General features: G+C 43.8%; 2 protein-coding genes and 2 long non-coding RNA genes across 11 annotated transcripts; 1 reads left to right on the top strand and 3 right to left on the bottom strand.

The window, feature by feature from the left end:
* Window positions 17,560-20,501, bottom strand: LOC110430691. Its single transcript, XR_002448023.1, has 4 exons — window positions 18,822-20,501; window positions 18,175-18,382; window positions 18,063-18,096; window positions 17,560-17,953 (listed from the first exon to the last, which is right to left on the bottom strand). It is a non-coding gene; the product is annotated as an uncharacterized LOC110430691 (long non-coding RNA).
* LOC8076426 (putative F-box protein At3g16210) lies at window positions 21,854-24,745 on the top strand. The gene is made up of 3 exons (XM_021449800.1): window positions 21,854-22,597; window positions 24,531-24,611; window positions 24,737-24,745. The coding sequence occupies exons 1-3, from the start codon at window positions 21,854-21,856 to the stop codon at window positions 24,743-24,745; spliced, it is 834 nt and encodes a 277-aa protein (XP_021305475.1).
* LOC110430690 lies at window positions 24,908-47,578 on the bottom strand. 8 transcript variants are annotated; one of them, XM_021448499.1, is made up of 6 exons: window positions 45,580-47,577; window positions 45,410-45,475; window positions 43,782-44,293; window positions 32,256-38,663; window positions 25,809-25,920; window positions 24,908-25,223 (listed from the first exon to the last, which is right to left on the bottom strand). In XM_021448499.1, the coding sequence occupies exon 4, from the start codon at window positions 38,419-38,421 to the stop codon at window positions 36,313-36,315; it is 2,109 nt and encodes a 702-aa protein (XP_021304174.1). In that variant the 5' UTR covers window positions 38,422-38,663; window positions 43,782-44,293; window positions 45,410-45,475; window positions 45,580-47,577; the 3' UTR covers window positions 24,908-25,223; window positions 25,809-25,920; window positions 32,256-36,312. The 8 variants fall into 8 exon arrangements, 7 of the variants coding, with proteins under 7 accessions (XP_021304174.1, XP_021304177.1, XP_021304175.1 ...); XM_021448502.1 differs by having other exon boundaries at window positions 43,782-43,870; window positions 45,592-47,577; XM_021448500.1 differs by having other exon boundaries at window positions 43,782-43,870; window positions 45,580-47,575.
* LOC110430895 lies at window positions 61,545-61,871 on the bottom strand. The gene is made up of 3 exons (XR_002448332.1): window positions 61,816-61,871; window positions 61,662-61,728; window positions 61,545-61,556 (listed from the first exon to the last, which is right to left on the bottom strand). It is a non-coding gene; the product is annotated as an uncharacterized LOC110430895 (long non-coding RNA).

The following is a 72,089-nucleotide window of genomic DNA, read 5'->3' as shown; positions in this document are numbered from 1 at the left end:
TAGGATACGGTCGAAATAAATCTTAGCATAGGTGGAGGCAGGATACAATAGCTTTACCGGCAGAAAATGCGCTGTTTTGGTGAGACGATCTACTATGACCCAAACGGAATCAAAGCCCTTGGCCGTTTTGGGCAATCCTACTATGAAATCCATACTTATGTCATCCCATTTCCATGCGGGGATAGGCAAAGGCTGCAACTCCCCAGCGGATTTGAGATGAATGGCTTTGACTTTTCGACAGGTGTCACACTGGGCCACATAGCGAGCTATTTCTATCTTCATTTTTGTCCACCAAAACCTTTGCTTCAGGTCCTGATACATCTTATTGCTTCCCGGATGAATAGAATACCTCGTGGTATGAGCTTCATCCAGGATTTGCTGACGTAGCTCAGGTACCTTGGGAACCACTAACCGGTTCTTGAACCAGATTACTCCCGCCTCATCCACCTTAAAGTCTGTGAGTGCTCTATTAGAAATCTTCTCCTTAAGATGTCTCATGCCTTTGTTTTCTTTTTGTGCCTTTATGATTTGAGCCTCGAGATTGAAATCAATCTTTAAATTGGAAAGGCTTCCTTGGGAAATCATTTCTATTCCCAGGTTCTCTAGCTCTTGGCACAAAGTTATATCCCTAGGCTTCACTGTTAAGCAATTACAGTGAGCCTTACGACTGAGGGCATCCGCTACTACATTTGCCTTGCCAGGGTGATAATGCACCTCAAGGTCGTAATCTTTAATTAGTTCTAGCCACCTTCGCTGGCGCATATTAAGCTCAGCTTGAGTAAAGATATACTTCAAGCTTTTGTGATCTGTATATAGATGACATGTGTTTCCCAACAAATAATGACGCCAGATTTTTAATGCATGTACCACGGCGGCTAGTTCGAGATCATGGGTCGGGTAATTCTCTTCATGAGGTTTGAGTTGCCTGGAAGCATATGCAATTACGCGACCCTCCTGCATCAGCACACAGCCTAACCCGATTCCTGATGCGTCACAATATACATCAAAGGGTTTTTCAATATCTGGCTGGGCTAAGACAGGTGCAGTTGTCAACAACCTTTTCAGAGTCTGAAAAGCTTGCTCACATTGGGGTGACCAAACAAATTTTGTTTGACTTTTGAGCAAGGTTGTGATTGGTTTGGCGACTCTGGAAAAGTCTGGGATAAAACGACGGTAATATCCCGCCATGCCCAGAAAACTACGGACCTCATGTACCGTAGTCGGGGGTTTCCACTTCAACACATCTTCTACCTTGCCTGGGTCTACAGCGACTCCTTCCGCTGATAATACATGACCCAGGAAATGAACCTTGTCCAGCCAGAACTCACATTTGCTGAACTTGGCATATAGCTGGTGCTCCCTGAGACGGGTCAGCACGATTCTCAAGTGTTCAGCATGTTCCTTCTTAGTTTTGGAGTAAATCAAGATGTCATCGATAAAGACGACCACAAATTTGTCTAGTTCTGGCATGAAGACAGAGTTCATCAAGTACATAAAATGGGCCGGTGCGTTAGTCAACCCAAAAGACATCACCAAGTATTCATACAACCCGTAACGGGTTGTGAAAGCAGTCTTGGGCACATCTTCCGGCCTAATTTTAATTTGATGGTACCCTGATCTCAAATCAATTTTTGAGAACACTTTGGCCCCAGCTAGCTGGTCAAACAATAAGTCAATGCGGGGCAATGGGTACTTGTTCTTAATCGTCACCTCATTTAGAGGACGATAGTCGACGCACAGCCTTAATGTCTGATCTTTCTTCTTCACAAACAAGGCTGGGCAACCCCATGGAGATGAACTGGGCTGAATAAAACCCTTCTGCAACAATTCTTGTAATTGGGTTTTTAATTCGGCCAGCTCTTTCGGTGCCATTCTGTAGGCCCTTCGAGATATTGGGGCCGTTCCCGGTTTCAATTCTATACTGAATTGTACATCCCGGTCCGGAGGCAGACCTGGTAAGTCTTCAGGAAATACATCCGGGAAATCTCGAACTACCGGGATATCTTTAACTTCAGACACATTAGCGGCATGAACTTGCCCAATTGTCCGTTTGGGAGTAACTAATTGGATTAGCAAGTAAGAATTCTCATTGGGCAATGGGATTTTAATGGTTCGGTGCAAAGTGTCTAGCACAACCCCTCGTTGCGCCATCCAGTTCATGCCTAAGATAACATCAATTTCTTGGTCCTTAAGAACAATCATACTAGTAGGAAAATTGTGCCCACCAAATTCGATGGGTACTTGGTGAACCATTTCTTTAGACATCAGCCGTCCTCCTGGCGACTGTATATAAAAATGATCTTGTGTTTCCCCAATGGGTATGCCATGCTTTAACACAAAGGTGCGATTAATAAATGTATGGGATGCACCAGAATCGAAGAGCATTAAAGCAGGATGCTTCGCAACAGGAAACGTACCCATCATCACTGGTTCACCCTCTGGAATCGTCTCCACTTCAGTATGGAAGACTTGCCCTGTCTTCTTTACCGGTCTACCTTTCTGTACCTGTTGCCCTTTTTGAGCCCCAGTCCTGAACTGACTCGGCTGGGGTTGGCCCATAGGTGGCCTGGGAAAGGTAGGGTTGGTTTGACGAGGAAAAGGGCACTCTTTAGAGAAATGCCCAGGTTTACCACAATTAAAGCAAGGGTAATTGTGGCTGGGCGGAGCAGTAGGGCGAACACCCGGGGCGTTCGGCTGGCGTGGTGCAAAAGCGATGGCAGTAGGTCGAGAATATACCTGCTGCCCAGGTCTGTACTGTGGAGGGGAGAAAGGACCACGATAAGGTATCGGCGTTTGGAAACGTCCGTGGCCTTGTGGATGATAAATGACCCTCTGGCGCTTTTGACCGCGACCAGAGAAAGAAGAGGAAGCAGCCTTCTTCTTGGCTTCCTTATGTTTCCTATTCTTTTCCTCTGAGGCGATAGCAATATTTACCGCCTCATAGAAAGTAGCATTTTGGCATGTGGTCATCATGGTCTGAAGTTTAGTATTTAGACCACGCATGAAACAGGCTTTCCTCTTTCTGTCAGTGTTCACATGATCCGTGGCATATTGAGAAAGATGATTAAACCTTGCCACGTATTCCATAACACTTTTGTCGCCTTGCTGCAAGGCGAGAAACTCTTCGGCCTTCATGGCCATGAGCCCTTCGGGGATATAGTGGGCGCGAAATGCGTCCCTAAACTCGGTCCAGGTAACTTGGTGTCCGGGAGCTTGAATAGCTAAGAAGTTCTCCCACCAAGCACCTGCGGCTCCCCGAAGCTGCTGGGCTGCAAATAAGGGTTTCTGAGTTTCTGAACACTGAATTAAACTGAACTTATGCTCCATAGTTCGGAGCCAGTCATCCGCTTCTAAAGGCTCATCGGCCTTAGTGAACACCGGGGGCCTGGTCTCGGTGAAATCTACATACCGAGCCTCTCCGTCCCCGTTGCGCGGTGCCCTGAAGTTTGAAGCAGGGTGTGTTTGACGCTGTGCTAGCTCGCGCAGCAAGCGAGCATTGTCAGTTGTGGCACTTAGCAGGACAGCAATGGCGTCAGCCAAAGAAGGTGGAGCAGGTGGAGGGTTGGGGATATCATCCCCTCCCTGGGATGTCCCAGCTCCATCGGATCCGCGAGTACGCATCGGCATCTGTTACAAGAATCGTAGATACCTGTTACCACGTAGAATTCATAACACAGAACATATCTTACATTCACTTATTAAACACTAGTTAGATACACACCAAGAGTAAACAAGTTCAACTTCTCAAACCGAAAGAAAACTTATATTACAAACTCGAACCCCACTACGGCAAGCTAAGACCCCTACAACGACGTTGCCCTCGGTTTCACCGAACTAATCGGTGTGGCCAGAGCTGTAGCCCGGGTCGTTGTTGCCATCATCTTGATTACCCCCTGGGTTGTGATCATCGGGGTCGGACTCCTCTTCACCACTGAGGCCGGGATCGGGTTCTCCATCATCTGCCAACTCGCCATCCGTATCCATTTCTCCTTCGCCGGGAGGTGGGTGGAGTTGATGATACAGATCAAATGCAATATCACGATATTGCATAGCCATGTCATTGACTGTATCTAAGTGATATGCCAGCTCCAGTTTCTCCAGCTGGAGCTGGTCCTCTCGTTGCCACGCGACATCCCGTTGTGCGGTGACCGTGGCCGCCATCTTCACATACAAATCCTTGAGATACTTTGCCTTGCCCAACTTTGCGTTCATCCTAGTTAGCTCATGCCTATGGGTGCTCCTAGCTTCTTCCTCTCGAGCAACGGCTGCATTTCGCTCCTCCACCATCCGGGACAACATAGCTTCACAATTTTCTGTAGCTTGTTTTTCTTTGGCCAGTTGAGCTTTGAGTTTGCCAATCTCCATAACATTGTACATTCTCTCTCTCATCACCTCAGTCAACTCGGCGGACAGCCTGTCCACCTCCTGCTGAGGCGATGTGCGGCTACTACTGGCTTGATCACTGGGTGGAGCTAGCTGATGTCGGGGAACTCCTTTTGGACCTGTCCGCTTACGCGGGGTCTGCTTCTGACGAGCCATCCTGTAGAGGGTAAGTTTAGATTAGTAAGAGAGACCTTAAAGGTTAGCAAGAATAGGATTGATTCTATTCACCCAACCCAAACAAGGAGGAAGAAACTTAATCAGTTAATACATTATGATGCATGCACGAACTTACGATTCCTACTAACAATTCGTAACGATATTACTTTAGCTTTTACAACATAGGGCAATACTTTAGGTTGCTCCTCCAACCCACTTCAAAAATTCTAAGAAAGCCTATAGACAGGGGTAGGTTAGGACTAAGCACTTGGACTCAAAATAGGCCGGTTCATAGTATTAGTTTCAAACGAATTTTTGAAGTTTTTCAAAAGGTTCAACAGTCATCTTAGCAACGAATGCTCTGATACCAGCTGTGGCAGAACCTCCTAAGTGTTTGGGCCCACCGACACCTGCCATTGTCCTAAGGACCTCTGACGGTGATGCCGGGAGTCCTCCCACTTTAGAAGTCCGATGAGCATTGCTAGGCGCTCATACCACAGCTACCTGTGGCGTACCAAGATGGCTCGTCCTGACCACTGATAATGGTCAAACAACGAGAACTGTTTCTTCTCGCCCTTACAGGGTAGCAAGTGGCCACCTTAACACCAGGATCATTCGTTGCGAAGATAAAGTAGTAACTCAACGACACAAGACCAAAATAGTATTTCAGAGTGAAACAGCGGAAGTATTACATAACTTAATTTACAAAAGGAGTTCTTCCAAATAGTAGAGTGTTATTACAAGCCTGGTCCAGCGGAGCAACTTAAACTTTAGTAGAGACACAACAAATTTACAGACCCTGCCCATGGGTCACGCTCACTCTTCTTCGTCGTCAACCTCGACGACGGTCACACAACAGGGTCCGAAACAAGTCGGCTCCTGAGCTTCACCTGCAACAGGGGTATTGAAACCCTGAGTACGGGAGTACTCAACAAGACTTATCCGACGGGAAAAGAGGAGAATTTAGGGATGCAGGCTTAGGGTAGACAAGGGGTGGCTGAGCAAGGAGCCAAAGGGTTTTGCGGAAAAGCTTACTAGTAGTGCATCCTTATTTTCAAGTTTTACCCTGAATTCCTCCCCCGCAGAGGCAGAAGAATTCGAGGATAGTCTAACTAGTTGTTCCCCACAGACGAATCCGTGAGTTCCTCGTCCTATCGTTAAGTATTATTTATTGATGGCCATAGCTTCATGTCGCTATGAGTCCGGGAATTGAGATCCGAACCTCATGAGACATTTTCCCCTTTCTCAGTTTATCACTTAGTTGCATATTTAGCTACGATGAGGGTCGAAGGAATTGAGTCTCCCAATCGGGGAGCAACGACGATTCGAATCACTTAGCAATCCAGCTGGAGTTCCTAACCACCCGACATATGTAGAACCAAATCTTGCATATATCAACCCAAATCAAGCTCTCCCCAAATTTGACCAGGTTCGCGGCACCCGAGAGCACAGTACTCCACCATCCTACAGCCGATCTAGATGTTTTCCGGTTATCTCAGATCCGTAAGGTGGGTACACACTACTCTCGCCATCTTTCCACTCCCAGTGCGCGAGTAGCTGTTCGCGTCGAGGGATCACAAGACTGGGCTTACCGTAGGCAAGTGGCTAGTACTATAAACTCTCAACCCAGCAGGCCATCAACGGACCGGTCCTTAACCGACACAGTTGGAGACACTACTTTAAGACTCCATTCTTAAAGCAAGTCTACCGACCGGTCTCAAGTTGAAACATCATTGGCCATAAGTGTATCCCACAACAACCCTTCAAACTTTCTTGTTTGAAAACCTAACTAGTAGCAGGGCTAAGCATCGCTACGCAGTTTTAAAATAAAACAGGTGTCAAGGACAGGATATAGATATCAAGGTAGTAAATGCAGCAAGTAGGTTAACCCAATTCTCATCTACCTAATGCAGCATTATCAATTCATAAGTGATAAAAGATTTAAAACATCCAAGGAGGGGTTAATGCATCCGGGGCTTGCCTTGGTTGCAGGGCAGAGAGGGACCCTCGGAGACTTCCCAAGTCTCGGATCCTATTTCCTCGAACGGAGCACCGACCTCGGGGTTTGGTTCAACGGACGCTCCTTCGGTCACGTGCACTATACGCAAAATGATGAATGCTCATGATATGCGTATGACAAATATGCAAGAAGGACCAAGTCGAGTACAACTTGCCTTCTCGGTGTAACACAGAGTAAATAATAATTAAAGTTGTTTAACAACCTATTGTTTTTACCCAAGAGGTTGCATCAGTAAATTAAAACTCCTTTTAATTCCTAATTATCCTGAATTAATTAATTATTAATCATATTTACCTTAATTAACTCTTAATTAATTACTAATGACAGTAATTAAGCATTAGGGCTAAACAATACTTAATTGCCAGAGGTCATTAGGGTCAATGACCTCAGGTCATCACATAATCCCAAAATCACTCAACCCTAATCATGAGGATTTAAATAATCACTATTTAATTATTTTGGAATTATTATTTAAGTACTAAATAAGGGTTTATTAGTATTCTAATCAAACATTATCCAAATGTCATCAAATTTTGTGTGGAGTCAGGGAATAATATTCAGAGGCTCCCCACAATTTTTGGTGATTTTTGGACATACAAATAAATTATTAAAATTCCTAGAAGTTTTATTCATTAATTAAAAGAGCAAATTTTTACAGACATGCAAACTACCAGGAAACAGAATCCACTATTTTTCCTGTGTTCTACCCACTTTATGGAACCTATACAAAAACTTTCATCATTTTTGGATTAGCACACAATTAATCACATAATTTCAAACATCAAGCAATTTTAATCAAAAAGGAAAAAGAAAAGCACCACTGCTGCGCAGGCGGCCCACTGGGACACGGCCCAAGTCGGCCTGGGAGCGATCTCCCGCGCGGACCGCGCGCGCCGCGGCCCACAACCGTGCTGCGCAGGTGGCCCACTGGCTCGGCCCACACCCGCGCCGCGCGCGTTCGCGCCCTCTCTCTCTGAGCGGTCACTGACTCGTCAGGCCCTCTCTCTCTGCGGGACGCTGACGGGGCGACCCCACCCGTCAGCTGCGTCCTCCCCGTGCACGGCGGTTCGGCCACGGCTCCGGCCGCCGTTGGCGAGGGTCTCGGCCGGAGTGCGCGTGCGCATCAGCTTCGCTTCAACTCCGCGACCCTGTGGACACCCCCTACCCACGCTCTACCCTACTCTTTCCACCTTGGTCATGAGAAGGGCGGGCAGCCGCCATGGCCGACCCTCGGCCGGCCGTTAAGGCCCGGTAGAGTGCAAGCCAACGGACGAGCGAGCTTCCATAGAGGTTGGGGAGGGTGGTGCTCACGCTGCAAGGCTCGGAGAAGCAGCTGAAGCTGCTGGCGACGGAAGCAGTGTCGTCGGGCGGGAGCTCTGGCTCCGGCAAGCTTGTTCCGGCGATCCTGCTCACATTCAAGGAGAAGGAGCGAGAGCATGAGCAACCGGGGCACGGAAGGGACTTGAAACAGTCGCCAGCGGGGTGTGATACTCACTGGAACACCGTGGCCACGGGAAGAGCTCCGCGGCGGCGGTCTCGGCCGGAGTTGGAGAAGAGCAGAGAAGTTCTGGCGACTAGGTGGGTTAGAGAGGGAGCTTGGGGGTGCACTGGGTCCGCACGAAGGTGACGAAGACGCTGGGTTGCTCAATTTGGCTCGGGAAGGAGTGGTTATGGCGAATTGAAGAGGGGAGCTCGTCGGGGTTCTCTGGCTTAGGATGGAGGAAACGCGCGGCGGCGTCCACGCTGGTGCTCAAAGGGGAGAAGGGAACGAGCCTGGGGCGTCCACGTCGCCTGGCGACGCAGGCAAGCAGGCAGCTGCGTGCCCGCACGGGCGCTCGCGGTGCTGCGCGCACGGCGGCCGCGCTGGACAGGGAGCCGGTGATCCCTATCGGGTCACTGTAGCAACCCTTATCCCCTCTTTTCTGGATTTTGTGAAATTCAGCCGAAATTTGAACTGGAGTCAAATTTGTGTCAAAACAAAAGTTGTTCCAAATTTTATAAGCTACAAAACATGTTTTGGTGACCAGAGCTGATTTTGAGTGTAACAGGGTGAATTTGGCCAAACAGTTTGAAAATCAAACTCAAATCAAAGAAATTCCAAATTTTTGAATTGGGGCAAAACAGAATTTCCAAAATTACTTTTGATTTTGTATAACAACTTGAAAAACTCCCAACATGAAAGTTGCTCAACTTTTTGTGCTCTACAACTTTCATGTTGACCACTTTTCAAAATTCCAAATGGATTTTGAATTGGGGGTTTAAGTTGGAAAAGGGGACACTTTCTGGAAATCTGTATTTTCAAAATTACTTTGAATTTTGTATTGAAACTTCAAAAACTCAAAACACCAAAGTTGTACATCTTGCCAGGATCCACAACTTTGCTTTTGAACTCAACCTCAAATTTTGCTTAGTTTTTGAATTACACCAAAGGGGGCAGTTCTAGGGTTCAAAATCAGGGTTTTTCCCCCCCTTAGCTCTTCGGAAATCTTTCACCCTAGGGTTTTAGCATCCAACACAAGCATCCAAACACAATGTAAGCACACTTTAATTCCCTAAGCACAAGCACTCAAAGTAAACTTATTTTAAATTGATGCATACTAATGTGCTTTAACAATTATGATTTGCAATGCTCATGATGACATGATCCGTTTTTAGTAACCGTAACATCAGGGATGTTACAGAGAAGCAGGGCCGTGGCCAAAAACAAAAGCATTGAGAGTGTCTGACCAAAAGTAGGATGCAGCTATCAGCAGCGACTCGTTCCTGTGCATATCGGCAATGGATAGCCTAATGCATTGAGCTAGCTTCCTCTCACCCCACTGGACTTCATAAGAATTGCTGACCCTCAAGAACCAATCTTTCCACCCTACAGTAGGGCTGGGCCAAGAGCGAAAGGTGTCTTTCCACAGATCTAAAGAAAAGTTTTCGGCTCTAAAGGGAATCCTGTTGGTTTCTGCATTGATAAAGTCGGTTGGATCTGGATTCCCTAGAGGGCCGAGGCACTTAAGGTGTGGTTGATCGGTAGGGATGACAATTTTGTTGGACAATTCCTAGTGTTTTGGGGAATAAAAATACAAAGAAAAAGGAAAAGGAAGATATTCAGTAAGATGAATCGCAGATGAACAGGAATGCGAGAAAAGGTACAGGAGATGAGATGGAAGTCTGACCTCAGGGACGACGAAGCCAATGGCCATCTTGTTGTGAAGAGGACGTTGGAGGGCACCGGAGTTGATGAAGAGGAGTGCTTGTCGGAGATCTTGAGGGTTGTAAATGGCGCCGCCGCTGGAAAAGCAAAGTTCGATAGTAGAATGGTGTAATGGGGGAGGAGTACCCAAGAAGGAACTATTTATAGGACAAGATGGGCAAGGGCAAATCCGACTTATCTCTTTGCCGCATCCGAGAAGCCCGAGGGTACTCAGGTGGATATGGTAACTGTTCGCACGATAATCCAGGGATTGTGCAGGTGATTTGACAGGAAGCGGTCATTATCTAAAGATATTTTACTGTGCGAGATCTCCTGGTCGGTCCATCGGCGATATTCTATAACGGTCATCTTGCCGATGGGCGGATGGAGGGGAGGTAACCGTTTTTGCGAATATCCTGGTCAGAGCATCGGCAGATCTTTGTAACGGTATTGTTGCCGATGTACGACCAAGAAAGATGCCCGTTTAGGAAGTTGGGGATTTCGAGGAATCTGCGGAGGATTAGGATCAGAGTTGTCCAGATTGAGGTTGTCGGTTACCAGATTAGGAGCATTAATTGCGGAGAAGGCATCATTACTGCAGAGAATTTCGGAGCATTAATAGTTTTATACTCCGAAACTGGGGGGCATGTGTTGACACCATTTTTGGGCACGTGTCCAGGATGGCAGGATAGGGTGGCAGTACGATGCGGGTTGCTGATGAGGATGGTTGCCGATGAGGGAGAGGTTGAATGTGACTAAGTCCACAGGCAGTAATATGGTGCCGATGACTGGATAAGAAGGTCTGCCGATGACTATGGCAAGGGGATTGCCGATGACGCGAAGGAGGAGTCCGGAAGCTGCCAGTTGTCATGTGGAGGAGTTTCGGTTTGTCACGAAGGATAGTTTTATTATTTCCTTAGTTATTTGCATCGTTTTGTATACGGGTTCCGTGTAATTTAGAATTCGAATTCTAATCGTGTCTGGTCGTAGCTCTTTGAGCAGGGTATAAATATAAACCCTAGGACCTTGTAATCAAAGAATCAAGAAATCAATCAAACACACGTTTTTACTCATATTCCAGCATCTACTTTTCGACGACTTCGTCATACTTTTTTCCTTTTATTACGAGTTCTTAGGAATCCGTCGACTTAAGCTCGGCGTGTTCTCGAGTTCCGCGTGAGTACCTCTTAGCCGTGACATCCGGGCGTATCGCTGTTGTCAGGACTAAAGTATTCGAGTTATCACCTTTGCCGATAGCAAGGTCAAATCGGCTGGCACGCCTTAACGTTTGAATCGGGTATTAGCCCTTTGTGTTTGCAGATCAGTTTTGCATCAACACACCAGGACGGTGGATGAAAGAATTACCAGCTGTGGTCTGGGGTCTCCGAACGCAGCCTAGTCGGAATACGGGCGTATCCCTCTATTTCATGGTTTACAGGGTTGAGGCGGTCCTCCCCTCCGACGTAATTTTCGGATCCCCAAGAGTCGAACAATTTGACCAATCTTTAGCAGACCATGCCAGAGAACTTGAATTCAACTCCACGGAAGAGAAATGATTGGTTTCCTACCTTCGAACAGCAAAGTACCTCGAAGCTATGCGACGATACTACAACAAGAACGTCAAGGATCACTCCTTCGTGGTCGGTGATCTGGTACTCAAATGGAAAACAAGCCAAGAAGGAATGCACAAGCTATCTACCCCTTAGGAAGGGCCATTTGTGGTCGCTGAAGTCACGCGCCCCACCTCCTACAGGCTGGCCTACCCACACAAAACTAGTTTGCCTAACTCCTGGCACATAGACAAACTGCGACGTTTCTACCCCGAAAAAACAATACATCTTACTTATATCTTTTTCCTTATGAATAATAATAAATTTTGTTCTGTATACTTCTTTATATGCAGACTACTCGATAAGTCCAAAAACAACTCTCTCCAACAAGTTTCAAAATGAAATCAGTCAAGGGTACCCGAAACATTCAGTGATACATCACTCTTACGAATTATTTACAGCGCTCAAAACCATGGTTCTTAAATTCAGCCTTTATTACAAACTTTATAGACAAAGTTTACAATAAAGGCCCCTCTGGGCGGTTCCTAGTCTATGCATACAGACTAAACTAAGAGCCTACTACTCAGGCCGCTCGCCTGCATGGGCCTCTGGTGCCGTCGAAGGGGTCGGGGCCACCGGCGCTTGGCTGGTCGAGACCGCAGGCGTCGATCGTCCATCTCCTACAATCGGTGCCTTCGACAACTCCGTGGTCGTCTTGTCTAACCCTGGTTGATTAGGAGGAGTAGACGTCCTGTAGAGATTGATGTCGCCGATCACTGTCGACGACAGGTCCAGCAGGCTGACCCGAAGGTCATCCGCCTCCTTCAGACCAACCTCCTTGGGGTACCCCTCTTCTAGGTGGGACAGATTGACTAGAGGATAGTGGGCACGTACCATGCTGAGGACATGGGCTTCGGCGAACTCCCCAGCGTCCTTCACAAACTGTTGGAGCCAGCCCAATGCTTGCTGCGCCTTTTTGACCAGAGTTTGCTTTTGTGCGCGGGGCTAGTCCTCGGGGAGTTCTGGGCCGATCAGGTCCAGCACCAGGGTGACTCCCTTCTAGATCTTTATGCAGTTTGTCTTCCACGAGTCCCGATCTTTGACCAGGTCCTCGACATGCTTCTTGGCATTGGCCTTGAGCACTATGACAAGTTCCAAGAAAAGGGGGAAGACAGTCAACAACATACTATGCGAATAAATAATCCGTGGTCGGTGAAGTAAAAGCAGATCTTACCAGTCAGCTCCCTGTTCCTGGTCTTTAGCTCCTCGCCAACCTTACGCTCGCTTTCTAGCGCACGCGCATGCCAACCTTACGCTCGCTTTCTAGCGCACGCGTGCGCTCGATCTCCTCCTCTAGACATGAATCAGTAATTGTTCATCACGAAAATTGACGACATAGTCAGCTACAAGTACTCGACCAGAAACTTGACTTACTTCTCTTCTCATGGTCCTTATCGGCTAGTCGCCGAGTCAGATCCAGCACACGCTGTTCCTGAGCTTCCTTCTCCTTGGCTTCCCTCTCGGCCTCCGACCAAAGGCGGTCCACCTCCGCGGTCAGAGCCTTGTTCTCGGCGACCACGCCCTCAATTTGGTCGAAGCATCTTTTCCGATACTTCACCGTTTCCATTGCGTCCTACGGATTGCAAGCATGCCACACGGTAAACATTTCAAGGTTTATATACTCCAATGGAATGCAAGATCACTTACCTTAACCTCGCTGACAAGGCGCTTGGCAGCGCGCTCTACTCTCTCCGCCTCCTCGACCTCGGCGATCTCCTCATGGCTGGCCCAGTGGTCCCCACGCTGGCGCCATACCTAGATGTGTTGGCGGCCATCGTGGGGGCGCCCCTGGATCTCTTCCACTTTGTCGTCGGAGACCGCCTGAGTCTCCTTGCCCTCTGCGCTATCCCCAACCACGGTAGCCGGTATCATAGGACCCTTACCATGGTCAGGAGCGCCCTCCTGCGCGAGAGCCTCTACCGGAGTAGGAGATGGAGCCCTGTTCTCCTCCACCAGAGCAGGGGACGGAGCCTTGTTCTCCTCCTCCCTTACACTGCTCGGAGGGGGATTCCCAGCGGACCCATCACCCCTTGTCGGGGCGCTCGTCTCGGCCCTGTCTCGGGCCGGGTCCTCATCGACCCTCTCCGTCGTCGGGACAGCAATGGGCTGTGCCACAGGCTGTTCTGGGGCAGTCTGCCCAGCGACGTTCTGCTCGTCGGTCACTGGCTCAGTTGGCCTCGAGCCCAAAATAGTGCCAGGATCAACATCCGAGACAGTACTACAGAAGATCAACTCAAACATTACCACACTAAAACCAGACTTTATGAAAACAGAAACTTTCTTTGTTAGACTTACAGATTGGAACTTCGGTGCGCCGCTGCAAAGACCCTCCTCCTGGCTCGCCCAGGCACCGCAATCGCCTCTGCTCTGCCTGGTCGTGCCTGCTCGACGTGTGCGGCAGGCGGGACCTCGGCAATTCGACCACCATCGCTCGGGGCAACGTCCAAGCGGTTGTAGGGCTTGCGGACCAAGGTTGGGGCCGCTTCTTCCTCCTCCTCGTCGACGTCGACGACTCTAATAAGCCGGCAGCACTTGGGCGCTTGGCTCCCTGATGTTTACCCCTAGCCAAACACAGGTCCTGGAGCTGCTCTTTCTAGTGCTGTTCCCGCTGGAGATGGCTCCACAACCATCGGTCTCTTGCCGGCCACCCTGTCGTCGGTGGTCGGCGCCGGCCGGTTCTCATCTTCGTCACTGCTGGTGTATCGGTAACATCGAGTAGCGTTGTCCGCTGGAGGATCCACTCTAGCCAGATGCTCCATACCAAGCGCCATGACACATACACCATCACCCGGTCAATGTCTCCCATCTACAATAAAAGCATGACAAGTTATTGGCAAAAGGGCATGACACTTTAGAACATTACAGATTAGATGAAGACTTCATTTACCTTGGAGGCTGGTCGACCCAGCTTGTAGGCGTGCATCTGGTCGTCGCTCCGCACGAAGCTATTGTTGGCCAGGTTGAATAGTTCGTTGATCCTCCGCTAGATCTCTGGCTTCTCCAGGTTGTCTCGATGCATCCTGGTCGAGTCCTAGCTACCTTGGTACTCATACGCCGAGTGTACCCTCCTCTGGCAAGGCATGACTCGTTGGCTGAGGAAGTTCCCAACCACTCCTGGCACGTCCAAGCGCGACTAGTCGATCAGGTTCATCAGCTCCGACACCTAACCAGTATACTATGGCCGGTATGTCCACCTGACCCTCTTCTTGGGGATGTAGCCGACGTCGCAAAACGTGGCGCTGCCCGGCTCCTCCCTGACATAGAACCACCTCTTGTACCACTCAGTGAGAGAGGTGTTCCAAGTGCAGCTAAGATACCGGTTCTTCATCCCGTCACGGAGATTGAGGTATACTCCACCTGCAATCTTCGAGCCTCCGACTGCTCCTTTCTTCCCCAAATAGAATAAGTAGCGGAAAAGATCGAAATCTGGCTCAATACCAACAAACGCCTCACAGAGGTGAATGAAGGTTGCCACAAGCAGAATGGAGTTCGGGTGCAGATTGCAGATCCTGATCTCATAGTAAAGAAGCAACCCCTGAAGAAATGGATGAACTGGCACCCCAAATCCCCTCTTGAAAAAATCCTCAAAAACGACAATCTCACCAGCTCGGGGATCTGGGTAACTTTCCTCTTCTGGCACCTTCCAGCCGCCGAGCTCCTGGTCGTGCAGTAGCCCCATCTCGATGAGGTCATTGAGGGACCTCGTGGTGCACCGAGACTTCTTCCACTCCTTGGCCATCATCTCGGCTCTTTTCTTCGAGTCGCTCTTGGCCATTTTTTTGCGTAAAGAGCTTCGAACTGGGTCTCGTGGGATTGGTGGTGATGAGGAGGATGAAGGCAGGAGGCAGCAAGGGAATATAGGCAGGATGCTAGTATGCAACTGCTGGGTAAAGATCCAAGGACACACCGTCGGGCTATTTATAACAGCAACACCACCTCTTCCACTTTCTCCATTTTGGTGAAATGTGCGGCTCGTGCGGCGGAAGTGGTGTTTCGATTTTCAACTTCCGTTGTAGTAAATTCGGCAGCTTTTTTATTGGTTTTCCTTTCTTGGTTCGCGGCTGTGCAGTTAGCAGGCACCCCTTTTCATGTGTCGGACTGACAAGATGGCAGGGCGCCTCGTCACATCACAAATTAATGAAGCGACACGATGTTTTCAAAGCCAAATAATTAATTTGTTTGGATTTGCTCGAAAGTCCAGGGACTGTACCGACCACCGAGCATGATATGCTCGGGGACTGGTCGACTAGCCCACTCATTTGGAGACTGCGGACTGTACCGACCACCGAGCATGATACGCTCGGGGACTGGTCGACCAGCCCGCTCATTCGCAGATTGTGGACTGTACCGACTGCTGAGTGTGATACGCTCGAGGACTAGTCGATTCGTTCGCATACGTTTGAAGGGATAGTTTTATTTTTCAAGACCTTGTTACAAGGCTCATACTTTGCCTTCCAACAAGCTCGGGGACTACATCGGTATGATGCAACTGGCGATGCATCTCAGTTTCAGCTTTTCTATTCAGAATTTTCTTTTTAGACCCTGGCACCATGTGACTACGTCACCTACTACCACGCTCGGGGACTAAGTGGGCACACTTCACCTTACGGTGAATTTGTTGTTTCTTGAAGACCTTCACTTTTTAGAAAAGTAAAGTGGGCACACTTCATCAGGAAATAAATCTTTTTTGGTTAAGAGCACCATGCATTATTTAAAACAACCGACTTCTTCAATGATGATGATTGGCTGTTGCAACTGTTTGGCGATTCTCTTGCTGGTCAAAGAAGCTCAAGACGGTGTGTCACATAATAATACATGGAGCTCGGGGACTAGCTGTGGGGATATCCCTATACCCTTACGGCTAGACTTGGGCCAGGAGACTTGGCCCATCGCGAGACAGTTCGAGGCTTGATCCAACTGCTCGGAGTTTCGCGCAAGGAAACGAGACGTGGAGGTCAAGCGAGACTCTAGTCGGTTAGAATAGGAATTGATATCGTGTTATCTATGGCAATTGTAACCAACTAGGATTAGTTTCCAGATCTGTAACCTTACCCTCTGGACTATATAAAGAGAGGCAAGGGACCCCCCTTAGATAATTCGATCCAACACACAACAATACAATCAGACGCAGGATGTAGGTATTACGCTCACACGGCGGCTGAACCTGGATAAAATCCTTGTCTGTGTCTTGCGTCACCATCGAGTTTGTAGCTTGCGCACCTGTCTGCCGATAAACTACTACCGTGGGTATACCCCAAGGTAGACTGCCGACTTGCTTTCGTCGACACATGCCACAAGCAGCAGTCTTCATATCTTCTTTCATCGGCATCGGCAACGCAGCACCATAAATACCATCGGCAATAACCCTTGAATCGACAAACACCATCTCTGACCTTATTAATCAATACTTCTGAATTCAAACTAAGAGAACCCTTTTTGCCAATCATCACCTTCCATCGGCACTAATTTTCATCGGCACCTTCCTGTTAGTACAATGCAACAATCTCCTTATTACCGATTGGTCCATTTCGATTATCTTGACCCATACCAAAAACGGCGTCAACAAAATTCTTGCAGCACTACCCCTCTTTCACTAGCCCTTAAGCTCTTGCTCACTCTCCTAAATTCCTATCATCTTCTCTACTTTTTCTAAGCTCTCCTTCTCTCCCAAACTCTCTCTGAACTGCTGGAGGCCGAGAGCTGAAAGTTTGTCTACTAAAATGGCTTGTGTGGTGTGTGGAAGTGAATGGAGGAAGGCCTTTTATAGAGGAGGAGATGGCCGGACGGATGCCCAAAGAAGGTCAGGCGGCCGCCCATGTGCTAGCTGCTCCTCCACTCAAATTTTGTGGCTGCTATTTTTGCTTCAATCCTAAGCAAAGTGAGTGAAAGTTTGATGGATTTGGCTGGTAAAAAAACGGATGGTAAGTGGAGGAGAGTAGGTGGTGATGTGATGTATGTTAGGTGAGGTCTATGACGTCATACTCTCCGTAATTATATTTCATTTCACAAACTTTATTTTTGAAGATACTGTCACTTTAATGTTGATATTTAAATTTTACAGTATTATTTTTTTATTGTGTGATCTATATATTTTAAATATAAAATATTAGCTATCCTTTAATAACTAGTATATTGCCCGTGCTAACGCTACGCCAACATTCAGATACGTACAAATTAGAACTCAAATATATACAAATTCAACCAAATTACATTGTAGAAAAGAAAGCAATATAATTGTTTCTCGTCAAAAATATTATCCATGCCTTAAGTTGGGTCAAATTAACTGCAGTACAAGAATGGTGGAACCCTATTCCTTCTCTAATGCCAACCGAGAATAGGCAGGTTGAGAAAGTTCAGTGCAAGGATGGTTAGGAACAATCCTTCATTCACTGAAAACTGTTTTTTGTGTGCAAAAGGCAATAAGCTTGCCACTCCTAAAAACTGTTTTTTGTTTTGCAAAAGGCAATAAGCTTGCCACTCCCTGCGTATCCAAGCATGACCTTTCCCCCCAAGCCATCACCTGATAGTCACAAGTGTAATGTTCTCTAGTCTAGTGAAATAGAAATGATACTGACCTAGTGAGCTCTCTGGAATCCAAAACTGCATTCAATTTCCAAGATAGATCATATGAGTTTGTGCATATCTGTAGAGGCAAGTTCACATGCAAAAATAACAATTTATTAAATAAAAAAAGTGTTCGTTAGCATACCTTGATTATAAAAGTGAAGTGGATCTTCAACTTTCTGCAAACAAACAGCAAAAACCTTCGTATTCATTGGCCTAAATAACAGAAATCTTGATGCAAGTGTTAATATCCTCACCACATGTAGAACATCAATGCTGACAGAACCTGGTGCAACACCCTCCATTCCCACAAGCAAAATGTTGTCTGAACCTTCCCCAATTGTCTTGTTGTTGACAATCTCCTATCTATTGGAGCACTGAAGGTACACAATTTTCCTTCTTACCTGTGCTGTCTCTGCTGACGATGCATATATGATATCATGGTAATTGCTTGATTTTGGTCAGCTGGCAAAACAATAAAAGGAATTAAAAAGAATATGCAGTCACTTCACATCGATCAAGAGCATTGACATTTACACATCATGGGCCATTCAAATATCATTGTTGTTTCACCGGATGATAAAGTATGCCCCCACCCCCACCCCACCTCCAAATCAAAGACAAATTTCCACACATTTTTTCAGTCATCTCTACCCCTAAAAACATAAATTATTCTTGGCCTAAATTTTTAAAAAACCATAAATCTTGGCACCTAGAAAAATATAATTTGGTGATGTAGCATTCAATGATTTTGATAGCAAATGGCTAGGCACTACATCTATCAGAGGCAGAAAAGGAGCTCCTAAAGTGACGTCAAACAAAGAACAGAGGATGAGAAAGCTCTACTGCTCTCCATGTCAGCAATGACTTAATAATTGAATATTGTAAGGGGATCTAAATTTACCTTGCATTGTCCATAGTACTATGTTGAAGTCCTAGCTCTTTTACTGTTACCATCTTGCACATAGAGAAGAGAAAGGACTACTCACAACCATGTCCTAGTAATTTGTGAACACAGTAAACCCTATAAACAAAGTCTGTGCAGAGCTTCCTCCACACGAGCTTTATCAGAATTTGTGAATAACTGCAGTAACCAAATGTAGGTTGACACAAATGCTCTCTGTGACCATTTTGCCAAATATATCATTTCAGAATAGAGCAAGAAAACAGAAAAAATTGGTTGCTTTCGTACTATTTTTCTCTATGGAATTGAAAGTTGGAGGGTCCTAAAAAAAGGGTCCAGTTTTAGATTTAAATGGCAAGGTATCATGAGTTTCTTTGTAGAGCTTAAATTGACACGAATCAAAGAATTCTATTGTTACCAGGTACCTTGGTGCAAATGCATTGCTTGACCATGAGTGTGCCATTCAACTCTGCCATTTTGTCGAACATCTTCAGGGCTTTAAAGAGGACACTTTGCAACATCATTAGGGAGTAAAAAAATCCATTGCAGGAGAACACAAAGCCCATTGGATTAGGAACCTGTATTGGATTATGAATCAGAAGGGGCTTAGGAAAGGGAGAGAGAAGAACCTGCATGTGGTAGAGTACAACAAACATCCAATGAGGTCGTGAGGAGCCATGCAGCACGGGGAGGGCCGGTGATCGAGCATGGCTCCACGCAACATGGCGAGGACTGCTTCCACGTGGCCTAGTCATGGCTTCGAGCACGATTCCGAGAAGCATGGTGAGGGCCGCCGCCGTACGTCTTGGAGCGAGGCGTCGAGGGCAGCGAGTCCTGCTACCCTGGGCTTGGCGGGCCTCTGGCGAATCGCGCGTCCCACAAGTCCTGCCATCCTATGGCCCTGCGGTCCCGGCCCATACGTGCCTCCGCTTGTCTGTGCGTCCTCGAGGACCGCAGCGGCTCCGTCGACGCCGCGCATGCCTGTGTGACCTTGCGCCTGTGCGGCCGACACTTGTACATGTCGCTCCACGGAACTGCGCCCCGCCTGCGTGATGAGGCAGTAGCGGCTGATAGAGGCGCGACCGGCGGAGCGCATGCGCATGCGACGACGGCCGTTGCAGCAGCCTCCCGTGCTGCTGTGGTTGTACGGGGGAGGTTTTTTTTCTTTCTATACCATGATTTTTTTTCTAGCGAGTCTCAGGAATCGAATCTGCGGCGTGCGGGGGACGACACATGAGGGGAGGGAGTGGGTGTGAAGGGGTGAGAAGCCTCGCATCAAACTTTGGTTCTAGGCCTTTGGATCTGACATAGTTGTTTCGTGAGCCCTTGATTTTAATAGAGATAAATTCTTGTGTGTAATTTTCTAGGTACACAATGGTTAGACTACTCAGCGGGGGCCGTTTTTCTTGGTGGATCTAAAATTATTTGAAGTGGTCAATTATAGTATAGATAGATAGATAGATAGATATAGATACATACTGTTAAATGTCGAGGGGCGTGTGAATTCAGGATTAAATAAATATCAAAAATTCTAGCCGCTGGGCAATGCCGACTGGCCGCATAAGAGCAACTCCAACAGCTTTGCTATTCTTGTTATGGACGCCTTTTAGAACTTCTATAGAAGAAAAATAGGCTCCAACAGATGTGCTATTTGGTTTTGTAAAATAGAAAGTTTGCTATCCCTTGATTTTCGCTGGTCATATATAGCCAACCACTGACACTAGCTATCTGATAGCAAGGCTGTTGTGAACCTCTTCTTTTTTAAGAAGTTATCTATTTTACAAAATGGCTAAACATTAGAATTTGACTACTAAGTTTAGCCAAGCTCTTGGAGATGCTCTAAGGGCACTCACAATGCAGACTCTATCTTAGATTCTAAAGTTATTTATTACCTCGAACAATGTGGACTTAGAGTCTAAATAAGACTTGGAGTCTTATTTTTTCTACCTCTTTCTTCAATAAATATGCTGCCACATCAGCAAAATACCATAAATAATATGTAATTAATTATCTTGGACTCTATGATAGAGTCTTGCATTGTGAGTGCCCTAAGCCTGCTTCGGTTAGGGCACTCACAATGCAAGACTCTATCATAGAGTCCAAGACAATTAATTACATATTATTTATGGTATTTTGCTGATGTGACAGTATATTTATTGAAGAAATAGGTAGAAAAAAGAAGACTCCAAGTCTTATTTAGACTTTAAGTCCATATTGTTCGAGGTAATAAATAACTTTGGACTCTATGATAGAGTCTGCATTGTAAGTCCTTATACGGCTGGCGGGCTAACGCGGGCTTTTGGCGCGGGACAGCCCAATGGGTAGCGTCGTGACCTGCGCTGCTTGCATAGTACCAGACCCTACGAATCCTCACTCACGCGTTCCCACGGGTCGTTTAACGGCGGCGGCTGCTTTGGAGTTGCGACCGCCGGCGGCGGCGGCGAGCAGGGAGCAACATATCAGGCCTCCGCCCTCCGCCCTCGCTGAGCGACGGTAAAACCTCGCGATGCCGGCCGTCTTTTGTCGTTGTATAATAAACGCTGCTCTCCTCAATTCTGCTTTCGCCGGCACCGCTGCGAACCTGTCGGCGGGTTTGGTCGCCGACCTCAGCCAGGTTTTCCTCCCTGACCTTCCATCAAATTTTTTTTTCAAACTAGTTTGGCGGGCGTAGATCTGAATCTGCAGGCCGCCGCTTGCCCTTGGTCATTTGATTTCAATCTTTTTTCATTTTTCATTGTATATAGTTAACAAAAAAATCCTTTTTCATTATGTTTTTTACTAGTTCAATTCAATCTGGTTCATACATATCCAAATCCGATAAGGATATTTGTTTATTTTTCCTCTAAATACGTTTTCCCTATTATAGTTCCCTTCTCTTCGGAATCTGTATTCAATTCCGTTTCTGATTTTGGGGCGCTCATAGCTGACTATATATATATTCATCTGAATACACAGGGCCAGAGCAGATTGAAATCGATTAGCAAAATCAATCCACCCGTATCATCCACACACAACCTAAACGTATCCGTCGGATGGCGGTGGGGCCTGATTCCGCCGGCAGTAGCAGCCACATCCCTGATGACATACTCTTTTGTAAAATTCTCATACTACTCCCTGTGAAATGTCTTGTGCGCTTCCAGTCAGTATGCAAGAGTTGGCGCAGAACTATACTCAGTACTCATTTTACCCGCTGCCACCTGGAGCATTCTAGGACTAGGTTGTCAATGGTGGTTGTTCCCCGAGGGTACCAGAAGGACTATAGGAACAGTAGCATTGAGGGTGTCAGTTTCTACAGTTTCCAGCCTGGGCAAAGCAAGGTTGCTGAACTCATCCTAGAGAAGAGGTGTCCCGGTGGAATCCCGATCTTCACCATTCCTTTGCATTGTGATGGGCTCATTCTGATCCCTTGCTTTATGGGACGGATGTTTGTGTGTAACCCGGCAACCAGGGAGTTTGTTGAATTGCCACAAGGAAGCCATAGTACTGCTGGGGATAGCAGGGTCGCCTTTGGTGTTGACCCTTGTACTGGTAAGTACAAGGTCGCTAGGCACTTCTACCGCTCATATGCCGAAATCCCACAGACAGATGGGGAAGGCATAGTTCTGGAATACAGTGCTGGGCATGAGATCTTGACCATTGGTGATGGAGCAGATGCTTGGAAATGGAAGGCTACCGTGGACCCACCTTATGCTATCAGTGCCAAGACTCCGATTTGTCTACCTGGGTTCTTCTACTGGAGCGCTCTCCACTCCATCACCAGACATGGCATCCGCAAGGTCAGTTCACATGTCATCCTAAAGTTTAGCTTGCATGATGAAACGTTCACCGTGCATTCCCACCCGCCAACCTATGGGTTTCTAACCAATAATGACACCCTGTGCAATCTTGGTGGTAAGCTATGCTATGTTGGGTCTTCCTCGCCGTGGGAAGTGGAAATTTGGTTGGCAGAGGATGGTCCAAACCTTGCTTGGCTGCGGCATTGTTGCATCTGCTTGCCAGTGCCAAGGCTACTGAAGGTTTTTGCTTGTGCTTCAGGCGATAGAAACAAGATATTCCTGTCAATTGATGCCTTTCGCCTTTCGAGATGTGATCTGCGCGATGGATCTCTTGAGGAAATAATCGAGATGGCACAGGACTTGTTGTATGACCATCGGAATGGAATAAAATTCAGCACTGGACTCCATTCTGTTGCCCATTACATGGTTCCTTGTGTGGAATCGCTTTTGTGTATCAGACCATGATAATAATGAGCGGGCAGATTATTGTATGGGACCAATAATAGTTGTTAGCTCAGATGCACCTAGCAAGGTGCCCTTTGTGTGTGTGTGTGTGTGCAAGTCTTTGTAACCTGAGTTTGTAAAAGCACTATTATAATCTATGATTTACTTATGTTTATTCTTGTACTGACATTCTATTTTTTGCATTCAGTAGCACCAGATTATCATGTTTTTACTTGTGACAGCCCTTGTGGAGAAATGGTGGATCAAAATTAGTCTGCAATGCAAGGTACCTCAATCTCAGTTTTTAATGTCTCTAAACTCTATACTGATGTTGTTGATATAAATAATGTACATATGCCATTTGGTATTATCATTTATCTCACTTGCAAATATAATTGCGAAGAAAATCAATCTGAACCTACTTGATACCCTAGCTAAAACCCTGCTATGAGCAATTAAATCGTGCTTACCAGCCAAGTATAGAATGCTGGATTTTTGAAATAAGTTGTCCTGAATTTGTCACCCTGAACTCCATGTACCCCATGTTTTATTGCATACTCGCAAAGGATCTTGAATTTGTTTGGAGCTACTGTCCTATAGTGTTTGGAATGGTAGAACTATATATATATATATATATTCTTTTTTTGAAATATTTTCTTTGCCGAGTGCCCCCTCTTTGGCAATCGACAAAGATTTTTTTTCTTTTTTTAATATTTTTTTTGCCACTCGGCACTCGGCAAAGTTTTTAATCATTTATTTCTTTTTGCGCCCAAACTTTTTCTCTAATCCTACTCTAGTACCTGCAACTATATATTTAAATTTGATGCAATTTTTCACCTTTTTACTATATTTCTAGAATTAATTTCTTTTTATTGAATTATTTTGAAAATTGCAAATTTGAACTGCACGTGCATCAAATTATGAAATCTAGTGATTTAAAAATGATATTAAAGTTAGTGAGTGTCGTGTGAGGCCATATTCAGGAACTGGACGGAAATTTCTAAGATCTTATTCAAGAAAAATGAGGAGAAACTTGTGGGCCAAGTGTTTTAACATTTTATAAAATTCAATCGAATTACGAGAATCACGAAACTTGAGAAAACATCATTATATGGTATGTGGAGGCTATGATAAAAATTTGAGAAGGTCTGGTGCATATTGTAACGTACGATGCTTAGAAACCACAACATCACTTAGACATCTCACATTTGATCGCATATGATATATCTAGATCTGTAAGTATCATACGACACATATGTATGTTAATTCATGGGTTACTCAGATCGGTTTTGGCACTGTGGTTTGAGAGCAGCTCTGTGATGTGTCTTCCTAAGATGCAGATACACACTTGTAAAACTATAACATCCTTGTGCTTTTTACACTTTCATTTTGAGTTTAACATAGTTTGGAAACTTTGAAGCTATCTATTTGCTTAGCTGCCGTTTGTTCTGTCTTCTAGGTTGATCCGACTGTTGCATGTTTGTTCTAGAGGTGGGAGGACGAGCTGGTTCCAAGAACAAGCAGTGCAACTGGCAGTTCGGCCAAAACACAGGAGTTCGCCGAGCTCCATGTATCTCCATGCTTTGCTCATACTCATAGTTGTGTTGATGATTTGGATTATTTGCAAGGACTAGTTCGTCCCTAGGGTATATTGTAGTTTGCAATCCATGTGTGTGAGTCAATGCGTTTTTTTAGATGTTTTAAGTGCTATCTGTCATGGCCAGTCACGTTGTTTTGTCACTGTTTTTGGTTAATGCGGCTAGCATGTTTCATTGTTGGGACGATGCAGATGAAATGTAATAGAACATGGTTATTGTGTAACTAGTGGACAGCGCGCACCCTGTGCGCGCGGTAAAGCAATGTAGCTTTTAGTAAATAACGCAGGAAAAGAGAGCTGGTTGTATATATATACATATTATCACAGACTTAATAATCGTGAGTAGTTGATAGGTACATTGTGCAAGATTAGTAGGGCGCAGACCCGATATTACAATAGGTTTTGGCAGTGTCGAATTACTATAGTACATGAGAGCGGCAGACATGCTTGTAAGGATGGTTATTTTCTGCTGGTCTTCAGGTTGGACGCGACGATGATCAGTAATTCATGCTGCGGTTGAATTCACATTCACATTCATGTTCGCTTGAGTTGTGTACAATCGCTCGAGTGACAATCGCTCGATGTCTGTTAACAGAGGAAAAAATGCTGACGAAATGTAATTGTATGAATAATTGTTATTTCTTTTTGAGTTCAGAGTAATAGGCTCATTTGCTTGGTTTTTGTATGTCTATATTAAAACACCGAGAACTATTTAAAATAAAATGAAAAGCAGTTGTAACAATAGGAACTAACATTCTTAGTGTCGAAGTACTGCACATGCATATTTGTATGCATTACAAATACCTGAATTTGTTAACAACACATGAGCCAATAAAGAGAGAGAGAAGGAACAGAGAGCAAGAATATCAAACGAAGCCAGCTTGAACTGAGAATTTGCTCTTTACATGGACACCCGCATATGTATTCACTTTTTAGAGATAATGTTAGGGCTGGTGCCAGTTTTTAGGTTTAAGGACAAAATAGTGTAGTATTGTAGAACTAATTCTATGTGCAAAAAAAGCAAAAAAAACGCACACATAGTATTAACCTGTAGGTAACTGGTTTGTAAGAGTGGTAACACACATGATAGAGAAATTCATAAGATCAACCGAATTTATCTTGTTTTTGTGCTCTAGGTCTGCATTAAAGGCAAGGCATAGAAAACCTCACCTTGTTGAAGAAAATAGATTGACGCATGACCAATATGGGCGATGCCATGCAAGATATCCGAGCAGGGTGCCAACAAGCAGCAACACCATATGGTCCATCCAAAACCGTGAATCTATATAAACAAAGTAAGTGCTGAAATCAACAAGGATGGGGCACATGTTGAAAAAACAAAACATAGTTTGGTGATATGGAAGAAAGGAGAGTACTCATCCTATGAAGATATTGAGCAGCAGGAAGAAATCGACAGCTGGCAGCCTGGCACTGTACACTAACTATTGAACTAAGCAAGCTTAGGTTACTAAGGCTCTAATTTAAGATTAAAAGGCACTTGAATGTTGCCTTTCATGGGTGAAGTTTGGACTGATGAAACATATCTTGCTACAGTTCGTACATCACAAATCTGAAGTAGGCAACAAACTATTATTTACGTAACAAATGTAATCTGTAACTTTTGAACGACAACATCGCACAACCTTAAACAGGTATGATGAGCATTTTTTTTTGTTAAAAAAGTTACCACTACAACAAGAGCCCCCAAATCACATTGGAACCGATGTCCACAAAGTTGATAAATGAGATACTCTACAGAGATAGATCATGAATAGACAATATTGGTATTACAAAGTTAATGACACTACCAGGGAATTCAAAAAAGACTGTGAATTAACAATGACAACAAAAGTATGCTGCAGCAATGAAGATGGCAAAAATCTTTTTCTGAACATAGACATGATTTTTAGAGGCCTCAGAAGCATAGCAATCATCATTTGTTCATCTACTTGGAGCTTCAAGGCATGCTGTGAACCAGTTTAACCTTAAAAATCACATGATATAAGCAACAGCCATGCCAAGTACCTCACAAGAGGCTGAACATTAGATCATATCATTGAGAAATAGATATGAAATTTTCATCACAGGCTGAAGAGGGGGAAAATAGCAAATAGCAAATGCTCAGAACATTGGAAGAGGCGTTCAGAAGGGGCGGAGCGGCGATTGGGGAGCGGCATGTGGACGAATTTTTTTTGCCAACATGGACAAACCACGGCCAAGCAGACGAGCTGAGCAAAGGTGGACTAATAAGAAAACGTGAAGGTGACATGTCGGCGTGGAGCAGTAAGAAATATTGGGGCAACATGGCCCCTCTGGCTGCCCGGCGAGTGCCTACGGCTTGTTAGGGTAAATGCAAACTCACACCATATAGGGTGATAAGCTCGTGAAGCTCTTTGGCAACATCATCCTTCTTAGTTATCACTTCCTGACAACAGTTCTGTGAAATAACAATGACAACGAAAGTATGCTTCACCAATAAAGAAGGCAAGAATCTTTATGAATAAAAACTAAATTTTTAGAGGACTCAGAGCATAGCAATCATCATTTGTTAATCAACTTGGAGCTTCAAGGCATGCTGACAAACGATTTACCCTAAAAATCACATAATATAAGTGACAGCCATGCTAAGTACCTCACAAGCGGATGATTTTGGTCATAGGATGAAGAGAGGGAAAACGGGAAATGACAAATGCTGAGAACATTAGAAGAGGTGTTCAGCAAGGTGGAGTAACCATGGGGGAGTGACATGTGGACGGAGTTTTTTAGACTACATGGAAAAAGCACGGCCAAGCGAATTACCTGTGCAGAGGTGGACCAATAATAAGAAAAGCCGAAGATGACCTGTCACCGAGGTGGACCGATAAAAAATTTCTGGGCGTTATTAGGGTAAATCCACTAAACAAACAATAAGTCCATTTTAGCTAGCGTGGAAAAGGTACAAAATCTCTCACACACCATCAGATCACTCATAATAATAAGGTCAGCTATTTAAAAAATATCTGACTATGCATTTTTACCGGTAGAATATATGCTATAAATTTTGACCACGAACAAAGATATAGCAGGTGTTGTGGATGGTACAAAATCATGGCACTTCATGGAATAATTATATTGCACAAATCAAGAAAGAGGATCAACATTCCAAATTACATGTGACCAACTATAACACTCCAAAATTTTTAATTTTGGATTGTTATTAGAAAACACTAAATCAAATAAGAATTTAAAATTCTTCTAAAATATTACAAGATTTTTATTAATTATTGTTATTATGAAATGAGGAAAATGTGAAATTTTAAAACTTTTATAAAGATAAGTGATAAGTGAAGGGTGTTTGGTTTTGATATTGTGTGCTTTGTGCCCTAACTTTGTTTGGCTTGTCTCGGAAAAATGAATTTCAAAATTTCTAGCGAGCACGTTTAGGCCCTTTCGGTTTTCAGAAAAATAAAACTCCAAAAGTCATATTTGAAAACTAATTTATAATTGAGTTAAAAAAATAATTTAAAAATGAGTTTTTAACAAGATATGCTTTGTTTCTAAAATTAGTAAAGAAAACAAGCTCCTAAATAATCTCATATTAGGAATTCAAAAATGGTTTGGAAATTGGTTGGCAAAATAGTTTAGAATTTCTGTTTGCAAAAAGAAAAGATATTTCTCTCTCTCTTTTCCCTCCCGCTTCTGGCCCAGCCCAAGCCGGCCTCCCCCCCCCCTCCGCGCCTCTCGGCCCAGCTGCGCAGTCTGCGGCCCAGCAAGCAGCGCGGCCCGCGCCCCCGCCCGTGCCACTGCCAGGCGGACCCCGCTCGCCCGCTGCGCCCCGAGCCACTGCCACGTGGGACCCGCCTGCCAGCCCGCACTGTGCCGCTGACGCCCTGACCCCACCTGTCAGCCGCGCTGGACGTCCCTAACCTCCCGCCCGCATCGCGCGGGGTGAGCCACCGCCGCCGTTCGCTCGATCCGAGCGCCCACACGCGAACCGAGGATGGCCGCGCCTATAAGACGGCCATGCCGAACCCCCTGCGCCCCCTTCGAACCCTAATCGAGCGTCGCCGCCACTCCGTGCCCTAATCGCGTCGCCGACATAGCCTCCATCCCCGAGGTCCAAGCCGCCGCCGTCGATCTCCGTTTCCCGGTGTCTCAGCCAATAACGACGCCGCCACGACCTTCGCAGCAAGGTGAGGAAGCCCCGGCACCTCCTCTCGCTCTATATCTCCCTCCTTGCGCGCCGCATAACCTCGCCGAAGTTTCGTTCACGCCGCCGAGCCGCCCCGCCACGCGCACGCGCCTTCCCGGCTCCTTCCTGTCCTCGTAGACGCGCGCATCGCGCTCGCCTTGCCGGGACGAGCACGCTGGTGCCCTCGGCACGGCCTCCCGTGCACCACAGCGCCGTCACGGTGAGCGCCGCCGTGGCCGGGTGCCTCCTGAAAGGACCTTGATGTTGCCGAGGAGGCCTAGAAGGGGGGTGAATAGGCCTGCAAAAAATTATGCTCCAACAAAACTAAAACTCAGGGCGGCACTGCCTCCCTTTGAGGGCGGCACTGCCTTTCTGCAACCGTAAGTCCAACGGAGCTCAAACTTGGTGAAGATGTACTTGAGATATCCAGTGACAAATCTGCAAAGTTTCAACTCAAAAATCTATCAGATTAGAGGGCGGCACTGCCGGCCTTAGAGGGCGGCACTGACGCCCTGCGCAGGAGCAACTTAGTATAAATCAAAATTCAACCAAGGAAATTTAGATCAGATAAATTTTCTAGCTTCCTACAAGTATGTTAGTCACTGAATAACAAATATATGCAGCAACACAAGTATCACCAAGTAGATCAGCCACAATCCCTACAATCACCTCAACAACAATATTGCAAGAATATAAATCAGCACACAATATTTATCCCGTGGTTCGGCGTCGCCACTAAGGCTGGCCTAAGTCCACGTTGTTGAGGTGCCCACACAAGGACCGGCTTGCCACCAATGGCTTGCCCTTCCCTCATTCTCCAAACAAGAGTGTTACCTCTTGAAGGAGGGGTGATTTCACTAGCTGCAAGAACTTACAAACTGTCCCGCTGCTCGCCATAAGCACGGGAGCTAGCCGAGCAACGCCTAGCCGTCTAGGAGGCTTCACCTCCAAGAGTAACAAATGCACAATGAAGATCGACGAAGCCCAGCAAGTGCTCAAGGTTAGGATTGCTCTAATCTACTCTCAAGCTCTTAATCACACAGCCCCAACACTAAATTGTGCACTAAGCACTTCACTCTCACAAAGAGAGGGTTGGGGAGAGGCTTTGGAATGGCTTTGGAAAGTCTGAAGCATCAGCAGCACGACCAGAAGCAGTGGGATGAGTATATATACTCATCCCACTCAAACTAGCCGTTAGGATTCGAAAACTAGCCGTTGTGACTGTACAGGGGCGACACTGCCGCCCTTCATGGGTGGCACTGCCGCCCTTATAAAAACAGCACAGGTCACCTTACGGAAAAAGTCATAACTTTTTACTCCGAACTCCGTTTGCTGTGATCTTGGACTTTTCGGAAAGCTTGTTTCAAGGGCTATCCAACCCTGCAGAGAACAAACTCCAAGATCAACTTGTGCAGGTGCAGTGCTAAGTGTTTTCTCTCATGTTAGCACTTGGGTTCGGTTAGTTTGAGCACTTGAGACTTGTCTATCATTCGTATTGCATCCCCCTTGATAGTACGGCATACCTATAATCAAGAACAAGAGAATATAACTAATTTAACCACTTGAGTCTTCAATGTCTTCATATGCCATTTCTTCTCAATATTACTCCATAAAGGGGTGCAATCAACTTTGTCTCCGTTTCTTGAGCAAACACACCTTGAGCATGTGACTTGACCCATTTCAACACATATGAGTTCACCTCTATGGCTTCAAGTCACTTCTACTAATTATTTGATTCTCAACACAATATGACTCCTCATAGCTTGATTAGTTCCTCGACTCAATGCAAGTACTCTCTTCTTCACCTTAGCCATGGTACCTCGGTCCTTAAGCCGTCGCTTATCCCTTCACCTTCGCTTAGTCCCTCGAAGCCCTTTCCTTGCTATCTTCACCTTATCAAGCCATACTCAAGTCATATCACATTAAGCATCCATTGAATAATCATTTCTTCAATATTGTGATTCTTGCTTGAATATCTTCTAGATATAAATATTGAGATCAATCAAGATTCAGTTTGACTCACATAGAGACATATATGGATCAACATCAATATGGTCAAGCCAATTCACAGTTCCTTATATCCTCTCTATTTTGGCTTGACACTCAATACTCACTTCAATCTTTATCTTCATACTTCTAGCTTGATCAAACCTAGTTCATTATCAAGCTCTTCTTGTTCATGAAAAGCAAGCCATTGTAGAGACCAATCCAAGAACATCAACACATGTCTCTTTTGCCATTTGTCAAATATGCTTGCTTTCTCATGATGTTATGATATCCCACAGCATATAAGCCATTCCATAGATTTTATTTGCATTGTTGTCTTTTGCTTGACCTAGATTGTTTCCATAATCCTCTAATACGACAATACACAATTTGGCCTTCATTTCAACACTATGTGGCATATCATTAAGTTTGCCTGCTTGTTGAGCCTTGAACATACTTGTTAATACACAATCCACAAGTATGTGCAATAGACTCAATATCCTGTTCAACACTTAGCAAACTTATTAGACCTTTAATCATGTTGTCATTCAATTCACCAAAACCCACAAAGGGCTAGATGCACTTTCAATCTCCCCCTTTTTGGTGATTGATGACAACACAATTAAAGCTTACAAGAGATTGATAAACATTAAGATTTTGAATCCTATGATATAGTGAGCTCCCCTTAAATATGTGCATAGAGTAGAATTTCATGTTTTGGCCTCAAATGCCAAATGCACATATTCAAGATGAAGTGTGGAAACTCTTCTATGTCTTAGCATCCGTGGGGTGCAAGGTGTCAACATGATAAACATGATGCTCATGGCAGGTCAAGCACTCAAAGTTTGCTAGCTAGCTAAGGGCGGCACTGCCGCACTTGCCAGAACAGCCTAGAAGTAAAGACAACCACTACTCAAGGCATGAACATCACACTAGCATAAGTGGTCCTTATCAAAAGCATAAACTATCCTTGCACACACCACACAAAAATTTGAAAAATCTTATATGCCTCTCCTTTACCCCTTTCAATCCACATATCAATCTCTTCTCCCTTACACTCTCTCCCAATATTTCTCCCCCTTTGGCATTAATCTCCAAAAAGGATCTCTCAACCGAAAGGAAGAAATAATGGTAGACAAATGAGGGCAAGAGGTAGGTAAAAGTTTAGCATATAGGATTTCTCTCCTAAGTTTTCTACCAAACCAAGTATGCAACACCTTAAGTCAAGATTCTTGAGAAGTTAGCATATTTAGCCCATACCTCACTTAGATGATAGTTTTAACATGAGACAAACTCACTTTATCACCACAGAGGTATCAGCCAAATATCTAAATCATTCTCTAATCGTCACCATAAGAACAAACTCATGGTGTGGCTCAAATATTGCATACACATGCACACACTAGCATGTAAGGGCCTAGATGCACAAAGGTAATACTAGAGTTCATGGAGCGATATACCTTTGTTCTAAACCTCATAATCTCCACTGTGATCATGATATTATGAATTTAGTGCTTTGATGGGCTTGGCAAAATGCAAAATACTTCATTTATGCCCATCTCTCTTGATCATCATCTTGAAGGAAATATCATAAACTTGTGCTTGATTTCAGTGGAAAGTCCATTGCCAGCTCTTGTTGTCATTTTGAGATACCAATTGAAGGCATATTTCTTGATATGACAGGTTGAAAGATTATCCACCAATACCAATTGAAATATGATCTTCACAATTTTGACACCAATTGAAGGAATCTTCAAAAGCTGATGCCAATTGGATGGGATGCTTGTATCTCATATTGTCACCTAGGTAATGCTCACAAGACAAGAGATAACATCAAATTGCACAAGCTAGAGTTTCACAACTAGTGACCTTTTGGATGTGGAAGGCATGTAAGTCACTAATTGCAAAACCTCATAACATAGACTAAATTCCCCCTTTTTGATAGTGCATACATATATGTGTGTGGAAGGAAAGAACATATGCACTTTTGGTCAATTAAGTCCAAATAAGGCAATTTAAGCTATATTATGGAGAGTAGCTACTTAAGTGGTAAAATTGCAATCCAAGTAAATGTGAGAGATAACTTTACCCATTTGGATTGAGTTAATGTAGCATACCCAAGAGAAGCTCATTCTCACCAAGAGACTACACAAATTCACTAGAAGAAAAGGTTAGTCTCAAAGACACAAGACATAGAATGGACTCCCCCTTAATATATGCAGCAAGTACTCAAATTACTTGCAAAGTGCATTTGAATCGGTTTAAGAGTCAAGAGGAGTTCATCCTATACCTTGGTCAAGGTATCATAAGTTTACAACAATTGAAATTGTGCCAAGAAAACATACCACCACCAAGGTATATAGATCACCACATAGATTTTCATTGATATGACCATCATAAGTGAGACTCAAAAGATTTCGATGGCCATGCATTTCTCAATTGATGACATGTGGTGAATTAGAGCTCTTGTGATCATCCAAGATACAAATTATGTTCCTAGTTCTTTCTTTACCTAAGGCAACCCACATAGAGAGCAAAAGGTAAAATTCATGAAATTTGCAAATTATGAACTAGGAGTTACCAGTCTTTGTTGACAAGATCCTGGGTAATCAATGAGATGAGTCGTAAACACTTGAGAGCTCTAGAGAGGAAAAATAGTCATGAAAGCTCATTCTTCAATTATTTTCTCCAACTCATTCAAATTCAGTTCCACTAAGGATTGGGGCATTCGACATTAAACTGGGAGCACCTGGTTTATAAAAACCAAGATCCTAGAATAATTGTGAAGCACTTAGAGAATCCATTGGAATCATCCATCTTCCTTTTTCATTGTGTGGGACTGCACAACATACACTTGAAAGAAACCAATAGTCTCACAAGATATAGTCTAAACTACCCCTTAATGTGTGCATACAAGAGTACACAGAGTACACTCATGCATATCAATACCATAAGGTCAAGGGAGAAGTTTACACTGCATTCCAACTGGTTTCAAACTCCTTCAGGCTGCTGTAATCTAATTAGTTTCAGCTAGTTTCAGTTGCTTCCAATTGATTTCAGCTAGTACCATCTGATTGTAACTCATGTTTGCTACTTGTCACTGCTGAAGCCAACTAGTTTCATCAAGTTTCAACTGATCTTAGCTGCTGTTTCTGAAAGACTGCATTTGAATTCTTCTAACAACTAATTGCAATTATTTGCTACTGCTTGTAATCTGATTGCAATTTGTTTGGATCCTTGTCTGAGTTCTCTTCTTCCAATGAAACTTCTTTATCCAAACTTATGCTGCTCATTTTCAATAAATTTTTCATGACCAACTTGAGAGCCAACTGAATCTTGTTGTTATACTGCAATCCAATTTCAAACTGCTAGTTTTTAGATTCTGTCATCCTCAGAGAAAATTTCATATCTCTCAGACTACTAGCCCAATATGCATGAAATTTTGTAGAGGTCTTCATCTATGAGTCCTTTAACTACTGTATAAATTTCAGCTCATTTGGATCCCATTTAATCAGTCAAAGAATTTTTCTACCAAAACTGCTATGGTCTGAATCTGCAATGCTGAAGCTGACAGAATTCAACTCAAAACTGATTTTCTTCTTAACCAATCTTCATGCAAACTGTAAAGCAACAAGTATTAGATAAGTGTGTCATGCTCACAAAGTTTTAGGTCAATTCATCAGTGTTTGGACTTCCAAATCCATGCTTGAAGGCAGCCAATTCAGATTTTCAAATTTCTAGACAGATTTGATATTTCACAACTCTTCTTTGCTTCTTGTCCAATCTTGAGGTGGATTTGGTTGAGAATACTCACAAGATGCAATTTCCATGCAGTCCTCTTATCAATACTTGTCATCTTGTCAATTCTTCTAATATAGCTTATCCAATTTAACCCTCAAACTTGATTTCATTCAAATTCAGATTTTGATCAATATGAAGCAGCAATATCTTACTTTAGGTGGAGAGTAACCTTAAAGCTTGTGAATTCTTCAATTTAGCCAACAATAACCTTTTATTGATTTCCTATGCAAGCTCAACACAAAAAGGTCATTAGAAACACAAGCACTAGTTTCTCACTTAGTAACCCTTTATATGTGGAAGGCAAATGGGTCACTAAATAGAGAAACCTCATAATATGGACTAAATCTCCCTTGATGTCTCATACACACTCTTTTGAGTGGAATGGAAACATGAATGTGCATGATTGATCAATTAAGTCCAAAGGGCAGATTTAAGCCATATTATGATGAGTGGCTAATCATAGATGAATCAATTCCAAAATAGCTAGAGAGAATATATCACATGGTTTTAGAATAATGATCTTCATATAACAGCACACTCCATTTGAGAAACACATTCTCATTTAGTGAGACTACATGAATCACTTAGAGAAATGGTTAGTCTCACAACTCTAGTCATAGAGTAAATTCCCTTATGATAAGTGCTCTAAGTATTTGAATTTCTCATATAACACTTTATTCATTTAAGAACTTGGGATTTTACTCTAAGTCTAGGTCATGGCAACAAATAGTGTAATTGAAATATGCCAAGAGATACTCACAACCATTGCAGCATGTAGATGCCCATAAGATGAAAATGAGAATTTGGGCGATCTACCATATGACTAGATTCCATCAAGTAGAGAGTTCATGTTGTGAACAATAAGCGCCTCTACTTGAGCTTTCTTGAAATTCTTGGTTTGAGGTCCACAGAGGAAACTCCTTAAAGTCATCTATGTTGCTTGGTGTGGATGATCTATTCAATTCCAATCATACTTTTCTTTCATGACCAGCAACCAATGAATATCTCCAAGTGCTTCATTTATCCTAAGTGACTACACAAGACACAAAGGAGTTTAGTTTTAAAATAATTGCACTTGAGATATTGTTGTTACCACCCTTCTTGAGATATAATGGATGAGGTGGTCTCATCATTTTCACTTTGCTCATCATCATGTTGTAGGCTTCATCCATGTTTTGGACTGATGTCAGCTGCTGCTATCTATATAGGGGCGGCACTACCGCTCTGAGGGGCGGCACTACCGCATCAGAGGTGTCAGCGGATTGATGCAGCAGCAGCTTGAGTATATCCTTATCACTGTTACTTGAACTTCTTTGGTCTCATATCATCAGTGGCTATTTTCTTGATTACCTCATAAGGTGATTCCTCATTACCTACAACATGAACAAGATCTTGCCCTACTAGAGAGCCATTAAAAGCATCATATGACAAATGATTCATTTAAGTTGAAATACTCTAGCCACTCTTGATAATTCACAAATACACACATACTTGTGAACTACCAGAGACTACACAAGTCAAATGGCTAGCTAGCAAGGGTTAGGTACTAGTTACCAAGGTGAATATGAAGTTTGAAATAATTCCATTAATTTATCTTCGGGTCAACCATATAAGAAGAAGCAATATGAATTGGTTGATAGCTTGAGTGAATATTTTCAATCAACTTGCTCAAGCACCCCGAAGCATCATATCACCTTCAAGTATCTACAACACTCATCAAGCATAATTTGGTACCCAAACTATGTTGGGTCCATCATGGTTAGTCACAAGAGACTTAGGTACCCAAATGGCCTTTGTGCTACCACTTGGTGAACCAATCACCTTCCTAGCACAAGTGTCATTTTTAGGTCTCATAAGCATATTTGAATCAATTGATGAGTTGAGCTTAGGATTATTGTTACCCGTGGGACAATTTATGCTTAGGTGTCCCTTTTCTCTACAAGTGTAGCATAGGCGGCTCTTGTTCTTGTTAGCCTTCTTTTCTTGCATTTTGCTTGTCACCTTGCTAAAGAGCCTCTTTGTTGACGATGATAAACCTTCACTTTTCTTGTTGGGACATGAGTAAATTTCATGTCCCTTCTCATTGCATTCATAACACTTCCTCTTGCTTCTTCTTGTCTTGTTCTTTAGAAGTGTGGCTTGGTCATCAACCTTGTTGGAACACACAAAAGCATTATGTTCCATACTAGAGGACTTGACATGAGCCATCTTCTTCTTCTCTTGAATCCTGCTCATGCTCTTCTCTTCTTTCTTTAAGGTGCAATCTTTCACATGGTGACCCTCTTTCTTGCACTTGAAGCAAGTGATGAGAGTCTTCTTTGGTTGATGCTGCACCTTGATGGCCTTGGGAGCTTTGTTGTTCTGCCTAGGCTTTTTCATTATGAGCTTAGTTTGATCAAGAGACAGATTGGTAGCCTTCCCATTTTTGCGGGGCGCGGCACTACCGCCCTTGGGGTGCGGCACTACCGCGGTCTGTGCAGGCTGAACTGTACCAAACTGCTCCCTCCTCTCAAACTGCACACATTCAAAGCCATTCACAATTTTCTTTCCAGCATCTTGAGTTTTGTCATTCATGCACCATGCTGCTATGATTTCATTGAGTCTAGCAATCTCCTTTCTCATGACCTCCATATTAGTAAGGTTAGTGGCATAAATATTCAAATCAAGATTAAAGCATTTTTCACAACCTTGGCTAGTGGAGGGAGTAGAGGCATCCTTTGCCTTAGAGGGATTTGAGGTGCTCTCCCAAAGAAGACTATATTGCAGCTCAAGCTCTTTGTGCTTTTCATCTAAGCCACAATACTTTTGGTTGAGTGCAGCATTTGTCTTCTTTGTGAGAGCATGGTCATCTTGCTCTTTAGCCAAAGCCTTGTGCAAGGAGGCCACCTCATTTCTCTCTAATGCAAGAGCTTCCTTACTAGCAATATAAATGTTTTCTTGTGCAATAAGATCATCATCTCTAGTTGCTAGTTCAGCTTGGGTGCTCTCTAAATCCTCCATTAGTTTAGAGATGAAGAGTTTGGTCTTAGGATCCAAATTTTTAATTATGTCATCAATATCTTCATCACTAGATTCATCATCACTAGAGCTATCACTAAGATCACTACTAGAGATGTCACTAGGAGGTGAAGGAGGTTTGGCTTTTGATTTTACCTTCTCACCTTTTGCCATGAAACACACAGGAGAAGTGTCATGGAGAGTTGAGCTTGTAGGTGAGGTGGATTCATCATTTGGCCTCCACCGATCACAAGCTTCTCCTTCCTTCAAAATGTTAGAACAACAAAAACTAGAGGAAGTAGAAGTACCACATGTAAAAGCATTGTTCTCACCAACCATTTCATTACCATCAATTAAGTCATGTGTTGGCAAGGAAGTGTATGTGGTATGATCCATTAGGCCTTTTGAGAGAATCACTTGAGGCTCATCATTTGTCAGTGAAGTTGAGCACCTCTCAAGTGGTTCCTCCAATGAGAGCAACTTCTCATCACATTTGGAGCTGCCATATCTTTCTTTGAGCGTGGTCCAAATGACATGAGCATCATCAAGTGGTTCACCATCTCCAAATATGATGGCATCAAGAACATCTTCACTCAAAGCACTAAATAAGACATTAGTAGCTTGAGCATTGTATTGTAAGCATTTCACTTCCTCTCTAGATAGATAGTCCAAATTATCACTAGGAGGTGAAATACTTACATCTACAATCTGCTCTATTTGAGGACCCATGGCCCTAAAAATATCAAGTATACAAGCAGACCAAGATGTATAATTTGAGCCATCTAATAAAAGTAAAAGTTCTAGAGATACCTCCTCACTTGTCGACATCGTCTCTCAAGGCGGTTAAGCCCGAAATTGAGAGCCTTGCTCTGATACCAATTGAAAGGACGTTAATGTTGCCGAGGAGGCCTAGAGGGGGGGTGAATAGGCCTGCAAAAAATTATGCTCCAACAAAACTAAAACTCAGGGCGGCACTGCCTCCCTTTGAGGGCGGCACTACCTTTCTGCAACCGTGAGTCCAACGGAGCTCAAACTTGGTGAAGATGTACTTGACATATCCAGTGACAAATCTGCAAAGTTTCAACTCAAAAATCTATCAGATTAGAGGGCGGCACTGCCGGCCTTAGAGGGCGGCACTGACGCCCTGCGCAGGAGCAACTTAGTATAAATCAAAATTCAACCAAGGAAATTTAGATCAGATAAATTTCCTAGCTTCCTACAAATATATTAGTCACTGAATAACAAATATATGCAGCAACACAAGTACCACCAAGTAGATCAGCCACAATCCCTACAATCACCTCAACAACAATATTGCAAGAATATAAATCAGCACACAATATTTATCCCGTGGTTCGGCGTCGCCACTAAGGCTGGCCTAAGTCCACGTTGTTGAGGTGCCCACACAAGGACCGGCTTGCCACCAATGGCTTGCCCTTCCCTCGTTCTCCAAACAAGAGTGTTACCTCTTGAAGGAGGGGTGATTTCACTAGCTGCAAGAAGAACTTACAAACTGTCCCGCTGCTCACCACAAGCACGGGAGCTAGCCGGGCAACGCCTAGCCGTCTAGGAGGCTTCATTCACCTCCAAGAGTAACAAATGCACAACGAATATCGACGAAGCCCAGCAAGTGCTCAAGGTTAGGATTGCTCTAATCTACTCTCAAGCTCTTAATCACACAGCCCCGACACTAAATTGTGCACTAAGCACTTCACTCTCACAAAGAGAGGGTTGGGGAGAGGCTTTGGAATGGCTTTGGAAAATCTGAAGCATCAGCAGCACGACCAGAAGCAGTGGGATGGGTATATATACTCATCCCACTGAAACTAGCCGTTAGGATTCGAAAACTAACCGTTGTGACTGTACAGGGGCGACACTGCAAGTACTCTCTTCTTCACCTTAGCCATGGTACCTCGGTCCTTAAGCCGTCGCTTATCCCTTCACCTCCGCTTAGTCCCTCGAAGCCCTTTCCTTGCTATCTTCACCTTATCAAGCCATACTCAAGTCATATCACATTAAGCATCCATTGAATAATCATTTCTTCAATATTGTGATTCTTGCTTGAATATCTTCTAGATATAAATATTGAGATCAATCAAGATTCAGTTTGACTCACATAGAGACATATATGGATCAACATCAATATGGTCAAGCCAATTCACAGTTCCTTATATCCTCTCTATTTTGGCTTGACACTCAATACTCACTTCAATCTTTATCTTCATACTTCTAGCTTGATCAAACCTAGTTCACTATCAAGCTCTTCTTATTCATGAAAAGCAAGCCATTGTAGAGACCAATCCAAGAACATCAACTCATGTCTCTTTTGCCATTTGTCAAATATGCTTGCTTTCTCATGATGTTATGATATCCCACAGCATATAGGCCATTCCATAGATTTTATTTGCATTGTTGTCTTTTGCTTGACCTAGATTGTTTCCATAATCCTCTAATACGACAATACACAATTTGGCCTTCATTTCAACACTATGTGGCATATCATTAAGTTTGCCTACTTGTTGAGCCTTGAACATACTTGTTAATACACAATCCACAAGTATGTGCAATAGACTCAATATCATGTTCAACACTTAGCAAACTTATTAGACCTTTAATCATGTTGTCATTCAATTCACCAAAACCCACAAAGGGCTAAATGCACTTTCACCTCCCCGCCGCGTGAACCGCCCGTGGCCGGCCGCGGTCCACCGTGAACCCGTGGTCCAACGCCCCGCGCGTGGTCCACAGCTTGCCGTGGACCAAGCCACTCCCAAGCCGACGCGTGGCCAGGGGGACTGGACATCCCGCGCCGCCCCTGACCCTTTTGCAAAAAGGCCCTCGGCCTTTGTCGTAATTAACCCGCACTCCAATTAGTTCAAAAGTAATTAGATTTATGCCCTTGCCTTTTCTGTTTTAGCCTCTACGCTTTAGGGAAATAGTGCCCGCAGTCTCAAATGTATTTAAAATTCAGTTTTGATTATTTAAAATGCGAAATATAGTTCTGTGTAATCACGGTTTTGCCACTGACATAGTTTTGGCCATAGAATCCGCGTTTTAACTCTGATTGAGCCCGTTCTTATCGCGTTAGGTTCGTATCGACGTAAACTACGCTTTTGCAGTAATAGTTACCTCGTTTGACCATTTAGGTTTTCACCATAAATATAAAATGACTAATGTCTAACTAAATGCCCTTTTAATCTACAAAGAATAATTTAGGTTTACACTTTGGTATTTTATTTTATAATCTAATATCAACTTTGTTAATATTAACCTAAGTATTTATTAACTATGATTCTTTTAGTTAAACATAAATTATATAATTAATTTGTTTAATATTTATTTAATGACTTTTTGATTAAAAGTAACTTAGGTTTATAATTTTGATCTTTTGTAAATAAATAAATGCCGATGTTATTAATATCAAACTTAATGTTTCTTTATTAATTATAACTTGATTAGTTTAAACATGATATATGATCACTTGATTAGTTGCATTCATATATTCTATATTTTAAAAAATATAAATGCTTAATTGGCTTCAGTGGTATATAATTATTTATAAATAAAATACGACCAGCGTATAGTCGTCTTCTCCGTTACACTTCGAGCCTCGAAAGTCATGTCCGTTTAACGATAGCTCCGTTCTCAATCCATCACGATCGTAGCAATAAGCCATGTCATTTAGTACGCTTTCTTTCAAAGCTTTCTTTTGCTTGTGTTTGTTCTTAGTCGTGATTGTTTGTTTGTCTGTTTGTGTTGCTTGGTTGCTACGAGTAGAAGAAACGTGGTTCGTCAACAGTGAAGACCAGGAGCTGAGGACCGATAGTCGAAGCAGAAGTTGGAGATCAGAAGAAAGAAGCCAAAGATTTCTGAGCAGTTATACACTGGGAATAAAGGCAAGTGCAGGCACCCTTTGATCATATTGTACCTATAAACTTTAAATACATTTACTTTCCACTGCATGTGTCTTAATACTGCAAACCCTAAGGACATGACTAGTTCTTTACTACTATTCCTTGAATACCTGGGTTTATACATGGGTAGTATAGTGAACAGTAGTGATGCTTAGCTGCTCTACTCAACTATTTCATATAATAAATAAAAATAATGATCTTGCTTAATAAATTCTTCAATGATGATTAATGATTAAATGATGAACAATGGTCACTTCGGTGATGGAGATGTTGTGGTGCTTGCGAGCATCGTGGTTGGTTGAGGAAAGAGGGAGCGGGTACTGTTGGTGGTCCGGTTGCCGGGCGTACCCGTCTCTGCTCTCTGTAAGGACTTAGTCAGGGAGCGGCCTCCTGGGACTTACAGTGCAGCTCCAAACTATATGGCTCTGGCTTGACTAATTAGCAGGACCTCCACTAGTAGGGTGTTACTTTCCGGGTAGGCGTGAGGAAGTAACTTGGGTAATGAATATTAAGTTAGCGGCTGCTCGGTACGCCATGGCTATGGGTATCGACTGTCGAGCGCCCCGGTGAAAACTTGCGAGTGGCATCCTATTAGTTGGACCCTGTGAAAGGTCTCGTAGTGAAACCCTGCATGCTCACCTTGGTAGTGTTTTGGGGAGACGCGACCCCGGGCGAATGGGAATCACGACTTGGAGTGAAAGTGCACACCTCTGCAGAGTGTAAAACTGATATATCAGCCGTGCTCACGGTCACGAGCGGCCCAGACCCTCACTTGATGAGCAAATTGGAATCACATGGAACTTGGAGGCGGATTTTGGTTGAGGTTGCTACCTCGTGCTTTGGCGGAATGGCTATTCCGTGTTGGCAGGATTGCTATCCTGTGTTCTTAGTTGGGATTGCTATCCCATGACCTTAATGGGGTTGCTACCCCGAGTTACTATCTGAGGTTGCTACCTTAGTAATAATAATAATGATGATGATTAATAAAATGGTTAATCTACTTCCATCTAATTAAGGGTTGGGATATTCTACTCACCACTAGTAATAGGTTGTTTAATAAAAGAATTGTAATAAAAGTGTACCAACTTAAAAGCTCACCTGCAGTTAAACAGTGTCAGCTTTTCCTTTGATTAAGCCTTGCATGTCATTATACTTTCTGCCTGTACTTGTTGAGTTCGACATGAACTCACCCTTGCTATTTCCCCCATACCCCCGGTGTGTAGTAAAGTGCTGCTCAGAAGAAGGATAAAGATATTGTGAAGTTTTCTAGAAGCTTATCAGAAGTGCTTGGCGTACGGAGCCCCCAGTCAACCGTCCCTGAGAAGAATGGAGCCTAAGAAGTTTAGCTACTGTTTCCGCGTACTCTGATGTTTTGTAAGTGTTATTATAAATATGTTTTCCGCTATATATAACATTGATTCTGATAATTCTAATCTTTTGTTATATGTGTGGACTTCCTGGACACACATATGACGACTCTGGTCTTATTTTAAAAGCCAGGGTGTGACACCAACGAGCTAGCTAAAGGGACATAAATTGATAAAGAGCATTCATCTTAAAAAATGTATTTACTATTTGTTCATAAGAAAATGGAGCCTGAAACCAGGTGATCGGAAAGAAAAAATATATTTACTATTTGTTCATTATATTGTATTCTAATAAAGGATCCATCTTAGCTGCTGTACAAAAGTTATTAAATATCTGACACACCATCAAAGAATTGGTACATATACAGAAGCTAATCCTTGCAGACTTTTTAGCATTTCTAAATTGCTTAATACTGTTAGGCACTCTACTAATGTGCTACAGGTAAACAAACTCTCTCTCATCATTGCGTTCTCTAATTTGCATTACCCAAACCAGAAGAAGGGAAGAGTACTACAACTTTGGTGTAATAATGCATAGATAAATTCGCAAAAGAGAAAAATATGGCATGGCAATTTGGAAGAGAATAACTATCGATGGTAGCTTTGGCTGGGAAATCTAAACCTAGTGATTCCAGTAATGTTAGTAAATTGATCATGGTCAACACAAGAAAGATAAAAGATCCTCAACGAAAACAAAGTAATAGGCCAGTACTCATATATATGGAAAAAATGTTTGTTGATTTAGAGTTTTTGTTTTTGTTGGAACTTAAAATGAGTTGTCAATGCGCGACTACATGGACCAAAGTTGCCTGTAGCAACAATTTGTAAGCAATATATAATGAGAAACCCATAACTGCAATTGGTAACTATGTATCTCGCCTAATATGAAAACAAATAAAATATGTACCTTCTTTCAGCTGCGTGATGCACTCCTTGATCATCACTTGCAGTTTGCCAATCAATTTCAAAGATAGGCACTGCTAGCCAGCACCATGACTGAACCACCACAAGACACACACACAGCTGTGAGCATTTAGAAGCAGTGAGCATTTAGAAGTTGTCAGGTTGCCTAAACCTCAGGACATAAGACTAAAAAAATGTAAACTAATAACCAGCTGTTTCAGGTATCTAATAAATTCCAAGTAATATGTAAATTAATTGATTACCTCTCTGATGCCTATATTTTTGTAATAACTTGCACATATAGAAACTGAGTGGCCATTTAAAAGGTCTGAAGTTGCACAAACTTTTAATAAACAATATTAGGAGGTGAAATTGTAAAAATATAGCCATATTCTGTCAAGCCATAGAACCATAATGATTTGCAACTGATTTTAGGTAGCATCTGAATGAAGGCAGGGAAAATGGAGTATTTCCTTTGGGTGACATAGTCTTGCTGCGATAAGTACTCCTCCATATCTATTTTACAATCGAGGATGTAAGCTAGATATTATCTGCAAGCTTCATCTCTAGCAAATATATTTGACACTTTTAACTAAACTGGAATGAACTGTCATAGTCAATATAACCTAAGCACTCATAATATACCATTAACAATAATAGTAAAAACCATCTTACATAAAGCACATAGACTAACTCGAAGAGACAAAAAATAAGAGTTGTTTTAGAGCATCCAGGAATTTCCATTGGACCAATGGCAAACTCATTAATAGTTTGAAGAGTTGGCAGCATAAGTGGCCAGCTATGTCTTAGCACAACACACCAGCTATTCAGGAAACAATAATTATGCTCTTATAAGTTGTAACACGTATAAGAAACTAGGAAGTACGTACTCATGTAACGATCCTGCAATTCTATTGATTCAACTTGAGCACATAAAATTCAGATGCAATGTAGACTATAGAAAGTGTATATACATCTATGCATTGTACCTCAATTGTATACAGATCAGAACAGCAATAAAAAATCATGTAAGAACAAAAAAAATACACACATCACACACTACAGGCAGAGTTTCCATCTAAAATCGACTACTGGCATCATTCAGGTCCCAGTAACTAATTAAAAAGCAACCATTCAGGTATGCCAAGGTTTGAACACAGGGGGCTTTGAAAATAATGGCATCACAAATGGTAGTGAAGAAAAAAACAATGTTATATTTAAGCTCATGAATATTCTTAGGAATAACAAAAACTTATTCTAAACTTGGAGTAAATTCCATTCGCTTAAGAAGTTATCTCAGCAACTAATTTAGGAAAAATACTAATAGTTCTCTGGATGAACTAAGGCAGTAAACAATCAACAACAACGATATTGCTCCATAGTATACAATTCTAACATTTCTCTTGAAAAAGTAGCAGATCAAGCTCAAAACATTCAGCCATGATAGTTTGAAGACAAGGAAACGAAAAATCATCACGAACTAAATAAGCATCAGGCACTTCATTAGCACATGAGATAGAAAAAGGTCATAAGCATCCTGTATCAACTATTCATGTGGATTAAGATGGTACCTACAGTCATGTACTGACTACTAAAAAGCGATTAAGGCCCAAAACAAAGTTCTAAACTCACCTATTTCCTTCAGAATATCCTAGGAAGATCATGTTGGATAGCACACTCTCCAAGAACCCATATGCCCTGAGAAATATTTCGACAAAAGCTCATTTGTTATCTAAAAAGTTAGCATAATGCAAATAACAAAAAGCACAGCTGCTCATTTTTGTAAATGCAAATCTGCATACCTATACATGCACCTCTGCATAATTCCAAATATTGTTCATGTAATTCTTCGCATACCTAATATAAATCAAAAAATCAGCAATGTAGGACCGGGACATTTTTTCAGCACTCAAAGGCAGTAGATAAAATATGTGAGAAACCCGCATAGCAATAAATTTCTTTGTAGGGGCTCTGACTCATAATCCATTGCAATGTAACTGGGATATTTTTTTCAGCACTCAAAGGCAGTAGATATTGAGAAACTCGCATAGTAATAAATTTGTTTTTAGGGGTTCTGACTCATAATCCGTTGTAATGTAAATCTGCTTAGAGATAGTGAGTCTCTTCAAGAAGGCAAGAAACAACAGAGACAACATGAAGCAACTGAGCATGCATAATTAGAACCCAAACTAATCTGGGAGCATAGTATAATGGTAAACAATTAGAAGCAAACAACATGTTCGTAATAAGAGTAACTTAGCTGTAACCATATCTTGAACTCCTTCTCGGACATGTTTCTGTTGAGCTCAGTAATTAGCTCAACAATGTGCAAGATTATCCAAACAAAAAAAGAACCCCAATATAGTAAACCTAATTAGTTAACACAAATACGAACTATACAATGAGGTGGTCTAAACAGGACAATTCGGTGAAATAGGCAATATAGCACAGCCACCAATTTGGAAACCAAACGACCTTCGATATCTCCTAGCTGTCTGCGAATTAAAATAGAACTCGATATAGCATGACAAATTTAATTAGAAGTTACAATATATCAGGTAAATATATCTTGAAAACAAATATGTATGATACACAGATAATATACATATGGAAAGGCTGCGAATTAAAATAGAACTCGATGTAGCATGACAAATTTAATTAGAAGTTACAATATATCAGGTAAATATATCTTGAGAACAAATATGTATGATACACAGAGAATATACATATGGAAAGGCTAAATCAGATTCAGAGTAAGGCTACCTGGTGCCTTTATCATTAGGAGCCATGGCAAAGAGATGAGGACCCGACCACAAGAAGCCACACCGGTGGACGGGTGACAGCAGGCCGCACCTGCGCCCACCAGCGGTACCCGCGGGCGCCACGCTGTGCTGCACCGCTGACCCGCCTGAGCAGGGGAAGGAGGGGGGCCACGCGGCCGCGGCTGACATACGGAGCTGGCCACCACGGGGCTCAGCCACGCCTATGCGCATGCGGCTAGAGGGCTGCTCGCGCCGCCCCCTGCCGCATCGGGAGAGAGGGAGGGAAAGAGAAGAGATTGTCGGGACTCACCTGCGAGGGGAACGGAGGAGGAGGGGGCTGCCGGTGCAGACTCACCCGCGAGGGGAACAGAGGGGGAGAGAGAGGGGGTGGCCATCCGCCATGCCGCGCCTCGCGCCCATCGCCGTCTTGGTCGCCCCTGGTGGCAACATCGGGAAGAGGACGGAGGAAGAGAGAAGCTTCTGGTTTCCACCGGCGAGGGAGGGCGCGCAACCACGTCGGCGGCCACCAGCAGGGCCTGGTCGGTTCGCTGCGGCCAGATCGGAGGCCCCCATGGCACCTAGGGTTTCCTCAGGCCAGACACAGTCATGGTCACGGGGAGAGAGAGGAAGGGAGAGGACACGAGGGTGGGGAAGGGAGCGGTGGAGGTGCCGGTGCGCTGCCTCGGGCCAGCCGGACGAGCTGGCCGCGGCTCCTGCCGCCACACTGGGAAGTCAGGCGAGATAGAGAGGAGGAGGAGGAGGAGGAGGGTGGCTGCGGCGCGCCGCTCCGCTGTTGGTCGACGTCGTTGCCGTCGCCCCTGCTGGCGTCGGGAGGAGGAAGGAGGGAGCGAAGAGAAAGAGGAGAGGAAGAGTCGAGGGGAAGGATAGGCCGAGGAAAGAGGGGTCGGCATTTTTTTTTACCGCAAACAGTACTTTGGGGTGACGTGGCTGGCCTAATCTTTTGGAGAATGACATAGGATTGAAGTAGAGAATAAGTAGTCTGTTGCGGATTTGCATCGAAGTATTTCTACAAATCGTTTTTTCCATTTTTCGCAAGTTTAAAAAAATTGTCCTTTCTTCCATTGAACAATAATTATCAAATACGAACGAAAATGATACAGTCTTCAGCACTGCTTTTGCGTGTGTCAGTTTCTGTACTGAAAAGCTGTAGGCAGTTTCGTATGCCCTTATGTCACACCTCTTTTTGGGCCTTGTTTAGTTATTTTTTTTAAAAATGATTTTAAAATGAACTATGTAACACTTTCGTTTGTATTTGATAAATATTATTCAATCATAAACTAACTAGACTCAAAAGATTTGTCTTGCAAATTACAGACAAACAGTGCAATTAGTTATTATTTTTATTTATATTTAATACTTTATGCATGTGCCGCAAGATTCGATGTGATAGGGAATTGTTGATGCAAAACTGATCTGCAAACACAAAGGGCTAATACCCGATTCAAACGTTAAGGCGTGCCAGCCGATTTGACCTTACTATCGGCAAAGGTGATAACTCGAATACTTTAGTCCTGACAACAGCGATGCGCCCGGATGTCACGGCTAAGAGGTACTCACGCGGAACTCGAGAACACGCCGAGCTTAAGTCGACGAATTCCTAAGAACTCGTAATAAAAAGAAAAAAAGTATGACGAAGTCGTCGAAAAGTAGATGCTGGAATATGAGTAAAAACGTGTGTTTGATTGATTTCTTGATGCCCTGATTACAAGGTCCTAGGGTTTATATTTATACCCTGCTCAAAGAGCTACGACCAGACACGATTAGAATTCGAATTCCAAATTACACGGAATCCGTATACAAAACAATGCAAATAACTAAGGAAATAATAAAACTATCCTTCGTGACAAACCGAAACTCCTCCACATGACAGCTGGCAGCTTCCGGACTCCTCCTTCACGTTATCGGTAATCCCCTTGCCATAGCCATCGGCAGACCTTTTTATCCAGTCATCGGCACCATATTACTGCCTGTGGACTTGGTCACATTCAATCTCTCCCTTATCGGCAACCATCCTCATCAGCAACCCGCATCGTACTGCCACCCTATCCTGCCATCCTGGACACGTGCCCAAAAACGGTGTCAACACATGCCCCCCAGTTTCGGAGTATAAAACTATTAATGCTCCGAAATTCTCTGCAGTAATGACGCCTTCTTCGCAATTAATGCTCCTAATCTGGTAACCGACAACCTCAATCTGGACAACCCTGATCCTAATCCTCCGCAGATTCCTCGAAATCCCCAACTTCCTAAACGGGCATCTTTCTTGGTCGTACATCGGCAATAATACCGTTACAAAGATCTGCCGATGCTCTGACCAGGATATTCGCAAAAACGGTTACTTCCCCTCTATCCGCCCATCGGCAAGATGACCGTTATAGAATATCGCCGATGGACCGACCAGGAGATCTCGCACAGTAAAATATCTTTAGATAATGACCGCTTCCTGTCAAATCACCTGCACAATCCCTGGATTACCGTGCGAACAGTTACCATATCCACCTGAGTACCCTCGGGCTTCTCGGATGCGGCAAAGAGATAAGTCGGATTTGCCCTTGCCCATCCTGTCCTATAAATAGTTCCTTCTTGGGTACTCCTCCCCCATTACACCATTCTACTATGCAACTTTGCTTTTCCAGCGGCGGCGCCATTTACAACCCTCAAGATCTCCGACAAGCACTCCTCTTCATCAACTCCGGTGCCCTCCAACGTCCTCTTCACGACAAGATGGCCATTGGCTTCGTCGTCCCTGAGGTCAGACTTCCATCTCATCTCCTGCATTCCCGTTCATCTGCGATTCATCTTACTGAATATCTTCCTCTTCCTTTTTCTTTGTATTTTTATTCCCCAAAACACTAGGAATTGTCCAACAAAATTGTCATCCCTACCGATCAACCACACCTTCAGTGCCTCGGCCCTCTAGGGAATCCAGATCCAACCGACCTTATCAATGCAGAAACCAACAGAATTCCCTTTAGAGCCGAAAACTTTTCTTTAGATCTGTGGAAAGACACCTTTCGCTCTTGGCCCAGCCCTACTGTAGGGTGGAAAGATTGGTTCTTGAGGGTCAGCAATTCTTATGAAGTCCAGTGGGGTGAGAGGAAGCTACCTCAATGCATTAGGCTATCCATTGCCGATATGCATAGGAACGAGTCACTGCTGATAGCTGCATCCTACTTTTGGTCAGACACTCTCAATGCTTTCATTTTTGGCCACGGCCCTGCTTCTCCTACCCTTGCCGATGTAGCCATGCTTACTGGGCTAGATATATCCTCTGCCGATAGTACCCACTTTTTTGATACTGCCCCCAGTGCCAAAGTGGAGACTCGCGCTATCGGCGGTTGGTCAGGGTACATCCAGAAGTACCGCGGGAGAGGGCCTGTCACCATAAAGGAGCAAACCACCTTTCTGAACATGTGGCTGGACAAGTTTGTATTCTGTGGTCGATTGGCAGGACCGACTTCTGTCTATCTATCGGCAGCAGAAAGACTGGCTAGCGGTGGCCAATTTCCTCTCGGCCGATATTTGCTCGGCGCTGTTTACCACCTTCTTCATCAGGTAGCCCAGAAACTCCTGCTTGGCCAATCCATCGGTAACTTGGGAGGCCCCTGGTGGTTTATTAATATGTGGCTCAATCTGCACCTGCATAAGCGCCTTGATTTCAACTTATTCTCACAGCACTTCCCAAGAGATATAGCCGAGAATCATGTGTTGGGTGAAGAGGAATCGGCAACGCGTGCCCCCTTGAACTTTGGCGAAGCCGTTATAGTCTTACCCGGTTCAGGGAACAATCCGGATCAGATCGGCCGATTCTTCGAGACTCTGTATGAGGGTCTGGCCAGAGAGGAGCGACCATGGCTGGCTTATGACGACCCAGACAGTATGCTTCCTCTGACCTTCAATCCATTTGATGAAGCTCTTGACAGGGACAATGAGGTGATGATGGCAATTGTGACTCCCAGAGCCATACCAGTGAATTTCTTCGGTAGCACAAAAACCTCTCCCCAAACCTATGAATTTTATAATCCATCGGCATTAGCTCGCCAGCTAGCTTTCGGCCAGTTGCCGATTGCACTTCCTTATGCCGATGTGATAAGGCCCAGAGAACCCATCGCCAACCTTCTTGAATGGACCCGAGTAGCTCAGCTACCACCAAATGCCGATACAGATGCAGATCTGTCAGAATGGGTTCCAGCTGCCTTCATCACTCAGGCATACAAACTATGGTGGGCAGAATGGAAAGAGAATCTATTCTGCAGATCGGCCCTCTCATACCGCGGCATGATCGACCCCGAATACGAAGTCCCTGATGATACTGTAAGTATTTTAAACCGATGTCTCATTTTCCAATACTATTTCCATCGGTAATTTACCCCTATATTCCTTTTGCAGGTTGACAACACCCCCCCATCGGTTAGTAGGAGTGGCAAGCCGATCGACTTGTTCCCATCAGGCCCGATCTCCTCAATCGGCCATAATGCTCCCACTCTGGCTTCCATCGTGCATCGGGGTGCGCGCCTCAAGAAAGTTACCACCAGGAAAACTCAGACATCGCCAACGGTAGCTGCTTCCACTCTGGCGCAAGCTTTCAGGGCAATTTGTCAAACCCTTTTCATTTATGCTAACTATCTTTGTATCGGCTATCTATGCTCATAAACTCCTTTTTGTTGTTGCAGCAAACTGGTGCATCGGCAAAAGCCAAACGCCAAGGTACCGATGCCCCCCAGTCCAGCCAGCCAAAGAGGAAGGGCACCCAAGGTGCTAAGGCTGGAACAAAGCGCCAGAAAGTGGCAACTCCCCCTCCTCCTCCGGTGTCTCCAATCCCGGTGGAATCTTCCCCTTCTTCTCCAGAAGTCCAGACACAGCAAGCACTATCTCCCCAACCAATGCAGGAAGCACCACAGATGGAAGAACCCCAGCAGGAAGAACCTCAACCAGAAGGTACATCAGCTGACGTGAGTGAACAAACAACTGGTCCAGCAGATCCAGTTATATCATCGGCGGTTTCCCCGATTCAGACGACTGTTGTTCCTCCTCCGGGTAACATATCTCAACAATACTTCCGCCGATACACTTATTCTCATTTAGTCTCATAACCCTTCCTGTCTTCTTTCAGGCGATATCGTTCCATCGGCAACATCTGCCGATCAACCTGTAGCTCCATCGGTACCTTTGAGTCAAAGGCAAGAAATTGCCCTGAAACAAGTAAGTCATCCAATTTTTCCACCAGCATCGTCTGCCGAAGCTTTGACCATAAAAATGACTTATCTCATTCTCATTTTCAGGAACAAGATTCTCCCGATAGCTTATTCTCCTTCGCTATTGATATTTTCGAAGAAGAAGGTGAGGAAGCAAGCTCCTCTCGGGCCATTGGGACTGTATCGGCAGAAACCAGGGCTAAGCTGGAGGAGCTATCGGCCATACTTCATCAAGACACTGCTCAACTGGTCAACGATTCTGACTCAGCCAAGGCCCTGTTCAAAACCCTTAGAGGCCAAATTCCTGCCGATGCTGAAGAAACCCTCTTCCATGCTGCATACCTAGAAAGCCGCCAGCTACAGTACCAGAGAGCCACTCGACGCCTTGCCGATAGAGCCGCTCAAATCCAGCTTTCTGAGGAGATGATGAAAGAAAAACTCTTAGCCGATGAGAAACATAAGAACATCGGCACCTTAAAGTCCTCAGGTGATGCACTGAAGCAGAAAGTATCTGATCTATCGGCGAAAAGAGAAGCTCTACTGGCCGAACTCAAGCAAGTAGAGGATGCTCTGTCCCAAGCCCAGCAAGAAGAGAGTCAACTGCCGGAGACCATCAAGCACCTTGAACAAGAACGAAACGTCCATGGTCGCAAAGCGCTGCAGCTGAAGAAGAAGCTGAAGCCGATAGAAGGTTCTGCCGATGATGATATCAGAGAGATAGAGACAGCCAATCAGATTCGGCTGCGCGCCATATCAGCAATCCAAGCGCTGCTGAACATCTGAAGCTTTCATCGGCAACACACCTTTGTTTTTCCGCTTTTAGCTTTTAGTCTAGCCGATAAGACTGTTATCGGCATCTTTTGAAACATTAAGTCTGCCCCCAAACATTTAAATCTAGCCGATAGGAGTGTTATCGGCACTTAAACTTTTATGCATCGACCCATATGCTGGGGTAGTACTTCTTTAAATATTTGCCATTTAATGCTCTGGGAAATTCAACTCCTTCAAGAGTTTCTAGAATATGGGCATTACCAGGAGCTTAGCGTCTTATCCGATAAGGACCTTCCCAGTTAGGAGACCACTTCCCAAACTTCGAACTTTTAGTCCCGACTGGCAAAATCAACTTCCATACCAAATCCCCATCGGCAAACTCCTTAGCCTTTACTTTCTTATCATACCATCTAGCAACCCTCTTCTTATTTTCTTCTATACTCATTAAAGCCTTTAACCGATGCCCTGCTAAATCATCTAACTCATCGGTCATCAAAGTGGCATAATCATCGGCAGCCAATTGATCTTGAAAAGATAATCGCCTAGATCCAGCCTTAATCTCCCAAGGCAACACTGCCTCATGTCCATACACCAATTGATAGGGTGACACCTTGGTTGATCCATGACAAGCCATCCGATAAGACCATAGTGCTTCATTTAACAATGTATGCCACCGCCTAGGATTTTCTTCAATCTTTCGTTTAATAAGCTTGATAATTCCTTTGTTGGACGCTTCGGCCTGCCCATTGGCTTGAGCATAGTAAGGAGAAGAATTCAACACTTTAATTCCCATACCGATTGCGAATTCATCGAACTCCCCTGACGTGAACATGGTGCCCTGATCAGTAGTAATCGTTTGGGGAATCCCAAATCGGTAAATAATATGCTCCTTCACAAAATCACCGGCACTGACTGCCGATGTCGCATTAATCATTGGCTGATATCCCGAGGCATGCTGGGCTAACCGATTAGCGTCTTCATTATGCAATCGGGGAACATGCTCCAATCGGAAGTTCTTGAATTCCTTTAACAGTTGCATACTTCTCTCGAAATAGGTTATGAGAACTTCACTTCGGCATTCATAGCTCCCGGCCAATTGATTTATAACCAACATAGAATCCCCGAATATTTCAACAGCATCAGCACGAACTTCTCTTAACAACTCCAATCCCTTGATCAGAGCTTGATACTCAGCCTGATTATTTGTTGATGTAGCAACAATCGGCAAAGAAAACTCATACTTCCTCCCCTTAGGAGAAACTAATACAATGCCGATTCCTGCCCCCCGGTCACAGGTAGATCCATCAAAGAAGAGCGTCCAGGGTGCAATTTCCAAGGTTTCCACTAGACCGCAATGCTGAGTCACAAAATCGGCCATAATCTGCCCTTTGACTGCCTTAGCCGATTCGTAGCGCAAATCGAACTCCGACAACGCTAAAATCCATTTACCGATCCTACCACTCAGAATCGGCATAGATAGCATGTATCGGACCACGTCATCTTTGCAAACAACAGCACATTCAGCCGACAACAGGTAATGTCTCAGCTTGATACATGAAAAATATAAGCATAAGCACAGTTTCTCAATGGCCGAATACCTGGTTTCAGCATCAATCAACCTCCTACTCAAATAATAAATTACTCTCTCTTTCCCTTCAAATTCTTGAACCAAAGCTGAACCGATAACCGATCCATCGGTAGATAAATATAATTTGAAGGGCTTCCCTTGTTGAGGTGGAACTAAAACTGGAGGATTTACTAGATACCTTTTGATTTCATCCAGAGCCAACTGCTGTTCTTCTCCCCAAACAAACTCTTGATCGGCTTTCAATTTAAGAAGAGGACTGAAAGCACGAATCCTCCCAGATAAATTCGATATAAATCTCCTGATAAAATTTACCTTGCCGATCAAGGATTGGAGCTCGGTTTTATTGGTAGGGGCCACTATTTTATTGATGGCATCAATAGATCTTCGACTAATTTCAATACCCCTCTGATGTACCATGAAACCAAGAAACTGCCCTGCCGATACGCCAAATGCACATTTGTTGGGATTCATCTTCAACCCATGCTTCCTTGTGCACTCCAACACTTTTCGTAAATCGGCCAGATGCTTTGAGAAATCTCCAGACTTAACCACCACATCATCAATATAAATTTCTACGATCTTGCCGATGAACTCATGAAATATAAAATTCATAGCCCTTTGATAAGTAGCGCCAGCATTCTTTAACCCAAAAGTCATGACTATCCATTCAAATAGTCCAACATGACCAGGACACCTGAATGCGGTTTTTGGAATATCCTCCTCTGCCATGAATATTTGATTGTAACCCGCATTACCATCCATGAAGCTGATGACCCGATGGCCAGCCGCAGCATCAACCAGTAGATCGGCGACAGGCATTGGGTATCCATCCATCGGCGTAGCTTTATTGAGATTCCTGAAATCAATGCACACCCGAAGCTTTCCGTTCTTCTTGTAAACCGGAACAACATTGGAAATCCATTCGGCATACCGACACTGCCGAATAAACTTAGCTTCAATAAGTTTAGTGATTTCGGCCTTAATATCAGGTAGAATGTTAGGATTACATCGGCGGGCTGGTTGCTGATGTGGCCGAAATCCAGACTTGATGGGTAACCGATGTTCGACAATTGATCGGTCTAAACCAGGCATCTCTGTATAATCCCAAGCAAAGCAATCTTTATATTCCTTTAACAAACTAATCAATTGTCGCTTGCACTCAGGATCTAATTTAGCACTAATAAAAGTAGGTCTAAGCTTATCACCACTACCTATATCTATTTCTACCAAATCATCGGCCGATGTGAATCCCTGGCCTAATTTTCCATCATCGGCGAATCTATCCATTAAAAACCGTCGTCAGAACCGACTGCTTGGATCAGTGGAATCTCATAATCGGCAACTTTGAGAAAATCTTTCTCCCAAACTTCTCCTGAAATGCACCTAGTCTTTTCATAAGTATCCGCTTCTGCCGATGCGATAACGTAAGAAGAATCCCCTGGGACGACCTCAATCTTGTCACCTACCCACTGAACCAAGCACTGATGCATTGTAGATGGGACACAACAATTGGCATGAATCCAATCTCTTCCCAATAATAAATTGTAGGCACCTTTTCCGCTGATCACGAAAAAAGTTGTCGGCAAGGTTTTGCTGCCGATGGTCAACTCTGCACATATCGCCCCCTTGACTGGAGACACGTTTCCTTCAAAGTCTTTGAGCATCATATCGGTCTTGGTCAAATCTTGATCCCCTTTCCCAAGCTTCCGATATACTGCATACGGCATAATATTAATAGCAGCTCCACCATCAACTAGGATCTTGGTCATTGGCTGCCCATCCACCCTTCCTTTGAGGAACAAAGCTTTAAGATGCTGCCTCTCATCATCGGCAGGTTTCTCAAAGATAGCCGTCATCGGATCCAGAGCCAACTGAGCTATCTGATCAGAAAGTTCCAACTCATCGTCACTGGCTGGTGCAAGAAACTCCATCGGCAACATGAAGACCATGTTGACGCCTGCCGATGGACCTTCCCTCTGGGTGTCTGACGGCTGCCGACTTCCAGAGTTTTCTCCCTTGTTTAGCTCCTCTTGCCTTTCTCGTTGCAATCTCCTTTTCTGTGTCTTGGTTAATCCTTGAGGGCACCATGGAGGAAGTGGCTTCTGTCTTGCTGCCGGGTGTCGGTTCTCCCTTGACTCCATACGATGTGTGTTAGCATCTCTGCAAAATATGAACTCATCGGGAACCCGCGCATTAGCCATCTCCTCGAGCTCTTCCTGGTTCCTGGGAAAATACTGGATACGGTCACCGAGCCGATCGTGAACGCTAAGCCTGCCCCCCAGCCGATCATGAACTGACGCCCTTTCTCTGATTGGCCCATTAAATCGCCGTTCATCACCATGATAACGCCGATCGGTTCTATCGTACCGATCATAACCGTTGCACTCAGGGCAGTCTCTGACAGTAGGGAGCTTGATATTTTCCTCCCAACAATGGATGAAGAATGGGCAATTCCAATGATCCCTGTGCCGATTCCACTCCTGTCGGCGTCTTTCTTCTTCCCGTTGATAATCTTCCTGCTGGCGTCGATACCGATCTTCCCGTTGTTGCCATTTTTCTCGAGGCCTCCTATGAGTTATGACGATGCCAGATCGAGGAAGCCTTCCTGAGCTAGTTCCTTCCTGGACCAAGCCCTTACTTCTTGCATCGGCAGTAGTAACTTGATGCTGAGGATCTACCGATGCACTCTTCTCAGCTGTCTCCGACGTTAAGACCTTAGCCTTCTCCTTAGCATCCAACATGTTTGTCGGGAAAGGATGTTGGTCTATCTTCATCGGCTTCTGGGCTTTAGAACTGTCATACTTGATTCTCCCTGACTCTATAGCCGATTGCAACTGCTGTCTGAATACTTTGCACTCGTTGGTGTCATGTGAAGTTGCATTATGCCACTTGCAATATCTCATCCTCTTCAGCTCTTCTGCCGACGGGATCACGTGGTTAGGTGACAGTTTGATTTGACCTTCCTGAAGTAGAAAGTCAAATATCCTATCGGCCTTGGCGGTGTCAAAGGCAAACTTCTCTGGTTCCTTCTGCCCAAAAGGACAAGACATCGGCTTCTTGTTTTTTACCCACTCTGCCAAACCGATTACTGGTTCCTCATCGGAATCTGAGCTTGTTGCTTCGTCAACAAATGACACTTTCTTATTCCATGCCCTCTTAGGCTCGAAAGGCTTGATGTCTTGATCAGATATCCTCTGCACCAAATGACTTAAACTTTCGAACTCCTGAGAGGCATACTTATCCCTGATATGTGGCAACAAACCCTGGAAAGCCAAATCGGCTAGCTGCCGATCATCCAGAACCAGGCTATAGCATTTATTCTTGACCTCTCGTATCCTCTGCACAAATCCCTCAACCGACTCATCATTACGTTGCCTCAACTTGACCAAGTCGGTGATCTTCTTCTCATGAACCCCCGAGAAGAAGTATCTGTGGAATTGCTTCTCTAGATCGGCCCAAGTAATTACTGAGTTGGGAGGTAATGATATGAACCAAGTAAAGGCCGATCCAGACAATGATGATGAAAATAGACGAACCCTCAATTCGTCCCTGTTGCCAGCCTCTCCACATTGAATAATAAACCTGTTGACATGCTCCATGGTTGACGTGTCGTCCTGTCCGGAAAACTTTGTAAAATCCGGTACCTTGTACCGATGTGGAAGCGGGATCAAATCATACGCTGGAGGATACGGTGTCCGATAGGAATAAGTGTTGACTTTGGGTTTTATCCCAAATTGTTCCCTCATTACTTCAGCAATCTTATCGGCCCAATACGCATCGGCATCTTGCCGATGAGGCGGCTGCGGATCTGGTACTTGGTGGCGAACCTCCACGTGTCTGTTTGGGACGTGACCTGCATGGAACATGGTATTGGTCACCTGTCCTCCAATCTGCGGACTACCAAACTGCTGTCCACCGATTGGCTGTCCAAAATTTATTGGCTGGTTGGGAATCCCCTGTCCTTGGAACCCGGGATAAACCTGCCCTTGCTGGAACCCTGTAGTCTGATAACCCTGCTGGGGCGATTGTGGAAAGGCTTGTTGTCCAAGCCATCCATTATTAGCGTTCATCGGCATAGGTGCTGCCGATGATTGGTAATTGGGTACCGTCGTTGAATTGACATACCCCGACTGGGCCATAGGCCTCTGTTGCATCAGCATTGACTCTGCCGATGCGTTGGGCATCTGAAACATTGAATCTTGAGGATTCCCAGTGTGAGGCCTTGCAGTAGTAGTTGTGGTATACCGAGGACTCTGGTTCACCGGCACATTGGAAGGTGCCGATGTCATAGGAGTTTTGCCCCTCATGTCAGTTATCTGTGATGTTCCCGGCGTCAACTCTGGAGGCATACCATAACCCCACCAGTTGGGAGGAAGGGTTAACCCTGACATTGCCGATGCCAACATATCTGTTGTCAGTTTATGCTGCCCAACTGAAATTTGTGGGTTGGTTGCCATCGGCATAGATAGTGCACCAGTAGTCCCCAGTGTACTTGGAGGGACGGCAGACTGTGCACTTGCATTCGTCAAGGCAGCCGATGGAGCCGTAACCTCTGGTGCCGTTGGCTGATGATGGGAGGGCCCCACATAATCTGGCGGGATTTGTCCTTCCTTGAAAGTTCTTGCCACGGCGTTGAAAACCGTATTAGACAGTACACCAGCTTGGTTAATCAACGCTCGATTGATGGCATTGTCAACCATATCTTGAAGCTTGCCAGGATTGGCGTCGAAGGTGACCTGCCGTGGTGCCGGCAGTGCATCTTTCTGGACCACTTCGCCGCTCCTGTTTATGCTGAAAGACCTCAGGCATTGCTGCTTGAACTCTTCCATGGCTTGGGCAATAGCTTGCTTTTGCTCATCCTTGAGGTTGGCCTCCGTCACGGGGATGACGTTTTCCTGATCGAGGTCAGAGATCGACATGTTGATCTTGATCTTGAATCTGTCCCACTGGGCGTGCCAAAAGATGTATTGATGCAAAACTGATCTGCAAACACAAAGGGCTAATACCCGATTCAAACGTTAAGGCGTGCCAGCCGATTTGACCTTACTATCGGCAAAGGTGATAACTCGAATACTTTAGTCCTGACAACAGCGATGCGCCCGGATGTCACGGCTAAGAGGTACTCACGCGGAACTCGAGAACACGCCGAGCTTAAGTCGACGAATTCCTAAGAACTCGTAATAAAAAGAAAAAAAGTATGACGAAGTCGTCGAAAAGTAGATGCTGGAATATGAGTAAAAACGTGTGTTTGATTGATTTCTTGATGCCCTGATTACAAGGTCCTAGGGTTTATATTTATACCCTGCTCAAAGAGCTACGACCAGACACGATTAGAATTCGAATTCCAAATTACACGGAATCCGTATACAAAACAATGCAAATAACTAAGGAAATAATAAAACTATCCTTCGTGACAAACCGAAACTCCTCCACATGACAGCTGGCAGCTTCCGGACTCCTCCTTCACGTTATCGGTAATCCCCTTGCCATAGCCATCGGCAGACCTTTTTATCCAGTCATCGGCACCATATTACTGCCTGTGGACTTGGTCACATTCAATCTCTCCCTTATCGGCAACCATCCTCATCAGCAACCCGCATCGTACTGCCACCCTATCCTGCCATCCTGGACACGTGCCCAAAAACGGTGTCAACAGGAATCTAAAAATTTTTGCAATTTTTTTGAGAAAGCCCAAGCCTGCCTCTTTTTGTTCGGAACTATCTCAGAGCCTTGTTTAGCCTAAAATTTTTTAAGATTTTCTCATCGCATCGAATATTGCGGCATATGCATGGAGTATTAAATATAGAGAAAATAAAAACTAATTACACTATAATTTGCGAGACGAATCTTTTAAACCTAGTTAGTCTACGATTGAACAATAATTACCAAATACAAACGAAAATGCTACAGTATCCAACATGTAAAAATTTTGCCAACTGAAAAGGCCACATTGCAAGTGGTAAGTGAAAAAACAAAACAATCTTAATTTTTTTAGTCTTTGAAAGTAGAACTAACAAGCATTATTTGGTAATCTTAATTCTGACAGGTGATGAGCCAAATCGCGCCAAGAACCCCAGAGTACAATGGCCCATGGAAGCGCTATCAACGTGAAAGTCTCCATACATCTTCTTTTCAGTGTGACCAAAGCAAGGATACAAGTTGCACAAAGTATAAAAAAACATCATGGACGTGAGGACCAGCTGCTAGTTGGCTATATGGGGGTGTGTGGGTCCAAAGCGAAGACCGAAGGAGTAATAAAACAGAGGCAAAAAAGCTAACCAGCGGGTGGTTGGTCCTTTTTTGGGTTAAGGATAGCTATCCACCGTAGGGATACAAAACATGGGTGTGCAAAAGTTACTTTTGATATATATATATACGGTAGCGCTATTCTACACTCTAGGTGTAGAATATTATTCTACACCGCAAGTCAAAATTGAGCAGAAAAAATACTGAGTAGTACTGAAGTTTTGACTAAATTGAGCAGAAAAAAAAATATTCTACACCTAAGTTTTGACTTTCGGTCACAAGTGCTATTCTACACCCTAGGTGTAGAATACACCGATGTGTTATACTGAGCAAAATTCAGTATCGTTCAGTATTCGTGTTTCGGTATTATTCAGTATTTCGTGGTCCTAGGTGTTGGATAAGATGATACTGAACATTCTTCAGTACTGCTCAGTATTTTTTCTACTCAGTTTTGACTTGAGGTGTAGAATATATATATATAACTATTGCTGTATAGCTGGCTACAAAATAACTTATTTTGTAGCCACTTTGAGTTACGATAATTACTATATTAATTTACAAGATTATAATAACTCCTTACTAAGTGGTTTACTATAACATTACGGTAAATATCTCCATGTGTTATAGTAACCCAACTATCGTAAATATGTATACATATTATTGTAAATTAGTATATAAAATTATCTTAAATGGAGGTGGCTACAGAATAATATATTTTGTAGCTACCTACAGAGTATACTCTCTCTCTCTATATATATATATATATATAGAGAGAGAGGTAAAGTTTTCCTACTCCCGTCTCCTCACCCAGTTACTCCACGCACAGATATTATCTTAACGGGCCACAATAGAGCTACAGGTTTAGAAACTATCCAACACAACAAAGGATACGGACCGCGCATGTATATACACTAGAACATCAAGCGCCCTACAATGAATTGAAGAACAAAAACATCCTATGATTAAAGATACTAATCAAAATGATCGCCATTATCATCATATTATAAAATTTTGAAGCATCCGCATATAGTAAGATTTAAATAGTCACTGCAATTGTCATATTTTTTATTGAGCATAAATTACATAACCATTCGTTACACTTAGGTTTGGGATCCTTCTTGTAACATCATCCTTAGATCAAGACCTTTAAAAGCTAGGATATCTTCCACCAAGTGTCGTGGCTGATTTTATTCAACCTGCATAAAAAGGCAGCACCGGGGAATCAGAACATGAAGTATGTACTGGTAATTGATTCAAGTGAAATAGTCAAATTCTATGCAAATTTATGGTGTAAAGCTTACATCAATACTTGTACATGCTGAGCTGATTCTACCATAAGATGGAATCACCAAGCTGATTGTACCATGCCTAGTAAGGTGTAATCTCGCGTGCCTACTGCACAATCATTTATCATCTCACTAATAAGCAATAGCTAGTGCACAAAAATGAGCTTACAAAGGGTGTTTTCAACCAAAGAGCCATTCAGATACAGTAGTAAAAATATTTCTAAGCTTAGCCAGGGTGTTTTGAAGGCACTGGAGAACACAAAGGATGACTACGGATGAGAGGCAGTGAGGCACTATAAAACAGAAGAATGTTGTAGCTCAAATATAAGGAAAAATATGAACAATATCAGTCACAAACCAACCAAAAGTAAACTAAATGCAGGAAAAAATTATGGGATACACAACTCATGCTGTTTTAAAATAAGAAATAGTAATCTCATGCAAAAGTTACTCATAAGAACAAAGAGATACACATAAACCTGGTTAAATGTACTCATGGGTTTTGGCATCATTGTTATATATAGGAACCTTATAGGCTTAGCATCCACAACGAAACTGTCAGGTTGCCACAATAGCGAGAGCTAGTCCCTAGTGTCGAGGTAGCTCATGGGAAGTCCTTTTTTAGTAAGTAGCTCATGGCAAAAGTTCGTATATATTTTTATTGAAAACAAAATAATCTCTGATGTGCGAAGTAAACTTTAACTCCATTTCCCTTAGCAATCTGAGTTCCTATTGCTAATGTATACATAGCAGATTTCTTTAGAATGCAGCAACAACCAGAAGACAGAACCTAGAAACCTTGTAGTGGCAGACATATCCTGGATAGTAAGATTAGAGCAATGGCCAGAGACAATCAATCCTTCCTTGCAGTGTTTTTCAGTGATGTGTAATGACCTGATAAAGCAGGAAAGCCAAAACAATGTGTCGTTAATCAGTAGGCACAGATAGGTAAAAATCATATCCACTAACGACCTCACTCATGTACTAAGTTTCTTACAGCCTCAAGGTCATGTGAAGTACATACAATCGTTCAAAGTGACTTCAATTTTTGACAGTAATAGTTACCTACCATTTTATCCTAAACAGAGGACATATCCTTTGCAGCATCTTTAATTGACAATTAGCAGTGACAAAAGCCTGCTACTCAACCTGTATGGCTAACTTTGCTAAAAATGAACCACATTTCTGGAACTCATCAGGTAACCACACAACCAACCAAGAAATGAAACATATGGTTTGGAGAACAATGTAAAGATATCTATCTAGGATATAATGCACAAACTATATATGTGAATACTGTGAGGTATTAGAACTGAGGTTAGGGTACTACTTCTATCTTTTGATGTCTGTTCTAATTTTATATCTAATAATATATTTACCATAAGTCATTTTATTTCTAGGGGCAGCTGAGGGGATTGGCTAAAAAGCTTCTAGTTGGTGCTACATGTTCAATGAACTGTGCTTGTATAACATATATTGGCCAAGAACTCAACTTGGTGTGTTCAATGTTGTGTGCACAGTCCATGATTATTCGATGAGCCTTTTAAGTAAACTGAATCTGAGCATTTTCTATAATCATGACCAGTTCATGGTAATGCTGTTACTAATTGGATAAAGAAAGAGAAAAAAAGCTGGAGGTGCTTGCTTGCACGGCCTCTTGAGCCTGAGGTTTTCATTCATCAGGTGATGAACATGCACATAGACCTATATGTATATTGCAAACAGATGAAGCAAATCAAGATTAAATGCCTAATATACAACCAACTTGAGTTTGTAGTCAGATCTCGGAAAGAAAGTACTTCGCCAGAAATTACTGGTGCCCAGGAAAATAGTTTGGTTTAGTTAGCCTGGTTCATCTTATGGTGGGAGCTCTCTTCTCCTCCATTTACAATTAAAATAAGGACTTAACCATGCAGCTGAAATTTTTTGTTAGCCTCTTGTAATTTTGGCATGTCACATTTGAATTGTCCGTTATGCAACGAAAGTGTGTATGCAGGGTGTGGGCAACTAACTCCTAGCTTTATGTGCAGTTATCGCTGGATATGCTAAATCACATCATGTTACTAAAACTGAATCCCAGCAAATTCACGTGGGTCCTAATTTCATTTATGTGACTAAAGAATCTTTGCTTGCTCTGTGAAGAAGAAAAAAAATAGACATGTACATCAAAGAATAGACAAAACTATCTGATATATTAATCAAAGGCATAACAGACACGTCCCTGCATGTCTGCGATCTCTCCACAAGTGTGCTACTGGCTGGCGTCGGCACACAATGGAAGAGGTGGTTCTTACCGCTCCTCATCTCCCAGCATGAATTTGTTTACCGCTCTTCATCTCCTAGCATGAATCTGTTGGAGCCCATCGTGGATCTGATAGCTACCACCGAGATCCACGTGGAGGATCTTCAACCTCGCCCTCCATGTCACATAAGCGAGCCTGACATGCATGAGAAGGGAAAAGAATAAGTTGCTTGGCCGATTTGCTTCGTCGCCTCCGAGCTGTTGCTCAACACGAGAGCATCAGCGGCATCGCCACATTTTTTTCAGAGCTACAATGAAGAACGAAGCAAGCAATGGAAGAGGGAAAGGAATGTGAGATAGGAACAACCTGAATCCAAGAGCTAGAGGTCAGCCCCTATCACACCCGGTTTTAAATAACAAAACCAGGCTAGCCATATGTGTGCCCAAGAAGTCCACACATACAACAACAGAAACAATAATATCAGAAACAATGTTATATAACAAAAACATACATACTTATAATTAACACTTATATCAGAGTATCACGGAATAACAACTAATCTTTAAGCTCAATCTTCATAGGGACGGTTGACTGGGGGTAACATATGTCTAGCACTTCTTGTATCGTGAGTATGTCATTCGTGACTCCATCGCTCTTCTAATCAACTCTTTGTAGTGGACTAGAGTGGTTGGAAATAGCAAGAGTGAGCATATATCATAATCAACAAGTATAACCAGGAGTTTATGAGGCTCAATTAGCTGACATTGGTTTGACTGCATTTAGCTTTTATATGTATAGAGCATGTTCATATTTAGATAACAAATGTCAAGGTAGCATAGTTAAATCTCATAACCACATGATCAAATGTAAGCATAATTAATTCTAAACATAAACGATAAATAAATGATCATGTTAGGGCCGCAAGGTTTCCCAGGCGCGCAGATATAGAGCCCCTCTTCCAATGGCACAATGACACGCAGCCTATACACATAAAGACATAAGACAGAGGCCACACTATACCGAAAACGGCAAGCCCCTCTAGCGCCCTTTCGGGTAACCTCTAAGAAGCTAGAAAAGGTCTTCATATTGAGCTAAAGGCAGAGCCATTATAGCCCTCATGGTTGCACTGTTATGCCAGATGATCACGTACAGACAAGATATCATACAGTTATATGTCATCTTTTATGTTCATTGCATAGCTATTAATCATCTTACAAGATCATGGATTACATCAAGCACTAGCAAAACTACACCAAATGCATATCAAGTAGGTAACAAGGAATCTAGGGTAACAATCATCTATGATTTTGCTAAGGTCGTCAAGGTAGACACTATATATATATATATATATATATATATATATATATATACGGCAGCGCTATTCTACACCCTAGGTATAGAATATTATTCTACACCGCAAGTCAAAGCTGAGCAGAAAAAATACTAAGCAATACTGAACGTTGTTTAGTATCATCCAGTCGTACACCAAAGACTGCGAAATACTGAATAATACTGAAACACGAGTAGGTAGCAAGGATAGTCCCAAATTATACTTGCCTTAAACACTTGCTCAATTCTCACGTCATCAGCTTTTGGTCATCACCTTCTGATCTTCAGCATCCAGAAACAGTTCTCGTCTACTCATAGCAAGCACCACACATAGGCAAACATACAAGTAACAAATAGAAACAACTAAGAACAATACATCAATCAAAATAAAAGCTTTAAAAGAGAGCACACTAAATGGCATGGCTTGATGCTAAGGTTACGAGAAACGCCGGAACCAAAACTATCATTAAAAAGAAATGGCTTGATGCTAAGGTTACGAGAAACGCCGGAACCAAAACTATCATTAAAAAGAAATGACTACAGGAAGTTTTAGATATTATAAAAGAAAGCACTATAATCTTAATATGTTTTAATTAAGAAAAATCATGTGTAACCTACTAATTCAGATTAGTCAAATTATATTTTAATTTTAAAAACAAAGTATAACTTGTTATATTTTATTTATGAACATATTTATTATATAATCAATAATCATATTTTAAATATAGGCATGCACGCATCATTTTAATCAAAGTAAACTTTAACTTTTCAAAGAATGTGTGAAAACATCTATTCAAATTATACATGATACGTGTTGGATATGATCATATTTTATTCATACATAATTTTATATCGTTTATGCCGGTTAAACTTTAACTTGTAAAATAATATAACATGCGAACACTAAAATAAGTTTATGGTATATATCGTGATTGTCTAAGCAAAATATAATTAAAATATATTCAAGTTACTATTAGTTAAATTCATGCTCATGTAATTACAAAGGATGGACATGACAAACCTATATTATTTTTAATTATAAAACTAACTACAAGCATATTAAACAATTAAATATTTAGCAATATATGAAAAATGTGTGACATGAAAAACACTAGCACTAACGTGTAGATTACATTACATTGCTATGAGTCTAACGCAACTTGAATGGATCAAATCGGGATTAGAATGAGCATTTAATGGCTAAAACAATATAGTGTATTTTCTTTGTATTTGTAGATTTGTTTTTCTAAAGAAAAACGGCCACCAAACTTATGCGATGTCATCATACGATCATCAAGCTAGCAATCGTCCTGTGCTTCAGTGAAGAAGGCCGGTGCAGCAGTCCCCGTGAGCTATGGCAAGAGCTTCCAAGAAAAGCATGAACAGGGCCTAAAGACCATGCATGGAAGGAACACTGGAAGAAAGAGGAGGAGATTGCGAGCTTACCTAGGATCTTTGCGTAGACTAAGATGGCTCGATGGCTTCACGTGGCTCAATGGAGTGCATGGCCGCATCAGATGATCCTCGTATCATCACCATATGTAGATCGAGGGAGCTAGCACGCCTGATCAGTTCTTCACGTGGCCAGACTAGCTAGGGTCCTCCAGCAATTGCTCCGTGCCAAAATTCTCCGGTGGGGGTATCAATTGGTTTGCTCTTGCGTTGCCTAGTTTCCTGCAGGTCGCGACTGCACGACAAAGATGGAGAAGGACGGGCGTGGCTCCAGGCGAGATTAGTCGGCACAGGCGGCGACAAACACGATCTAGGGCATGCAGGAGCAAGAGTCTATTCTGTTCCAAGCCATATATATGCTAGTAGATATGAGCCTGGGGGTGTGTTTTAAGATCCAAATAGGAGATGGCTCTCTGGTCTCCCTAGGATAAGATGTTGGACAAGGATGTACGTGCTCTGCTTAGCAGCCATCGGATGGTGGATTTGAGCCCTAATTACACAAAAAGAGCAGGCAACCTGCAAGAGATGAGTAGCAAGAATTTTACACAGAGTAAAAAGAAGCTTTAACAAAAGTATGCAAACTCATCGATAATTTGGAATAAGATGAATCCAATAAAAGTATTTAGGGCTCATGAAAAGATATTAAGGAGCATCTAAAAATTTGGTTATGCTTGTAGAAGGCGAGAAAGAATTCTGGAAAAAGATGAGAAATTTCCGAAGAAGGTTCAATAGGTCGGTTGATGGAAGATGAACTCAAGGAATAATTTAGAGTAGAATATGATGATATGGAAAACTCCAAATGAAAAGATTAAGATCAAGAGGGACACTGCTGCATGATCGGGCATTAGCACCGGTCGGGAAGGGCCTGTTGCCCCGGTTCCCGAGCCGGTGCTGCCCTTCCGGGACTAAAGGCCCACCCTTTAGTCCCGGTTCTGGCAACCGGGGCTGAAGCCCCCCCTTTAACACCGGTTGGTAATACCAACCGGTATTAAAGGGTCCTGCCAGGGCTGCCACGTTGCAGGACCCTTTAACACCGGTTGCTATTACCAACCGGTGTTAAAGGGTTTCTTTTTCTTTTTTTTTTGATTCACTTATTCGGTTCTGTTTATTGTTTATATATAATATATAATAATAGGTTTTTCAATACATGTTTTGCTGATACAATAATATATTTATATTACACGCATATTAAGCATATATAAATGAAAATTATAGGCTTAGCTTAATAATTGAGCTTTGCCTATAATAAAATGAATAGACCACATCAAAAATTAAATAGATATGTAAAAAGCTTTATATATATATAGTTTTATATGTACAAAATTCGTAACACATATATACATAGAGTTTTTTCTCCCAATGTCTACAAACGATACAAATGATCATCGTTGTTTGGAATAAGAATTTCGTTGTCGTTGAAGTGAAACTCGCCGTTTGGATTGATCACTTGATCGCGGAGAAATCCTGCTATCGTCTCTTGGATAGCTTTGATTCGGTCTTGTTGTAGGACCTTTTCCCTCAGCCATTCCGTCTTTAATTTGAAATAAATAAAAAAGGTATTAGTTATCTAAGTTATTCAATATAATTCAGGAGATAATGAAAAGAGACATGTAACGTACTCTGAGCGTCTCTGTGGGTGTTTGATTGACTTGTGCCATCATGAATTTGCACACGTAATATGCACATAGATTGTTCCCCCCTTCTTGTCTTAAACACCACTGTACGATATATATATAAAAATATTCATGACCACGACAATAAGAAGGCTAAAAGTTAGCGAAAGTTTGTTAGCTAGTAGAACTTACTTGTGGATGTATTATGTTAAGCGGCGCTTTACATCCACTGAGATGTTCACGGTCAATGAATCTTTCCCAAACCCTATACACAGCCATTGTGGATCGTGAACTAATAATTACAGAGTCATATTATGATATTTTTGTAGCTGAGATCGACATTACGTACCTTTGAATAATGTTTACCATTTGTTGATAATTTTCTTGTGGTTTTCTCATTGAGTCAAAGATTATCAACCGGTTCTTGGGAATTTCAATGACCATGAGTATCCAGTGAAAGCTGTTTACACACATATATATAGTCAGTCCTATAATGTAAAATAAAATATGCATGCACTTAATAACTATATAACTCACTCGAAGTTGAAGGGGAAGAGTATTTTTTATTTTTCTTTTTGGTTCACAAAGAACCTCATAAGAGGGGAGGAGGGAGCCGGCCTATAAACCGGACCTTTAGCACCGGTTCAGGGCAAAAACCGGTGCTAAAGGTTTACCCTTTAGCACCGGTTTGTAACACAAACCGGTGCTAAAGGGTTTGCCTCGGCCCGTGGCTCTGGCCGGTGCTAAAGGGACCCCTTTAGCACCGGTTTGTAACACGAACCGGTGCTAAAGGGTCTCTGCCCCGACAGCACCTGTCAGTAGCCGTTGGGCTGGACCTTTTAGTACCGGTTCGTGTTACGAACGGGTGTTAAAGGGGTCTTCAACCCCAGGCCGCAAAAAGGCCGAGGTTTTTGGCCATTTTGAGCATCGACCAATGCCTCATTTTGTAGTAGTGGGAGGAGACTTGATTAAAAAAATTGAGACGGAAATGAAAAGATACAGATCAATGATTTACTAAATACACTCTAAAATTTTACCCACTCACAATACAAAGCCAAACAACAAACAAGCATCACACCACATCAACAAAAGCCCATTAAGTTAATTTGGAACAATTTAGAAATTCACATTTTTTTCTATAACTAATTTGCACTAACTCAACTAATCTTGGCAAATCTTATACAATTATTAATTATATTTTATTTTGTTTAGTGTTTTCTATGCACAACCCAAAATCGAAAATTTTGGGGTGTGACAGCCCCCCACTCACCTGCTGGAGCTCGCCGCGCGCACACCACAGGCTTATGGAGGCTGGCCAGATGTTTGGCTATTGATGTCAAATCTGTTCGGCGGGTGCTCGGATCCGGATAGTGTGCCGGGGTCTTTGGGAGCGAGAACCCTCCTCCAGCCCTCCGCACGTCCGTGGGCGCCTCCTCTCCGATTTTCCCCCCATCCCTCTGTCGGCGTCTAGATTCGTCGTCTAGACACAAACGAGTATGAGTATGCGTGTCTCTCTAACCCGGATGGTGATGCAAGTTTAACACAGAGAGTTTATACTGGTTCGGGCTAAGGTTGCCCTACGTCCAGTGTGAGATCGGGGGTTTGTATTGCCTTGCACCCAAAGGTGCTTGTAGTAGGGGTGTACAAGCAGGTTGCGAGAGAGGGCTAAGTCCCAAGTCTTGGCTTTATGTGGTGGACAGAGCGCTGCTTGCTACTCTGTACGAGAACTCGCTTGGAGTTGTGGTGTGTTGACTGCCTTGATTGTGTGTTGTGTGGATGGCCGTGTCTTGGTTATGAGCCCTGGCTCCCCTTTTATAGTCTTCAAGGGGGGCACAGGGTTTTACATGTGTGATTGGTGATCTCCTCTGCTGAGTGGTGAAGCCACAGTCCCGACCCTGTAGAAGCTTGCCCATCCCGTCCTTGAGGCATGGTTGACAGTATGGTTGCTCCTGTGGAGGGTCGCTGAGCCCTGTTGAAGTCGTGGGGGTCGGATCGGTGACACTGCAGCTTGTCCTGTAACAGTAGGAGAAGACAGCTAATAGTGACACTGGTTAATCTCTCCCATTCCTCTTTTACTGTGAGGCGGTACACCATAGTGAAAGAGGTAAGGTAGCATAATGAAAGAGGTAAGGCTACAGTGGCCGGAGTGGTTGGAATAGTCACCACCATGCCCTGCTGTGGTATGGGGGTCACTGCGTCCGTCACATCATGGGTACGGGCGCCGTGCGTTGGAAGCCTTGCTCTGTGATGGGGGATCGGGCGAAGCGGCGTTGGCGCTCGAGCCCTAGAGGGGTCGAGCGAGGCGGAACTTGCGCCCGAGGCCAAGGGGGGTCGGGCGAGGCGGTACTTTTGCCCGAGGCCAAGGGGTCGGGCGAGCCATGGCTTGTGCCCGAGGCCAAGGAGTCAGGTGAGCCGGGGCCTGCGCCCTGAGCCCTGGTGATTGCAGATGGTTCGCTTTGTCTTTTGCGATTTTTATTATTCTGATTTGGGTATCTCTTTTTATGGTACCCAACAGTACCCCCGAGCCTTTGAAGGGGTGAATTCAAAGGTTCTTTTTTAAGGGACCATTTTTGTTGCAAAGGTTCTTTTTTAAGGGACCATTTTTGTTGACTCAGAGCTTTTTTACTTTCTCCGGAGGGTGCGTGCGAGCGCACCCGCCGGGTGTAGCCCCCGAGCCTTTTGGAGGAATGGTGTTATTCCTTCAAAGGCTTTAACCCCTGAGTGTTGTAGTCGGGAGTACTTGAGGGATAGGTTGCGTGTTCTTTACACGTAGTGCCTGTTCCCATCATGCGAGGAAGCCCCCGAGCCCTTTCCCCACAAGGGTCGATCAGGTTCTTTCTCGTCTTGTAGTTACGTCCCTCATTCTTCCTTTCGCTTGAAGGAGGGATGGGTAGCGCCGTACTACCCTCAATGGGTGAGTATCGACGTTCCCCGGGAGCTGCAAGCAGGTAAATCCAAGTGGATGTCCGAGTCGCATTCGATAGGGGTCGGCTAGTGGCCTTATGGGCACATCTCAAAATACCGGAGGGCAGTCACGGTGGATGTCGGAACCGTTCGCTAGGTTCCGAGGGCTCGGTGCCTCCCTCGATGGGATCCCACTCGCGTGACACCCGCATGGGTCTCGGATACGACTGGCAAAGACGTGCCGACCCTCTGAGGGGCTCGGACCATGGCCTCTATTGTGCTCAACTTCAGTCATCCCTTGCTTGGTCTTCCTGAGGCGACTGTTCGAACCCACTTCGCAGGTCAGTCTCGCAACCTCTGGAACGTAGGTAGCCATGGCCTGGGGATTTTTACCTCGAAAGGTTTTTAGATTTGATTATAGTATCGGGGTCGGGTGAAACAACATCTGCGCCCGACGGAAACCGCCTTGCAATTTTGCTCGGGGTCAGCAGGGTGTCGGGCGAGACGGAATCTGCGCCCAACGGAGGCCGTCCTGCGACTTTGGTCAGTAGGGGGTCGAGCGCCGCTTGCCCTAGAAGGAACCGCCCTGACATAACTTTTCAGGGCACCCCTTTTGAGGCGACTCGCATGGGGAGTCGAAACGGCCGTGCCGTTGTGCCCTGACTGGATGCGACGTCTCACCTGTGAAATTAATGCGCGCGTGCGGCGGGCATGGAAATCGGAGGAAGTGGGCGCTTCGAATTTTTCACCTGGTCAGGGAGCGGGTGACGGTTGCTCTTTTCCCCCTTGATCTTCCGCGCAGGAAGTGTGGCCGCAGTGCGCTCCTTCTATAAAAGCAGCCGTGGGGGCTTTGATTTCTTTCCTCCTGCTCTCGCGCAAAAAATCCCTTGCCTCCTGTTCTC

This window comes from Sorghum bicolor, chromosome 10 (genome assembly GCF_000003195.3).
Source record: "Sorghum bicolor cultivar BTx623 chromosome 10, Sorghum_bicolor_NCBIv3, whole genome shotgun sequence".
NCBI classification, from domain to species: Eukaryota; Viridiplantae; Streptophyta; class Magnoliopsida; order Poales; family Poaceae; genus Sorghum; species Sorghum bicolor.
Note: the sequence above shows the minus strand (reverse complement) of the source record. Positions and strands in the feature narration are given on the sequence as shown.

Bases quoted from the DNA above. Each gene is read 5' to 3' on its own strand.
- LOC8076426 (XM_021449800.1), top strand. From the start codon at position 21,854: ATGGCGGTGGGGCCTGATTCCGCCGGCAGTAGCAGCCACATCCCTGAT. The intron at 22,598-24,530 runs GTCAGTTCACAT...TGTTTGTTCTAG, and splicing joins CCAGACATGGCATCCGCAAG to AGGTGGGAGGACGAGCTGGT.
- LOC110430690 (XM_021448501.1), bottom strand. From the start codon at position 38,421: ATGTCGACAAGTGAGGAGGTATCTCTAGAACTTTTACTTTTATTAGAT.